The 72,089-nt window shown below is 42.6% G+C and overlaps 1 protein-coding gene across 7 annotated transcripts; it reads right to left on the reverse strand.

The window, feature by feature from the left end:
* Positions 1-2,699: 2,699 nt before the first annotated feature.
* PROX1 (prospero homeobox 1) lies at positions 2,700-59,433 on the reverse strand. 7 transcript variants are annotated; one of them, XM_033092705.1, is made up of 7 exons: positions 54,157-54,415; positions 53,918-54,022; positions 48,312-48,403; positions 44,220-46,008; positions 37,228-37,335; positions 31,144-31,338; positions 2,700-8,280 (listed from the first exon to the last, which is right to left on the reverse strand). In XM_033092705.1, the coding sequence occupies exons 4-7, from the start codon at positions 45,939-45,941 to the stop codon at positions 8,092-8,094; spliced, it is 2,214 nt and encodes a 737-aa protein (XP_032948596.1). In that variant the 5' UTR covers positions 45,942-46,008; positions 48,312-48,403; positions 53,918-54,022; positions 54,157-54,415; the 3' UTR covers positions 2,700-8,091. The 7 variants fall into 7 exon arrangements, with proteins under 7 accessions (XP_032948596.1, XP_032948593.1, XP_032948595.1 ...); XM_033092702.1 differs by lacking the exons at positions 48,312-48,403; positions 54,157-54,415 and adding an exon at positions 59,222-59,433; XM_033092704.1 differs by lacking the exons at positions 48,312-48,403; positions 54,157-54,415 and adding an exon at positions 56,883-56,901.
* Positions 59,434-72,089: the final 12,656 nt, after the last annotated feature.

Genomic DNA, 72,089 nt, shown 5'->3' on the forward strand with positions numbered 1-72,089 from the left:
CAGCCTGGTGGCTGAGATAAATACCACATTGCCCTAGAGATCTAGGGAATAAAAGCCCCTGAGTTAGATTATCTCTAAAATTTCTTCAGTGCTAATCATTTTCCTTTGTGACCAGGAAAATAAAGCAATCTCCAGTGGAAAAGGGTTGCTCCTTCTGTGAGTTCTGATGAATGATTTTGGGGACATTTGGAAGGACTCTATGACCATGGGCAGAAAATAAGTTCTGGAGAGGGAAGGAAGAAAGTCAGGGACGCAGAAATGCCTGGACCGATGGCACTGCATTCAGGCAAGGTGCTGCCACGAGTGATACCACTTGAAAGATCTGGCCTTATGTTTGGAGGGGAAAACCTCCTGCCTCTTATCACTAGCATTTGGTGTCCTTGGACCCGATATGAGAATGTAAAATGTATTCCTATGCACCATGGAAGAGAAACACACCAAGAAAGTGACATCTCAATGTTAGCTTTACGAGATGGCCCATCCCTGAGGCAATAGAAGAACAGTAAATGCTGGTGATGGGCCGAAATACGTCCTGAAGGGAGAATGGATCCCAGAGAGAAAAAGATACACAGTCACACTTGGCCATATTCAGAATTTTGCCCTTGCCTTGCCCTGCAACTTAAATTGCCTTTTTTTAAAAAAATGAGAAGCAAAAGCATTTTTCTTACGTTTTTTTTTTTTTTTTTTTCCAAAAAACATTTTAGTCAACTTTTTCCCTCCCCCCACATAGGAATCCTTTGGAGAAAGTCAACATGGTGGCTTCAATGACTCTGAAAATCCTTTAGTCTTTTTAATCCTTTAGCCTCTTTTGATTATCTTGGACACTCAAGGGTTAAGTGACTTGCCTTGGCTTCCCTGGGTAGGCTGTGTAGATTTTAGAAATGAATTGATTGGAGGAAGTATTTTTGACACCCAAATCAGTAATCTCTTTATTTTTTTCTTTAGTTAAAAAAGTCACCCTTTACGTTTTTACCCCCCTGCAAAGGGTTATATTGTTGGTGAAGGGAAGTGTAGAACCATTTCTTTCTTTAGGAATCTTTCACAATTTTGCTTAGATGTCGTGTTAGCCGTTTTCTAAAATCGTATTAGCTGTTTTCCTTTATATATGCTTCCCTTGTATTTTATGCCTTTTAGAAACAGGAGTGTTCACACACCCACAAACCTGGTGATACAATGCAAAGATTTGATGTTTTCCTCTGATTTTTCTTCAGGGGACTTTATCCCTCACGTCAGGATGTAACAGTAAATTAATTGTGAAAATGTGATCGGTTTTAGCTGTTAGTCTTTACGAAAAACTTGTAAACACGTCTGATGATGAATGAAGAGAAGAGTGAATAAAATCAGCCTTTTCTTTAGTATTAGCTTGTGAAGCTCATAGTTTCAAGTATAACAGGTATTGGCAGATATTGAGACCAGACGTGTGTGGAAGGTTTGTGATTGGGTTGAGGTCAGTGCTGAGAATGGTGCTACATGTTATTCTAGACCAGTGCTGTTGCGTAATTTAGAGTCAGAAAAGTAATGATTTGGAGCTGTATTTTTAATAAACCTCCTATCAGAAAACATCCACCTGCTGTCACTTTCTTAGTGATTTAGCTGCTACCTGGTTTATACAACCTGTTTTAAAGCAGATCAGTATTAAATAAGTACAAGAAGACTGAAGAGTCATTACCTCACTGCAAATGCCCTCTCCCTTCTAAGAACAGGTGGGGAGTGGGGGGCGGAGCCCTTTTTTTTTCCCCCTAATCAGGGAATAAATATTTTGGCATAGACAGACATAGGCATGTTCTTTTGCACAATTTAGTTAGGAAAACTGGAATTTAAATTTGTGCCATCGGTAGAAAAAGAGCCGAAAGTGGAAAAATACTGTTAACATTTAATAGTTTTGATATTGCTTTGATTCTAAGCACCCTCATGTCAGCAGGGTCCAAATATAAAGTTTTCATCATTTAGGTGAAAGCAAAAGAAGAAATCTGAGGTTAAGAAGACTGTTTACCATAATATGGAGGACAGAAAGGGAGGTGCAGCTGCGAATGGTGTATTAAGTCAATCTTACGTATGCAATGATTGCTGCCAATTCTTCATGTTTCCAGCTTGACATGATTTTAAACCACAGCGAAAAGAGATAGAGGAAATTTTCAAAAGCCATATAACCAATGCTCTTAGTATGAAACATGTCGCCAGTCGTGTCTGAAGGAACATTTTAGAAAGGTCTTGAAAATTTACATTAGTACTTAGTGCCGAGTTCAGCCAGAAACAGTACTGAACTGTACTGAACTGTAGAAACAGTACAAGCTCTCGTTCCCCATATTTCAAGTAATGTATTTGCCATCCTGTGACTTGTGGGACCATCTTCCCTTCAAATCATTAGATATTAGCAATTGTTGAACTGAATTTAGCTCACAACATTGTTTTGAGCCAAAGCTTTTGTTGTTTTTAAATTTTGAGGGCTAATGTTAACTCTGTGAGAGGAGGTTTCAGAGAGACAGCTCGCCAATTACTACAAGTGACTGAAGTAAAAAAAATGATCATTTCTAGGAGCTGCATGTATTGATGTTAGGTTTGTATAATTAAGGATTGTAATGAAAGGAAAAGTCTATAATTGATCTTAACAGTCACAACCAACCTAGTGTTCTATAATTTGACACAGGTCCAAAAATTAAATGTCACATGTTTGAAAAAAAATCAAACGGCACTGAGCTTGTAATGTATATTTTATTTTGCACAAGCTTGCATATATACTGCACATACATTCAGTTTAAGAGAAGATGGAAGGCACACAAGGCAATTGGACTACTGTATCCTTTAAGTGGTACAAAGCAAAAGGTAAAAGTTTGGAGAGTATACAAAAGCTTAAAACACACAAAGTAAAACCCCCTTCCCACCCTCCCCCAACAACTTTTTATTTCCTGTTTTAAAATTTAGTAGCTGCCAAACTAAATCTTTTTACTTTTACTTTAAAATCAATTGTCTACTGCACCTTTTTATTTTCTTTTTAATATGGACAGGGAGTCTCATTTTTTAAAATCATATCAATTAATATTACAGTACATCCTTGGTAATACAAAATTGTACACCTTCATCAAATAAATTAGGATAAATTAAACCAATAAATTATGCAAAGTCTTCAGAACAATAGACAACAACAAAAATCCACAATTGAAATTGCCTCTAGCTAAAAAAAAAAAAAAGATCAAAAAATTGACTTTATCAGTTCAGTTATTGTACTATATTCAAATCAAAGGATCTTTATTACAAAAAAAAGCTTAATGCTATTTACAACATATTGCTAAATAATATAAAGGCAGTGTTTTGTCACGGTTTATACTATATACATATGAGAAATGGCTGGGACAATATTGGGGAAGCCAGGACCTTTGATTCTTCTAGGTAGCACTGAGACCAACCCCAAACACATTTGTTTTTCTAATTCTCATTTTGAAGTGGTAATATACAATTTAAAAATACTCCCCTCCACCCCCCAAAGTGGAGGCTTAGAATACTTTAAAAATACAGAAGGAATACATTTTCACAAAAGAGGGCCAGTTTGCCTTTTCTGCTCATGGTTGTGCATTTTAGGGGTTGGGGGTGGTATCAGATTTGAGAAAGGGTTCAGCTGAAAAGACTCAAAGCCCAGATGCTTCCAGATTCTGTTATATTCTTAGAAGGATAATTATAAGAAGATACAAAGGTTAAATACCAGTTTTGATCCCAGCTCTGAATATGAGCATTTTAGCTTTAGTTTTATAGATGGTTTACAACCAACAGATCTACAGAAAACAAAGCTGCATTTCCTTCAACATAACATTTAAGTGCAATACAGTAACTGTTTACTCATATAAACCAGTTACATTCTTTTAAGGGGAGCTTTTTGAAAACAATGCTTCTTGTAATTTACAAACACAGAGTTTGTACCAGAAGGAAACATTTGTACTATTCACACCAATGAATACTCTATAATATACATGGCAAAGATATTTTGCTCTGCCCTTACATGTACACTGCTTCTTTCAGGGGAGCCTGTAAACCACTTTTTCTTTGATGAATTTATGATTGCTTCTGGGGAACATCCTATTTTTAAAGCCCCCGAATCTTTAGCTTTATGACTTAATGTTAACCTGTATGTGTGTGGGGGATTACTTACTATATGTCTTCATGTACATAGAAAAGAAATTTCATAAATTTACAGAAACTGCATTACCCTCGCCCTTGATATCTGATGAAAGAGACTGTTATCTTTTAAAAGTAGAGAGCAGGATTTTCAAGAATGCTTTCAACTGTCTACTCGTATACAGTCACTGTAGTGTTCGTAATAAATTTAACAGATGTTGTGAGAATGTAGTTACTTATTAAAATCTCATGTCTTACGTAACAACAGCCATGAGGTTAAATATTTACATTGCTTTATAAAAGTTCCCCTCTTGCTTTAGTGTTTCTGTTTTGCTTTTTTTGTTGTTTTTAAAATTTTTAAAAATGATAATCACCCACATCCCTAGCACAGCAACAAAGATTCTGCAAACATAAAACACTTTAATTAAATAATACTCGGAGGCACAAAGCAAACTTCAGGAATATGTGGGTGAACATTTCCTTAAATAATGACTACATTCTACCATCTTCCACACTGTTTTACCATTGAATGTGAAACATTCTCCATTAAACAGCCAGAGATACAGTAAGAATTAAATGTTTTGTTGTTGCAAATAGAACATTCTTTTCACAAAACATAACAAATGTCTAAAATAGGTCCTTAAATCTAGATAGGAAAAGGTAAGCTTTCCACTTCACACGCATATATATATGTATATTTTTACATGTGTGTATATGTGTGTGTGTTTTATGTTCACATATCTGCACACACATATATAGCACATGGTATGAAATATTGCTTCTATACTACTTTTCATTAGGCTAAGAAAACACAAGATTTGCACCACAGTTACAAAAAATTGGCTTCTACAAGAATTTTCAAAACTCGAATGCTGCTCAAACAATTGAGGAAAAAATAATTTGCGGTATCAAACTGTTCTAAAAATTCTCTTCTTCAAAAACGTATTCTCCCGCTTTGTTTTAAAAAGACACAAAATATGCATAGCTATCAACGTTATGTCAAACAGCCAGAAAAGAAAAAAAAATCTAGTGTTTATTGCAGCTGTAGTAATTGGAAATAAAGTCAAAAAGATGAAATCGAAAGCCACAGAAGGCACAAGAACAATTGTACTTGTGGGGAAAAAACTGGTATTTTGAAGGATTTTTAAAAATCCCCCCGCTGGTGCATTTTAGGTCTAGGCACAGACTATAATCTCAAGTGTATATGCAAAAATAATTTAGGGTTAGCAGAAAATAAGTGGTATAGCGGTATTTCAACATGGACGTTATACTTGTTTTTTTCCGATGTAAACTGTCCCTCGTCCTTCACCCTCCCACCATAGAAAGTTAACTTTCTCCCAAGTAGCCAATTTTCACTCAGTGAGAGTTGAGCTAAGATTTGAAAGACGGCGATTAAAAACAAACTGAAAAAACTGTTAAATAGGAGTTTTGAGAGACAGGCTTTTGACATTTTCCAATGCACTGGGAGGCACAAGATTTTATGATTGTAAAAGGGGGAAAATCATCTAAAAGGAAAGTGGTTGAGTTCTATTTCCCGAACAATGAGGTGAGTTGATCCCCATGCTGCAATTTCTGCTTCGTAATGATTTCTATGCCTCAGTGAACATTGAGAGGATATTATCGTTGATAAGAGCATCCACATCTGGTTGTGAACACACACTTTTGCTTAATTTGGCTGTTTAAATTAGGAAGGCAGGGGAGAATAATACCAAAAATCCGACTATGCCTGGAGTCAATACTGAATTTGCCCCAGATCCAGAAGATTCTAGCAATCTGAGTACGTAGGTGAACACACATACTATGGTTTCGCCTTTTCCCTTGCAAATGGCAACACAATGTTGACATGAATTACATGGAACAGCAAAGACCCAATTTATCTGATGGGAACAGTGAACGCCACCCTCTTTCACGTGAAGCAAGTCAAAAGAGTGTGACCAAGGGTTGAGATTGCTTCCCTCCTTTGTGCCAATTGGATTTTTTTGGTTCGCATTTTATTTCAAGGTCATGATTCTCTGAACTGCCCCCACCCCGTGCAAGCTGGAACAAGACCATATTGGATCTGAAGGCTCTGTGTGCGCTGTGGAGGAGAGTGCGAGCCGGGGGACGTGTTTGGCTGTGGGTGCACAGCGACACCGGTGGCATTCCAGCCTGGGCCACTGCACTCTGTCCACACTGAGAGAGCGGGTTAGTTTCCTCAGTGATGCAGGTCATCATAGGACTGTGCCATTTAATTTAAAGTCAGCAGGTTTTAAGGCTTTGTGCTGACAATAACTGCCTTCACTCATTCCTGTCTATCAGCAGAATTTATAAACGACGTTAAATTACAGAGAGTGGGTCAGCTAGTTAGTCACATGGGTCAACCTGCATTCTCCTAGTTCAAATGTCTTTTTCTAAAAATTAAGGGAAAATGGTATTTATGTTCTCTATGCTCTCAATACCAGGTTTGTTACTGTGTCGTTTTAGGAGGTGTATATCACATTACTTACAGGGAAAGAAGGGTCTGGAAAAGCCTATTAGAGTGAACAAGGAATTCTTACTGCATCTGCACACAAAACCCACCAAAGAAAACAAGTGTGAATGTCACACGACTTTTCTAAGAGCAAGTATGGGACATTGTACACCTTTGAAAAACTGGAAAAAGAGAAAGGAAAAAAGAGAACCATTGAAGAAAGCATAAAATAGCAGCTAGCTTTCTTATGTGTGCTGAAATTGTGTCTTTTGGGTTAACCCCCAAACTTTGCTATGCCGTACACTCTTCTCACATTTTGGTCAATACTAGCTTCTGAATTAGAAGAGACTTCATCAATTGCTTTAAAATGCTATACCTAAAGTGAAGAAACACTTAATTAGACTGTCATCACGTTGACTATCCATCAGGGTAGTGTGGAATTGTATATGAAAATAGTTCATTCTCATACGTGCTCCTCTCAGGGAGGTGAAGATCAAGTCAGCTAACGGCTGTCAACAAACTTTTAGTGTCAGCAGGAATTTTATGGTCAAGTTTGGATGTCCTTTGTTCCTTACAATAGAAACGTATTCAGAAAATAATGTTTTTTGAAAAAAAAAGTGTTAAATATTAAACAAAAATAATTCTTTTAAGCATATAAACAAAGTTGAGTAAAGAGTAAATTTGAAACTTAAGTGCCTTTTAATATCCAAAGCAAGATAAGTAGAAAATGATAACAAGTTATAAGGGTTTTTCTCTATGAAGAATGCTATAGACTTCTCACTTATGAAAAAGAACCTATTGTAAAATTTAGAGAGGTGACTAGAGAGGATCATGGATGAATTTCCAGTCTCATCTTGAAAGTGTCAGTTTTGTGCAAAATTGCTTTGCCTCCATAAAAAAGAAAATTGGTACTAGCTTGGGGTGTTTGCCATTTCTCTTAGGAAATAATCACAGTTAGTGATTATTTTTCTTTTTTAAATTTGACCTTTTGCGGCACTTGTAAGAAGTGAGCTGTCCATCTGCCATTGATTGGCATTATTTTAAAACATGGAATAAAAATCTGAGTTCAAACCAAACAAAATATTTAAGTTTAAAGTGGTTTCATTGAGTTTTCTGACCTTCTTAGCAGTAAAAACAAAAGAGTTGTGCTGTGTCACGGGTCTCCTTCTGGCAACCGCCATTTGCAATAAACCATCAATCAAGCAGAAGCATCTTTAACAAATGCCCTTCCTTGCTAATATAGACTTTACACACGCCAACATTCCTTTTTCCCTGAAAATCAACCCTATTTTAAGTCTCCAAATGTTAAGGGCTTTGGGCAAAAGTAAACTAAAGGCAGAAGGAAAATAACCATCCCCTTGCAATGGAAAACAAAAGAAAATATGAGAAAGGTGATGAGGAATTACCAGCTGATTTCATAACATATTCATGCCTCCCATACACATATATATGAAATCAAAATCTAGACACGTATAACTTGGACATCCAAAGGGGACTGCTACTATTCATACATTCGAAAAGAGTTGTTGAAATTTCTACTCATGAAGCAGCTCTTGGAGGCAGTTCGGGGATTTGAAAATCTCAGGGACTTCACTATCCAGCTTGCAGATGACCTTGTATATGGCCTTCTTCCAGGAAGGATCAACATCTTTGCCTGCGATAATGGCATTGAAAAACTCCCGTAATGTGATCTGCGCAACTTCCAGGAATCTCTCTGGAACCTGCTGATACAAGGAGACAATGGCATTTAATAAAGTTTTCAGTTTCAAGTCTCCAGTTCTTCAAAGGAAACTGAGCTAAGTTCTTTCTTTCAGAAAGGGGCTTACATGGCACCTGCATTTTCTAAAAATGGCCGGCCTCTATTCTCTTATGTAAAGTCGTTATATATAGTAGCATTGTAATATGGGGTTGACAGCTTTGGAGAGTTTCAGAAAGAGACCTGTGCCAAGGATACATGCAGACCTATTGAAAAGCTAGAATTCCATTGTGAATATTAGGGTAAAAAAGGGGGACGCACTGTTGGGCTTCCTCAGTTCATTAAATAGGTGTATTCCAGAAACAAGTCTCCAACCCATCTTCCAGAAGGTGAATCATACCTCCTTTTGATATCCATGATGAAAACAAAATGTGTTCTCAAAACTAGAATAAATAATTGGTCTTTGATATAAAACGAAGCCCAAGAAAACCCAAATCAGAGTTGCCTGTTTGTATCAGAGGATTGACTCACATGCTAAATTGTGTATTATAGTAATCTGCACTGTACAGTACTCTCTATACAAAAAGGACTGAGAAAATGACATTAACACCGAATCCCCAAGTACAAAATGTGTACTGAATACTAAAATTCTACATCAGAAAATACTTTACCTTGAGGTTAGAATTACACCGGAAGAGTGATTTATGTAGCTGATAGTAATACAGACTAACATTTTTGGAGTGTTTGTTTATGTGTTGGGCACCGTGTTATGAACTAAGTGAATTACATCATTCAATTCCCTGAACATCTCTAAGAGGTGTTATTATCTCCATTTTACAGTGAGAAAACTGAGTCTCAGTGATCAAGGGGCATGTTCAAAGTCATTATGTTCCAAGATAAATAAACATTCAACAAGTATTCTTTTTAGAATCCCTATTTTTAATCCTTTTATTCCACAGCAATTAGTATATATATGTAGTGTCTGTATGTGTTCTTAATTGCTTATTTAATAGTCTGACCTCTTGTCTAGGGAAAGGAGTAGCTATTGATGTACTTATTTAGTATTCTAAAGCATGGCCTATCTTTCCCTTCCTCAAGATAATGGATTCACAGAATCATTCTATGAACTCATAATTTTCCAAGTACACATTGACACTCAGTAGATTTCTTTTAGTGGGGAACTTCTGCATTCATGTTTTATTTTTACAGTAAGTGCAGACATATGAGGAAGGAAATGCCCTATAGTTGTATGTGTAGACAGATCTGTCTACACATATATAAGAGGTGAAAGATTTTCATCTCAGTTCAGACATGTCACTTATCAAACTAAAAGGGAGGTATTGTTCTGATGAACGTATTTGATCCCTTTCTCCCCACCTTTTCTCAATTTGTGGAATAGACTTTTCTATAATGACAGTAACTGTTAAAGAAAACTAGAATTATCATTTTTACACAGACTCTTTTAAACATTTACAATCAGACAAACACGTTCAGTGCTTCCAAAGGCAAGTCACTTGTCCTTTGAAAGAAACCTAACAACTCCCCAGAACAAAAAAGGGCCCCCATCTGGGGCCAATCAGAGTCTAGAAAAAGTGAGAATTTGGCGTAGCCCCTCCCAAAGATACACACACGGGCCAGCTTCTCACAACACAGATCCCAACAGTAGTTGAAAACCATCAAAACACCGCTTTGGTCCCTATCAATGTGCAAAGCCATATACCCCAACGGCCATTCCCTGCTGAGAGTTCATCTGGATTTTCTACAAAACTTTGTTGCTTTCCCCCAAATCTCCTGCATATACATGAATATTTGTGGGATGGGAAGGGCCTGGAAGAGAGCTAAGCACTCCCACTCACCTTATACTAATAAGTAAAAAGTCACTATGCAGTTTTTTTGAGTACTCTTCCCTCTTCCCCCAAAGATACTCCCTCACATTTTATCAAATACACATTACTGAGAGAGGGAATCTGGCTGGAGAACAGTTACCCACTCCTGTAGCAGCTACCCACTCTAAACTAACTACTTGGTTTGGGAGCTGTTAGCCAAATGCTACAGGAACAGAATCATAGGCATTTATTAAAATAAACATTTCAAGAAGTGTGCTTTTACTGGCTATTGGCAACAGAGCCATGGTGAAGATCTATGTTCTTTGAACACTTCGGGAGAGCTGTGAGGGACAGAGGGTATGGCAGCTGCTTCAGATGAAGTCAGAGAAGGATGGAAGCCCTGCCCACTCCAGGTCCCCACAGGAGGTCTGGGGAGCCAGTGGCTAAGGGAGCAGGGGCATTGTTTAAGAGGAGGAAGATGAATCTAGAACAGAGTCAGCCCTACAGGGAGGGAGAGAGGTGTAGTTCTAAGGTTTGCCTGAGAACAAATCAAAGTCACTTCTTCGAGGGGAGTGGGTATGCAGTGTCCACCTAACTATTCTTATCATTTGCCGTGCTTGTTCATGGTTTTCAGTGGGTTTATCCTTTTTTAAAACGTTCGTTTCTTTTGGGAGTGCTCTTGGGCTGCCCTTTAACATCTTTTGTATTTGTGCCTTGATATTGTTTAACTTTTCACCTATGTATATCTCGTTGTAATGAATTTATCATAAGATGTCACTAGATAAAGAGCCATGGTTTCTATTCTGCATATCCCCCATAATGCTTAGCAGCGCGCTTCTGAATAGTTTTTGATAAATATTTCACAATGAGATCTTGCCTTCTGCTTTACTCCATGTGACGGTAGCATCACACTTATCTTCTCCCTCAATACTTGAAAAAGAAATTTTTTTTAAATAAGATGGAGTTGAAAGGGTTGGACTAGATCTCCATAATCATCATTTTATATATGAAGAAACTGTGAGATTCTGTAAGATGAAGAAATTATGAGATTAAGAGACTCGTGCAAAATAACTTGTCCAGGTGTTTTTCCATGAAACCATGTTGGCTCCTTTTAAATGCATTTTCAGTTATTCCTATTTATCTGAGGCATCAAAACCTCGACGAGCTGCGGATCTGTGATTGAGAAAAACCACAGAAGAGCTAGTAACTTCAAAATAAATGGGAATCGTACAAAAGTTCCCAGGGGAGACTTTGGTTTTCGGTTTATGTTTGGGAAGGGATGAATTCTTTTCGAACAAATGAAATAGTGTGCTAATTTAGTGCTTACTTTGAGGCAATACTCATGCAATGAATTGGGTTACATAAAATAAAGTTATAATGAGATCCTCTAATGCTAGAGCAATTAATCTTTTTTGGTGGATCCAGAGAAGTAAACTGATGGGTAGCAACTGATCTTCTGAGAGAGCGCCAAGGAATTCCATCCACAGGTAGAACCTTACGTCTCTGCTAGAAACATTTCCCCAACCCCATTTCACAGAGTATGCTGGGGGAGTCCTGTCTGATTTTTTTTTTTGGGGGAAGGGATGTCTTAGAATTCAGGCTTCTGAAAATTCTACTTCCTGTATTTTTCTGGACCTCTTCACACCTAATGGATTTCCAATCACTAATAAACATCTGCAGAAAAGCCCTTAGTGACAAGTAATCCCTTATCTAGCTTTCTTTTAATAGAACCCAACAATGTGCAGAATGAACCCTAGAGTATCTCCTCAGCATCAGGTGGCAACAGTCAATCAAGTCCCTGGAATGCAAGACAATGCGGGCAGCCGAAGGGGGAGGGAAGGCCGTGCCTTTGGACCAGCCACAGGGGAAAAACAAAAGGCTTCCAAAGGCTCTGGCTGCGACTCTGAAGCTATTGTGGGAGCTGCTATGCTGAGTGTTCTTCAGGAGAGGAGAGTGGAAACTTTGCTCTGATAAAAGGCATCCCAGTGCAGGAGCCTCGCCCCAAATGGTCTTGCCTCTCTCTCCTTGCGGTGATATTTGGAGGAGAATAATATTGCAGCGAGGTACTTGAAGACACTCAGAAATTTGAAGGGGGCTGGCTATTAGCATCTACCAATTTCATCACAATTGTTTGTACTTGAGTCTCCTCACAGCAAGAGGACCTGTGGGCTTCGATGAAATGGGAAAATGGGAGGAGGAGGTTTTCAAGTCTGCTCAGTTGCGTGTGCGTGTGCACGCGCGCGCACACACACACACACACACACACACACCTTGGAGTGTTGGGTGGATGGTTATTTTGCTGTTCTTTTTTTTTTTTTGATTAGAATGAGTGGCAAAGACACAGCCCCCGCCCCAGACACAGCCCCCGCCCACCCCCACCCCCGCCTCCATCTTCCTCCTCCTCTTCCCAGTTGCTTTACCTTCAAGGATGATTTGTTTTATTAAACTGACTGTCCCTAGCCTCTGCAGTACATAATAAAAGCCTGACATAGCAGGCTGCCTGCCTTCTGTGTCCTGCAGACACTCATCATAAGTGTCAGGACATACCAAGGTTAGCGGTCACCGAAAGTGTGCTCGCTGGCCCAAACCTTGCCAAACGCTCTTGGCAGCTGAATGAATGTCACAGAGAATAGAAGGGGAATTATAAAGGTTAAAAAGAAGACAGCCTCTCCTATTTTCTGGAGACAGAGAAGGAGATTTTTCACACCTCTAAAACATCCATCCACAAACTCATCCATTGGCCTCTTGTGGGACACCTAAACCTTGCCCCTTGCACAGCTCCCCATGGATAACTTCCATCCTTGAACCCCTTTAAAAACTGGTCCACTGGCCTAACTTCATCAGTGAAATGACTTTTGCTGAAATAGACAGAAAACAAACCTGGCATAGACATCACCTCCCATCCCCTCACCAATAAGCAACGGTTCAAAGTGCTTATCAAGCTTATCAATCAATAGCTTACAATCTTATCAAGGGAGACCATCTTTCAGTTCATCTTTTAAACTATCATTGTGTTTTTTTTTCTTTTTTCAAACTTACTTCAGCAGAGAAATGGAAAAGGACACATACGTATGGGCAGGAGTGGTTAACTGATGGCAAAGTGAAATCGGGGCTAGTATTTTGGTGTATCAGTTTGCGTGTGGATTTTCTTTCTTCTTCCTCCTTCGTTTTTTTTTTTTTAATACTATAAAAGGACAATAAAATGCTGACTGTAAGAAGACAATGTCAAGGAGAAAAGGGTACTGGTATTTTGGATACTCTTCACTGCTCGCCTTGGAGAGAGAGTTATTCTTGTCACAAAACCTTTTGTCTGCATCTGCTGACTGCCTGCCTGTAGCCAGCAGCATACTTTAACTGTTTTGTCACCTCCTAACATCACATGCATCAGCTGTTGGGCTTTTGTTACGGGTATTGTAGAACTAATCCGCTGTGGCTGTTCTACTGTGCAGTAAATAAAACAGAAACGGGCTTCTCAGACAATTCTGCATGAATATTTCAGATGGCTTTACAACTCCGATTCACAAAATCAAATAAATAAATAACTCCCCCAGCCTCCTCCCCCCACCCCCGACACCCACACAGAGAAACAAAACCCCTCAAACCAGACCCAGATGCCTCCAAGTCAACTGCATTGAAGGCACTGACTTGAGCCTTCCAGCAATTGTTTCAGTGAAGTAGAAAGAATAGTGCTCTCTCAACTTCAGCGCCCTGCTATCCATATTTATTATCAGAGTTAAACACATCGAATTCCAAAAACTGGGTAAGTGGCTTTGGAAATCCGGAGAGCTCCTTTTCCACATGGGCTTTCTAAAACATACATGGAATGGCATCAGACATATATAGTTGGAGGTGCCTTGTCAGACTGCTTTTATTGTTTCCATCTGCACTTTCTTCCCTTCCATTCATCTGAAAGGGGTCAAAGGAAGACCTTGTGCGTCTCATTCATCCTCAGAGCCTTCCCCAATGTCTAACCCGTAGAGGGAAACTAAAACTTTGGGCTGGGTTTCTCCAGACGGAATGCACAGCATGAATTCTCTTACGGTATAAACCATGTACTAATGTGTAATGGGGCACTTGCCTAGATGGCTTCTGAGTGTCTTTGGAGAAGTTAGAAAGGACAGCAGCGCGTGGATGTGCGCATACACACAAAGATCCTAGGAAAGGAGACAAAGTTGAAGTCCTTCGCTGAGCATTCATTCACCCTGGTGTGCACATGATTCCTCTAAACAAACTCTCCCATCCCTGCTGTTTGTTAAGTAAATATTGATCAAGGAGAGACATATCTCCTGGCGACAGGGGCACAAGCTGGGGACTTACACTGCAGACAGAGTGGGCTTAAATGGATAAACTCCGATGCTTTAGTAACTCCTCGGAGAGATTATCAGATGAAAAGGCAAGAACAGACACCTTATTGCTTCTCCTCTCCACTGTCTCACTCTTACTGAATTCTCCTGCCAGAGGCAGAGAGAGGAATCATGGAGCTATGAAATATGGTTACAGGATGTGTTCTAAGGGTCTCCCTTTGCAGCCATGCATGCGTTTATCCTGTGGGTACAGCCGGCGACTAACTGGCCCTTCAGAAGGGAAGAAATGGGGCAGGATGCTACACGGAGTGAATCGAGGAATTGTATCCCAAGGCCCTCTCATTAAGGGAAGGATCAGATGGGAAAGCAAGCATGGCTGTGCTTTGGAAAGCATAAACTATCACCTAAATTAAGGTGATGGTGTGAACCTTTCGAGAAGAGCCCGATTTCTGGAAGGTAGTTCTCTGTGATTACTAAATATGTGCAAAGCAGCGTTTTGAGAGGTGCTTTGAGGAGGTTCGCTTGGGTGATTTTATTGGCTCAGTCAACAAGTTGAGAAAAGGTGCTTTGTGTTTCTCAAGTTTTGCTTCGGTCATTTCATGATTGTGACTTGAATCCCTGTCAAGAGCTGAATGGCCATGTGTGCTTTCCTGGGAAGGCCAGTTTTAAAATCATCTCTAGAGATTAGGTTTTGTGTATTAAGCACTGAGCACCAGGGGAAAAAGAGCAAGGTGTTATATTTAGAGTTGCCACCAAATGCCAACAGGGCATTTATATTTTATTAGGATGCTTGCACCTATTGGAGGGACTAGTATTTTTCAGGAGCACTGGCTGCGAAGCTGTTTGCAGACACCTCCCTCATTAGACGAGATGAGGCAAAGGAAGGTTCTGTGGCAACAACTGGACTTCAGACTAAAGTCTCTTTACTTGGATGCTCCACGTGGCATTCAGCTTTCGGGGACCTTACAGGATGAGATCTGTGTAATGTCCATGCCGTTTTAGGTCTACGAGTGGGCTCACTTCCTAGTGACATGTTTGCTACTTAAATATGTGGAGAGTAAATGCTTATAGGAAGTGGCTATAGTTCAAGGCTATCCTTAAAAAAAGAACAAAACAAAAACCCATGTTTCCTCCGTCTCAGCAACGGAACACATGGCAATAACAGTCTGTATCATTTTTTTTTATAAACCTTCAAAAGAACAATGTTCTGTTGAGCAAAATTCAGTAGCATTCTGTAAACATTAATTTAAGGAAATCAATAGACTCAGTGAGCTAAAGCCATATTGCAAGATAAACTGGCCAGAGTGCCACTTTATCAAATAGATTTTCGTTTTCTCAGCTAGATAAAGACAGTTTCCAAACGGCGCAAACGTGTCGCAACCAAGGTTTGAGAAGTATGTGGCCTTCGAACAGTTTGCTTGTTCCCACTACAAAGCTGGATAAACATACTTTAAAAATGATAAGATGCTTCAGAATTGATTCAGCTTTCAAATTTTACATATAGATTTCTTGGTTGTCTCCCAGGAAAAGAATAAAACAAAAACCCTGCCCTCGGAATAGAAAAGGTACTTGGGAGAAGGGGTTAAATAGTCTTGAGAAAGGGAGCTCTGGGGGCAGTGTCAGTTGATGCCTGACTTTAAAAAAGAAAGGAAGAAAGAAATCTTTATTCATGCTGACCTGATGGGCAACGGGCCTTCTTGCCAAAATCCAAAAGCCAAACTCTCTCGTGGGTTTGGGATCAGAGGTTTCAGCTGGTGGAAGCTGCTCCCGGTCTGCGTTCACCCTGCAATGTCATGTTAATGTGTGCGGGGGGGGGGGGGGGGGGGGGGGCGGGGAAGGGCTGGGAAGGACCCTGAGCCCAGATCCAAACAACAGCCATCACGTCTCTCTTCAACCAGAGGGAAAGAGCTGCCGGGGTAATTAGAAAAAGCGGCAAAAGGGAAGCAGGTCTCTCCGGCTGTTGCCACGGCAGGGACCCACATGGAGCTTGTGGCAGCACACTTCTAAGATAAACCACCTGACATCTTCCAGTGCCACACCAGCCCTTATAGATGCCCGTAGAGGAGCAACCAGATAGGACGCGATGGCAATGGCCCACTAGGGGAAATGTCATAAAAAGAACGGACGGCCAGGCCAGGAAACTACAAGGAAGGAGGCGAAGGATCTGCCTTGACCGGCAGATCACGAACGGTGGGACTCCACGAAAAAGGCTCCCAGGAAGTGGACTTTGGTCTGTAGCTGGGCAGTGAGGGGCTGCTGCTGGCGCTCACCTGGGCATGGACTTCCCTGACTGCAGCATGAAGCAGGGGCAGAATGTGCCCCGAGGAGTTTTGTTTTGTTTTCTCACGTGAATTTGCATCTGTATCTTTTAGGAGTGGGTATTTAGGAACTGCGGAATCCACAAAAGCATTTCTACGCCTTTAAAATGTTGATAACATGTATCTCGATAAAAACACCGTATGATTCTCAACAGTGTGCTAGAATTGAACACTTTAAATAATCGCGGCTTTCGGGTAATGAAAAAAATGTCTCCACATCTTCTACTCTACCCGTTAATATTTTGGGTAAATACATTTTAAACTATGTAAACATCCCATTGGCAACTCTGCATATAGATATTAACATCAAAAAAACCCCATGTCTCCATAGCCCCAGAAAAGGAGAAACTAGCATGCTGAGATTATGCATCTGGGAGGCTGTTCAGGTTAGAGCTGGATCAAGAGTATTCTATCAAAGAATCATAGTTTTGGAACTTCAGAACTAGGAGGGATCTCAGAGAAACAAACTCAGCCAGGGATCGGCAAGCTTTTTCCGTAAAGGGCTAGGTAGTCAATACAATCTCTGTTGCATATTCTTCTTTCCCTTCTTCTTCTTCTTCTTTTTTTTTTACAACCCTTTAAAAGTTAAAAACGATTCTTAGTTCAGGGTTAGAAAAAACAGACTGAGGACCTGACCTGGCCCACAGGCCACAGGTTGCCAACCCCTGCTCTTCGCCAAAGTTGGGGGCTAAGAACGTCTCTGAAGGCCTAATGCTCTTCCATTCTTCATTAATCCTGTGTGCCCCACTGGGTCAGCACAGTGGTTGTTGCTGCAGGACAGCTGGGATCACCACACCCAAATTCAACCTGCAATGCCACACCTTTCCCCAGATGCATCTGAGGCCGCCACGTGGATGGCCCGGTGAGCAGCCCACACAGAGAGATGGTCAAGACCCAGGGAGACTTCAGTCTCACCTGCTTTGATTAGGAGATTTTCCTTAGGAGCTTTCCTGCCAGTAAATATTTAAATGCACTAAACGGACGTACCTGTCCCTCCCTCACGACACATCGACACATTGTCACATGGAATGAATCAGCTCAGGCGGAACAATAAGCAGTATACCAGTCACTCTGTTAACTAACTTCCCTTCAAGTCAGCGCCGGGAAAGATGTGCCACTGGTGTCTGAATTCAAGACAGGCTGACAGTGCTTGACGGTTAACTTTTGCTTCAATTCCCAGGGGAGGTGTGAAAATAAATAGGGGCAAGCTTGGTGCCATTTGTGGGAGGAAGATTATCCAAAAACAACATGGCATAAACTCTCCAATATTGCATGAAGGGAAGCTGGGGCACAGATAATCCAGTTACTCCTGTTTCGTTCGAGAATGCATTACGTGATTATTTTCTGCGGTAGGTTTACCTTCATAATTAAGCTTTGCCTAGGCTACTGTTCAAACTAGTCTGCGTGCCCTGTGTTCATGTGGATGGAGCAATGGGAGTGAGGAGCCTAGGGGGAAACTGTTAGGAAGTGGGGTTCAGGCAGGACCAAGGGAGCAGCATTGCTCATAGGAAGCACCAAAGAAAGCACTGTGCGATATGGATGACACGAAACAGAGCTTGAGAGAACACCGGATTAGGGAGGTAGTGCCACTCTCTGACATAGCTGTGCGTCCCAAGTCACATCTGGGTTGCTCTGGGAAGGGACCGGCATTAATGGCCTCAGTCCCATCGTTTGGTTTTGATGGCAAGATCTTTGTTCTGTCAGAGAAATGCCGTTTTGTATTTCTAGGGAAATCTATTTGGTCTCTCTTCCACAATCATCCTTTGCAAAAACTAAGGATGAGTTGTGTTTCAGAAGCAACCTAAGAGCTTGTGAAGGGCTTTGAAATTCCTTTTCCAAGAAAGGTCACTAGTTCGGGAAGGCAGAGAAACAGATCCCAGAATGGCCCCAGGAGCCTTTGGACATCCTTGTGAACCCCATCAACACATATTGTTTGGGGTGAAGTCTTAGGATGCTGTCAAGACCTAGGCTTGGCCTGCTGAAAGGCAAGGTCAGGAGCCGACACACAGACTGCCCTGTACACCTTCAGATCATGTAAAATGATAAATCTTTGAAAACAGTTTCCACATTACAGGAAATGCAGTGGCCTTGAAACCATAGCCTTTCATCTTCTTCCCCCTACTTCTGCTTCTGGTCACTTCTCTGCCTTTACTCCTCCTCAAACCCCCACACTTGTTCTCGGTGAATATAGTACCTTTTACTAAAAGTCACTTGTAGTATCAGATTTTCATTAAAAATGTTCGAGTAGCCTTTTCAAAACCGAAGTGGGGTACACTAACTATAAGAAAGATAAAAAACCACATCTTCAAATGCCTTGTGGGAGGATTTGATACCTACCAACCACAAACTCATACATACCCACAAAACTCAGTGCAAAAGACGTGCATGATCTAGATTGCTATTGTTGGGGAATGCTTACAGGAAAGGACGGTATTGCTTTTGCAAAACTTACTAACCAAGCCTCGCAGTGAAGGTACTTATACCATCGAACACAACTAATTCTGTCCTGAAAGAAGGGAGATATTGCATATTATGCAGGTAGTGACATACGATGACTGCTGATTGACTGGGCTGAGGTGTGGCCTGGGTGGAATGTGTATGGAGACAGGTGCACAGATGCCCCCTTCCTTTATTCAGGTCCTTGTCACCTCCTAGAAAGCCCACAGGCCGGAGGACTTCACTGATGTACGTCCTCTTTGTTTGGCTGCCCTAAGCCAACACCACAGCAAGTCAAGTGAGCAGCAAGTATAATGATTAGTGCCAATTCAGTCAATAAATTGTTTATGAATTTGAAAAATTATTCTCTGTCATCCCAGCAAGGGAGTTGCCACGTCTCCAAAGACACTCTTGAGAGATGTGCAAAGAGGGCCGTGGGAGAACACTAAAATGGGCACTCTGGAGATGTTTACTGAGATAATTAAGCCACAGCAGAGCGGCAGGGTGGAAGTGGCCCCATGAGGACACCGCCAGGATTCCCAGAGGACCCACAGTCACTGCTTAAAGCATTGCATCATGCCCAGGATTTACTTAGAGAATGCAGAATGTCTTCTATGCTAGAATCACAGACCTTCAGACCTAGAACAAAGCCTTGTTGTATAGTCCTATCAGTGCACAGGTGAGCTAAGGAGAGCCCAAAGAGGCAGGTGTAGCCTCCAGTCTGGTGCTCCTTCCACGGTACCGTGGCATCTCATCACTGGCCTTCTTATCCGGAGCCTCGGACTCCAGAGATGTTCCCAAGGGGTGTCACCGTTAACAGCCACACTTGGGGGCAGGAGGAATCACTTTCTCTTTTTAAAATCAGTTTTGCACTGACCTTTGTCCCAATTCCGATGAGAACTTTCTGTTTGCTGCTCATTTGTTTGGTTTTCTATTTAGGGTCAGCAGGAACTAGTGCAATAATTGGGTTACTGACAGCAGGGACAAGGTAACTTTTACCTGGCCCTACAAAGGAATCAAAGCAAATGCTTAAAGGACAGCATGTACTTTGTGCTAATATATTCACGTATAGTCATGTAATTCTCATGACAACTCTGTGGGGTAGGCCGTATTATTTTCCCCATTTTATAGGTGAGGACACTGAGGCACAGAGAGGGTAAGACACTTGCCAAAGTTTCAGTGCTGGAAAGTGACAGAGGCAGAAGCCATGCTCTTAAGTTCTACACTACGATTAGTCCAGGACTGCTGACATTGGAAAGACTCTCCAGAGGATTTCCCGTTTAAGGTTTCAAGGTGATGCTTTTATACAAAATAACAGCTACTTGTAAGTGAACACTTTGTTTCCTTCCTGAGAATAATTTAGAAACCACAGCTTTCTTGCCTTAGTTGTCGTTTTTATAGATTCAAGCCCAAGATGCAGGCTCTATCTTTATGATGTCAAACACTCCTGTACTTTATTTACAGAAACACTGAACACATCTGGGCAGCCTGGTGAAATCTGCCTGTTTTTATTTGGCTGGATATGTCCTGTAGAAAACGATCAGCTTTGCCAGAATCCTTGTATTTGCCAAGGGTCTCATAAATTGGTTTCTTAGGATCATTTAACCAGTAAGTGCTACTGAGATGCAACTCAAGAAATCCAACTTCTGAGGATAAACTTTTGGGGCAATCAAAAAAGTCCCACTGGGTGGGTATGTGAGGTACACTCACTGAACTGTGGTGCGGCTGCCCACAGCTGGAATTCTACTCCATTGTCTCCCAACTGTAACTGTCCTTTGGGAAAACACAGTCACGCTGGATGCAAATTACAGAAGGGCAGCTAAAATGAGCAGGGCAGCCCACTAACTGTATGAGATGAGACTTTTAAAAAGGATTATAGCTCCTTAATCTGCAGAGATCAATATTAAGGGGAGTCATGCTATATAAAATCAGAAAGGAAATGGAGAATATAGCCACAGCGCTGTTCACAAATCCCAGGATATTATAACAAGGGATATCCCTTTGGAGTTCCAGGGAAATCACTTTAAGGGCCATAAAAAGAAGATACTATTTTCACAGCAGGTAATAAATTTAGAGAATTATTATCTTGAGGAGTGGTATATTCTGAGACTGGAATGAGGTTTGAAAAAGGTTTAAATAAACCCATGGGTAATAAAACCATAATGATCTAAAAATGGGAGGTTGGGAATTCTGAGGACGTCCTGAGTCTTTGGAAAATGATTCAATCAGTGACAGGTACCAGCCTCTCTCGACATGCTCCCTGCCCAGGGCTGGTGGCCTACTGATCGTTTCACCTCTGTCCTCACTTTGTCAGCTGGCTTGTCCCTAATATTCAGAATAGGGCTCAGTGACAGAAAAGCTCAGGAACCTATGAAATATGGCAACTCATTCCTTGGAGGAAATGCCCTTTAATCCTTACCAGGTCTTTGTCCTAGGATTCTGAGTTAGAATTTAGGACGTTGATCTGACCACGACTGCCATAAAAATATAAACTTCCTCCTTTGGATATCTGTGTTTTACTCAAAGAAAGAGAGATATGAAAACATCGTATGTTGGTGTGGTCTGGGGGATAAAAACTGGTTACCCTCTCTGGAGGGGAAGTGGCTCATGATACACTAACACAGATCAATTAATTCATTTTAAGGGGAAACTAAACATACCGATTACAGAGCACCCATGCCAGCCCCAAATATTAAGCTCAAAAATTCACTGAAGTTCATGTAGAAACCAGCACACCTTAACTAAAGCTTTGGTTCTGTTAAATACACAGAGGAAAACTTCAGAGAAATATTTCAGCTCGCTTCCAAAACAGCCAAGTGTTAATCACTTTCAATATCTAGTAATAGGTCATTGTGGGGAGCTGGGGAGGTTATGATGGCAGAAGGAGGGGGCAGGGGACTTTGGTTGGGGGTAGAGTGGAGACGAAGGTTCCATTCCGAGAAAAGGAACCTTCAGACAACTATAACATGCACAGTGAGGCATGAAGAATCTTTCCTGTCCTCCCGCTTCAGCTTGCTGGAAATTGGTAAAATGTGATCATGTGTGGAAGCAAATAAAAGAGTCAAGAGGCGGGGAGGGGTGGGGATGGGGGAGAATGGCAGCCATCAAATAAGCAGTGTCGCGTAAGTCGTCGTTCTAACCCTATCCACCCGCATAAACTGGGAGAAATCGTTCGGTATCTTTTCAAATTGCAAGTTTGAAAACCTTAGTCCTTACGGCGGGGAACAAGTCAACGTCGCTCTTCACTGGGGGGGAATGGAAAAGTGGGAAGGTGGGAAGGGGTGGGGCTGGGTGAAGGAGTAAGGGGTCACCTTGAGTGGCACTGTCGACTTTGGAATGATTTGGGCCAGAAAACTGGGACATCTGGAGTTCGGAAGTTGAGGAAAATGGGGAAGAACCGGGAAGATGAATACATGAGCGTCAGCTACACAAAAGAACGGAGCAGAAAGAAGCCTGGATTTGGGCACTCGCGTCTGGCAAGGAGGCCGGCAGCAGGGCTAATGAAGCATTTGTGGGGTGGGACGTTTGCCAGCGCAACAAAGAAGATGTGCTTGGGCTCTGCAGATGTGCCAGGGCCCCCAGAGCAAAATAATGACATAATCACCATCAGTGTCACAGACCAGACTGTACACAAGGTGACAGGGGAGGGAGGGCCTGTAATACACACACAGGGAGGACTCTCCATGGCCCAGACGCCTGGGATGCAGGCAGAACGACCTACCTATCTCTAACTATATCTAAAATCCTAGGGTAAGACTTACCCCATCACGGCTGGGTGCTTTCCATGCAATCCCAGCCACTCCTGATGAGGCGACAGAAATCTGAAAACCTTAAGACAGATTTGGACTGGTTGGAAAAGGCTGAATAAAGAGAAGCAAGGGGGAGAAATGGAAGGAGAGAGGTTTGAGTCAAACTCCCTCTGTCTTCTGCTGAGTCCTGGGCTCACACTTTCGCAAACTTGACCCTGGCCCTACCGCCCTGAGGAATAAATATTATCATGGCTGTCAATGTTTCATGCTGTAAAGAAAATGCAAGGAATATTTTGGGGAACTTCAGGGCATTGGGGACACAAATTAGAAATAAATGGTCCCTCTTCAAGTGAGTGCAGGAACAACTTGAAGCCAGGAGGAAGCCGCCCCTGCCCGTTTTAAACAAGGCCTCTCAGCAGGCCTTGTCACCTGCCTGTGGCTCCAGCTCTGTAAGGTGGGTGTGTTAGTACAGCTGTCTGGCTTTTAAGTGACTTTTGTCAGTTTGAAAGTGAAAGTCTGTTTGAGGAGCTGAAAGAACAATAGCCCAGAGCCCGGAAGAAGGGCTTGTAGCACAAAGGCCATAGACTACACCAGTGTCCCTTTTCATTGCTTCTAATGAAAGATTCATAAGCATAACTTTAATTTTTTATGACCCCCCCTTTTGGATATGACTACATTGGTTGTGTCAACTTCCATAGACGGGTTCCCTTTAAATACCAAGAGGTCTGTCGTGAAAGTGTTTCCAAGAGCTACGGGGACAGAATTGGTTCTGGCCATCCTGTAGGTCCCTTCCTCCAGAAGAAACTGCTCTGAGGGACAGAGATTTCCTCTGAATATGGTTCCCTTTAGCCTTGAAGTTGCTGTGAATGTGATCTTAATCCTTTCTCATGTGCAAGTTTAACTGCTCCTTGGAAGAACGATTATATTTGTTTTTCTTGGCTTCACTCAATTTAACAGGAACAGTAGTATAATAATCATTAATGGTTCTCCTTTTCCTTTACTTCTCAAATAGCTGTCTCCATGTTGCGTCTTTATTTTGTGTCTCAGCCAAAACGGGGGGAGGGGAACAGCTTGTATTTGTTTTATGTCATGCTACCAAAGAGCGCTAAAGACTGGCTTAAGGCAATCGCTGAAGGTGAAACAGTATTTTTAAACTAGAAAAATCTGCTTTCAAGAACCAAAGCCCTACGTGTCACCGAAAATCATGTTTGCAAAAATACTTATTCCTGCAAATTTATACTGAGGCAGTTAAGAGAAATGAAGGAACGATCACTAAAAGTTCAGCCCTATGGCTGAAAAAGAACCAAACAGTTAAAGTAAAATAAAATCGTGGGTGGGGGTGAGTGGGGAATGAGGACATTTGATTTAAAATGTTATCTGCCATGTGGAAAGGGATCACCAACATTGGAACAAGCTTGGGTTCTCTAAATGAGTTTGCTTCATCTAGAAGAAATAAACAGGCTGGTTTTCAAAAGGCTGTTAGAACGTCTTCAGACATTTAATCCAGGATGGGCCGAACACAATGATAACGTCCCACTGAAAGCTCCAGCCACCACCAGCAGCTCTCAGAGAACTTGCTCCTTTTCTCCTATTGATAACCCTCTGTGGGACGAAGAGAAAGAACCGAGGCAAGGAGAACTGAATGTCAGACAATAGACATCACTCCACACACTGTCTCTGAACTTTCCTCATCTCTGAAGGACAATTAATTATGAAGGCCTTAGGGGTAAGTCAAAGCAAGGGAAAACCCACTGCTGTCCCAGCACCACCGCTGCCACCTCTGTGTTTGCTAAATGGCTTCGCCTGTTGGGGTACAGCCACCAAGAGAGCCAATAGATCATGGGGTGGGGGGGGGAAGGGGGGAGAGACGGAGGAAAGCAAAAGATTTTTTTGTGTGTGCGTCTGCCCTTGTATAATTCTATTCTCACTGTGAACTCATCCATACACAAAACACAAGGACAATTTTTTTTTTTTTTTTTAAAGAGAGAAAAGCCACAGGGTAGGTTGCAGCCGAAACGGCCTCTCAGTGGTGTGTTAAAAAGGATGGTCTTTTCACCAAATCATTTCACAGAGGCAAAACAGACAAACACAAAGAGTTGAGACTTTTTCTCCGACATTAAATGGAGTAACTGATAAGGTCAGACATATGATACCTAAAGACATGAATCTCTGAACTCTTGAAGTCAAAGGCCCTCTCTGTGCCGAGGAACAATCTTTCAAAGGAAATAGATCATAGAACTCCACTGAATCCGCTTTAAACTTTATGAAGCAGGAGGAGAAAAAGCTCTAAGTAGGGAAGCTTGACAGAAGAGCCTTGAACTCTTTTCTGAAGGAAAGATGAGACCCTCCCTAGGCTGCCACAAAACATCTTTTTTTTTTCTAAAGGCTCCTCTGAACTTTGATATGGGCCAAGACACTGCCATTGAAAGCCGTATAATTATGTGCTATAGCCACTGTAGAAAATGCTTTGTTCGCCACAACAAAGGACAATAAGCAAAGTAAAGCGACATTACACTGTATCTTTTTCTTTAAGAATGTTGAGAAAGGTCATGGAATGGTATAACTAATAAAGCTGTTGAGTAAGGAGGTTTTAAAGTTGATCTTACTGTGCTTGAATGTAACCCAATGACAAAAAAGACACGGGGAGCTAAAAATGCAGTGACATTACCAAATAGATGATAAATCAAGGGGCCCACTTCATTATACTGATCAACAACACCTTGAATTCCGAAAGGACGACGTGCCAAAACGAAGGTCCTCTGTGCACACACATGCAATCCTGCCTGTGCCCCACCCCCACCCGTTCCACCCCACTTCCACCCTGGCGTCTTGACGGCTCTCTCCTTGAAATTTCGGGCGATCATTCTATACAAGGAGCGTGTTCCCAGACAGCCATGTGTGTACATATATTTAGAGAACATTCATTTTGTCTCTGAAGAGATCAATTTGGCTTGTCATTTGGACTGGCAAGGAAAGGAATGGTAAGGGTTTCTTTGCCTCCCTGCCACCCACCAAGAGTGGGCTGTGTGATCGTTAAAACAGCTCTGCAGCTTTGAGGCCAAAAGACTGCAACAGCAGTAAAAGGTTTGCACTCATGCGCCAGTTTTCCAAATGATCGCTCATATTTAAGTATCTATTTGGAGCAGAGGGAAGTGCTTCCTAAATCCACCTGTCCTCATTTTTCTTTAAAGAGATGGCACTGTGTTGAAAGACTTCCAAATATGTTAAATCTTCTTAAACGTGTGTTGTGTTGAAAGCGGGAGTGGGGCGGGAATGGCGGTAGGCCTGGTGCAGAGAATATATTTCGTATGTGCAGTTACGTGTGCATGTTTGGGTCCGTGTTGGCGGGTGGATGTGAAGGGGTGCTGCTTTTTTATTTTCTCTAAGAGGGAAGTGAGAGACCACGGAAGGAGGTCTGCAGAAGTACTCGTCTTGCCTGTCACGTGACACCTAGAAGCAGTCACACCACAGGCACCACGACGGAGCATCTGCCCAGTGCGATTAGTATCTTAGGACATGGCATTAGCATCGTAGGAAATAAGCCCACTAATCAATGAATGAAATTCCCCATTCTATTTATTTCTAAACTGTCCATCCGAAAACCTGGGTCTTTCGATGAGGGCAAGGGAGCTTAGTCACTCTTCCTGGGAGAGTAGATGGGCCGTGGAGGGATGCCTGGCTGACCACAGTGAGAAAGAGCGCTCCATGCAGCCTTGGAAACTATCACTTTCTTTCCTGCCACAGTGGTGAGGGCAACAAAAAAAAAGCAATAAAATCCAACTCCTATAAGTCAGAAGTATCCTCCGGGATGAAAGCGTCCGTCACATTCTCTTCTCAGCTTACACACAAGACCATGCCCAGCCTCGTGGTCTTGGGATCATTCTGCCTGTCTTAGCTGCACCCTATCAAGTGGGCAGCGTAGGGAAGGCAGTCAAACTAGGCTGGTGTTTCTCGGCGCCTTAGGTCGTGCAATTCACCTCTGTGAGTTACACAGGTCACTTGCCTTAATTGGGTTCTTTGCAAAAACCTATAAACCAGCCTTGGAAATTGATCGTGATCATTACCTTCTTTCCTGCCACTGGGGTGAGGGCAACAAAAAAGCAATGAAATCCAACTCATGTGCCCCGAAAGTCAGAACTGGCAGTATGATTTAAAAACGGGGACAGAATCCCAAACCCCCTTTTCCCTCTCCATGCAAAAAAAAAAAATTTGGAAGCTCTTCAAAGTGAGGTGAAAATGAAGCATGGACATCTAGACCATAACACCTGGAAAGACAAATTTATTGTTGCCGATCTCATTCAACGTGAGAAGTAGGAGCAAAAGATGCTGCCTGTAGTTGAAAACTGCTCTCCTGCACACCTTCACAAACTCACGTTCAGAAGCGAGATGCCCCATTCCATGTGATGGGGCCCACTTTCTTCCCCTTAGCCCAAACGAAAAGCATAGTTCAGTGTCTTCTTCCACATCCCCTGGGATTTCTCAAGCTCTCACCACCCTAAGTCTGAATGCCGTGCCAAGAATCTTGGCAATTGTGTAAACTGATACAAAAGGCAGAACAAGCTCTCCTGTCACTCAGAAGGCCCTGACTCATAAAGGCCAGGAAATGTAGGGTCTAGAAGAGGAGAGCAATTCAAGCCACTCCCTCTTTGCTAGTGATAAACGTCCCCCATCTGCTTTATTTTCCTCTGGGCCAGGGGTCAGCAACCACTCGAGCTTCGAGAGCCATCAGCAGCAGGGGCTGGAGGGGGATGGTGCCAAACAATGACAGAGGTGCCACCAGCAAGCTTATGACACAGGCAGAGATGGAGCAGAACGCCGAATAAAGACAAGGGTAGGCGAAGAGAAAGAAGAAGAAAGTCGAAGCAAAAGAGGGAAAACGTTAGCCTCCTTGTCTCTCCCTGCCCTCGCTGCTTCTCCCTGACCCCGCCCATGGAGAATGACTTTAAAAACAGCGTAAGTTTTAGGTAAACTGAAATTTTTCTTGTATTCTTATCCATATTATTGTTACTGCTCACCTTGAAAAGTTAATATTGGTAAAACACTTAGAAGAGTGCCCAGGACATTGTAAACAATCAATAATTATTAGCTATTTATCATTGCTGCAAACAACTGATTGAGACATTTGAAAATACAATCCATGAGAGATTTTATTGTTTGACCTGCAAATACGCAGTTGGATTGATATATTCCTTTGACTTGACAGGATCTTAGGGCGTCATGCAGACATGACATCAGAGTCCCTCTACCAGGCTCCATCTCTGTTTAAAAATGTAAAGAGAAATAAGGGATACAGTTCTCTGCTCTGCCATCCTCTTCTCCTGCTCGTATTAGGCTACAGATTCATTTCACTTGATCTAAAGAGGAGGAACTTAAGTGCAAAAGTCATGCAGTGCACACCATATCTGTTGAGGTATTTGGCTCGAGGTGCCAGGTCTACCTCGGGCTTGCAGCCACGGCCCACACTGGTCAAGCTACAGTGATAAGGCCAGTGGCTTTTGAAGCATCTCACTTAAGCACTGACCTCCACGCACGCAGGCGCAGAAAAGAAGGGATCATCTTATCTGAAGCTTTTGTTAGTAAATGCTCCAAAATGGAGAGGCCAAATTCAAACACTATTTGGTGACATTGGGATCCCATGTGGTGGTGTGTGTGTGTGTGTACGTGCATAGGTACATGTGAGCGTGTGAGCGGAAGGGGGCAGGGCAGAACCCAGGCTCCTGCTTCTTTGTTACCACATTTCCAGAAAGAGCCTAGTTTTTACTGAAGGAGGAATAAGACCCAAAATAGACCAATAACTTGTCTGAAGTCACATGAGAAGTGACAAAACTGCTCCCTGGGCCCCATCTCCTTGCGCTGAAGCGGTCTTAAAATAGACACTACAGATAAAGGCGAGGTGGCCTGGTTGGAAGGGGATATGATTCAGAAAGAGAGAAATATCAGATGTTAATCATATTAAAGGAGGATTTAGATGATGCTAAATAGAGCAGCTCGTTGGGTATCTCTTGATGCCAGCCGTCCCCTGTTTCATTTTGGCCCTTGCGCTGTGAGTAGGGGATTAAATTCCAACCAGGTAAGGTTTAAACAACCCTAAAAGGCCTAATGTGCACTGTCAGGATTTGTTCTCTCAAATATGTTACACAGCAAAACTGCAGAACTCATCCGTGAATTTTGGGCAATTCTTTTACGAAGCTTGATGCATGCTGCTAAATGAATATTTGTCGTAATAAATATATAAAGTGTCCACTAGCACACAGTCGAATTCTCTCACTTTAATGTTTAGAGCAATAGATTTATCAGAAAGGGATGGGTGGCGGGAGGGAAATGAAGTTCTTAATAAGATTTCTTTAAATGTTTAGCCATAGTCATATTCTTCAGCTTTAGAGGAAATCTGCTAGAGAGTTCCCTGAATACAGTAAACCAGTGCTCTGTTACAAGAAACTTTTAAAACAGAGACTTTATAATTGTGAAGCAGTACAAGAAGTATCCCCACTTTTAACATGCTCAGCCAGAGAAAAACTTTGTTAATAACACATTTGGCACGCAACCTGTATAGATCTTGAAGAGCAATGATAAATTGGTGGCTCGTGGTATAACCATGCAAACTTTCAAAGCACAACCATGACTTCCGCACTGTTCAGCTTCCACATTCAGTTCTCTCTGAGCTACCAGAATTGATCTGCTACGACCAGTGGGAGAAGGGCTGGAAAAGGGATGGGTCAGCAGTGTGGGCAGTGGGGTTCAGGTCCCTTTATTGGCAAGCCAGACCAAGGTGCCTCTCTCTCCTTTGAAGTTGAGAGATTCTGGGGCATTTTTGGGTACGTAGCTAGGTGAGGAAAGCAAGCGTATTAATAACACAAGGTCCCTGCGTGAGCAGATGTGGGAGAAAAATTCCCATCCTCGAGATAGTAATAGAAGAAAAGGACCAACTTTGTCAAGTCACGGCCTGTCTACTCATCGTCAAGGGCTTCGGCCTGCAGAAAACTCTTGCCACATTCCCCCCTCTCACTATTGTTGCCTCAGCCAGCAGGGCTTTGTGTGTACTGGGCGATTCGCTAGTGTTGTCTCCTAGAGTCATCATGTTGCAATGAAAAATGGTTGCTGAAGCACCACATTAGCCAGTAAAGAAATGCCTTATCCATAGCTGCACATGTTTATTGTTGCATGGATTTTGCTTTCTGAGAATGGTCTATGGTGTTTCGTGTGTATCTAGAATATGCATGTTGTAGATACTGCATTTCCCCGAAAATAAGACTTAGCTGGACAATCAGCTCTAATGCGTCTTTTGGAGCAAAAATTAATATAAGACCGAGTCTTATGTAAGACTTATATGACTGGGTCTTATATTATATTATATAAGACTTGGTCTTATATTATATTGTCTTATATAAGACCAGGTATTATATTATATTATATTATATTATATTATATTATATTATATTATATTATATTATATTATATTATACTGAGTCTTATAGTAAAATAAGACCGGGTCTTACATTAATTTTTGCTCCAAAAGACGCATTAGAGCTAGAGCTTATTTTCGGGGAAACACGGTATATACGTGTGCGTAAGAGTGTACAAACCCAAAATAACACTCATGAAGTCACACATATGCAAAATAAACACAGGAGGTTCTCCTCCAAAAACAGGAAACACAGAAACAAAAACAAAAACAAAAGATCTTGATGGATCTCTTTCTTACAATAGGTACTGAGTAAATTCTCATCCAACTTCTTTCATAGAGGAAATAAATGCTGATCAAAGACAGAAACCATGAAATCACTGCCCCATCACCACTTCTAGACCTTCTTAGAAAACAACCTTTGCAGCCACCATTGCACAGAGCGTATTTTCAGCTCAATCAACATGCCAGAACCTAAACATGGAAAAGGCCTACGGGGCAGGGACGTCTTCTTCGGAAAGGGAACTTCTTCTCTGGAAAGGGGACACTCTGCCTGTGTTTCTTGTTGCCATTTTCTTTGGATTCTCCAGTTCCCTTTTCCATGGCCAAATGGGTCTTCTATGGACGCGGCAGAGTCAGGGAGCGGGAAAGGAAATGGAAGTGGGTCAGGTCCCCAGGACTCTGATGGGAACCATGGGGGTGGGGGTGGGGGGATAGGCCCTCATACCTGCTCTACCTCTTACCATCCCGAGGGATGTTTCTGTGAACAAACCAGATTTGGGGACATTTCTAAAGAAAGTTAAGTTTTTTTAAAAAATAAAAGAGAGAGGACCAAAAAATAAAGATGAGTTCCTACCTCAAAGTCATTTGCTTTATTGTAGTGCATGTTCAGAGCCCTGTACAGCTCACAGTCTCTGGTTATAGACAGCTCTTCAGTACTGGTGACTCCGTCGTTGATGGCTTGCCGTGCGTACTTCTCCATCTGAATGTAGTAAAACTCGCGGAAATTGCTAAACCACTTGATGAGCTGAGAGGTAATGCATCTGTTGAACTGTTGAATTTGAATAGTGAAAGGGATAAGAACACCGCTATTTTCTTAATTTAGTCTTTAAGCATTCGAAGCATTTTTCAAGTTCCCCTCCCCTCCATACTCAGAAAGGTATGTTTTTAATTCCACCAAAATGATGGCAGGAGAGGTGGGAGCAATGCTCTACTTACAGGATATAAAACCTACCAACAATGGAAATCACATCACAACCCTCCACACTGCGGATGGAAAACTCACATTCTACATCTGATTTTCCTTTAAGCCGAATATCTTACTTTAAACATTGTTCTTCATCTTTCAGTAAAACAAATTGCATTTATATACTTCTTATGGAAATTCATTCAAGCCATGAAACCCTGGGAAGAGTTATTATTTTCAAGTACCAGAGATGATCAGCCAACGATTTCACCACCAGCATGATTTTTCTTTAATGAGAAATTGTGTCATCACGTGACAGCCTCATTCAATGCTGCAAAATGGCTTTCACACAAAGGGGGAGGGATTTGACATTTGCTTATTTTTTTGGTAATGGGTGATCCCTATGGACACCCCACTATGATTCCACCTGATGTTTGCACATTGCAGTCATGTCCAGTGCTGTCTGCTCGGACCACCATACCTGTTCACACACTTCCTACAGCCAGCATTGGAGGAGACTGCTTTCTGTTGGAGGCTGCCCTGCCTGGGAAGTGTGGTTAAGATACAGGGCACAGACGGCATGGACAGAATCTTTAGTACATTTTTTTAAAAACGACAAGTTACCATAACAGGATTTGGCTTTAAAACTTTGTTCACTGAGTTTCCTCGATGACCTTTCAAAGGAAGATGTCTTCCTGGATTCACTGCAAATGATACCATTCCTAGTGACAGCACTCTGTTCGTGTAAATGACAGGTGCATCTCAACTTGCCAAGTCAAAAGTAATAAAACCATAGTTTTAGATCAGGCGGGCTGACAGACACCCCCTCCCCCCCGCCTTTTGTCATCACAGGCATTCCCTTCCCTGGGCCCCCAGAAAAAGATATACATTCATCAAAAATCAACAAAGACCACTTATCAAACAGTGGCCCTGAGAACATCCAGACTCCCACAAGATGACAGCTCAAGTGTGTATTGGGGCTGTAATTGCTACACAGAAAGTTGTTTCTATACTAGCAAAGATAATAAATGAATGAAAATTTATGGCAGAGAATGGAAGTAACAAGGAAACAGAAGCAGGGAGACTGCTGTTTCTCCCAAAAGGCCAACTTGCATCATAATTGCCATGAAGTTGCAAGGGCCCTTACAGATAATTGACCAGAAAATGATTAAGTCATCAGCAAATCGCTTCTGCTTGCAAGAGTTCAAACATGTACTTAACCTATCCAAGAATTATATTTTCACTCTGTGTGTCTGCTCTGTCTCTATTCAGCCTTGTGGGGAACCCGATTAAAAAGACAACTGAAGGACCCCCGTTATCTGATCTTCTGGTTGCCGATTTCAATAGAACTTAAACCCATTACGATTTGCTGAACTTGGAGTTCTTTCCATTTTATCTCAGCAGTAAAATACACTGTCCAAATTTCCAGACACTGAGATAAGGACTACAGGCCCCGTGACGGCTTACTGTTCCTTTTTAATTCTTTTAGAATAAGAAACAAAACATTACAAAATGATAGCAGGCTGTGCACTGGGGAATGAAAATTGCTTTGACATGGAGATTAGGCTTCTGCATTGTTACAAGACATTGTCTCATATGGACAAGGGTACTGTAGAGGAAAAAAATAGAAGGGTATTTTTTTTTTTTTCTAGAATGGTCATGAATGACCTAATGGGGAGGACAAAAAAGTAAGTGCACTTGCCATTATTTAGGAATGGGACATAAAGGGAGATTTAAAGCTCGTTGTTAGAGAATGGAAATAACAGAGAGAAAGAACGGGCAAAAACAACAGACTCCCAAAACATGAGACAAGTGAAATGACCAGCACAACAGCTTGAAGAACAGGGTCCCCCTCCACTAGAAGTGAACTGGAATTTGTTTGGTTTTAGTGGCTGGCTAAACGCAAAGGCAGGCTCCCTCTTTTCCAGATATTCACCTTGGGGGAGAAAAAGTGTTAAACTTTAAAGAATTCATTTCCCCCGTTGTGTAGTGGCTTATAAGAAAAGGATCAATTGTTCTATAAAGGAAAGCTCTGTAGTGTGTTAATGTGTTACTGCAAAAACTAATCGCTACAATAAAGAGGCTGTGTTTCCACAGCGTACTAGTCTCTGTGACTTTGATTAATGCTTCCCACGGGACATCTCAGCCTCAATATGGGCTGAAGAAACTTCCTAAATATTCAATGAGCATGGTCAAAAGATGTATAAAACAAATCAATCTGACACCTTAATCTGGCTAGGCAGCAGTTGACTCAAGGGGTGGAGGGAATGAGATACGTCATTTAACACTGCCAGCTTGAAAAGCTGTGAGCGTCTGTTCTGAGAAGCTAAAATGACAGTGACTCTGTTGTACTCAGTGGTCTAAGAGTTATTCGTTTATACGTTAAAATCAGCGCCCACTCGTGCCCAGGGCAACGGTGGGGCCCTTCAGTCCTTGGTATCTCTCTCACATCTGCTCCCTTGCCCTTCTTAAAGGGCTTGAAGTCCCGATGTGCTGTGCTTTTGGTCTGGCTAGCTGTCGTGGGGAGGGAATTTAGTTGGACTCTGTGAGAACGTGGAACTTTAGTTAGATTCTTGCTCTAGGAGTTAAGCTAAGTCAGCCCCGGTTCCATCCTTCGTATACAGTGACGATGTACGCTGTAGAACTTCTCTCACCAAGGCAAAGTCTCTGAATTGTGCATTCTTCTTTCTTTCCCAGGTAATTTAAAAGCATTTATCTCATGCACAGATGGAAGTCACTGGTAGAGAGTGACTTTTCCTAAGAAAAAATATAAAGGAAGATGCATCACCCTGGTAGGGCTCAGCTTCTGAAGCTGCTCGGAGGATTACCTCAGCCTTATACCATGTTCCAATAGTGTCTTTGATGATTTCTAGGTGACATGATATTCGTGAAACAAAATAGTTTCCACTAGTGTTGTTTCTCCTGGTGTTTGACTCACAAAACTAACTTCTGATCAGTACATGAGAGGAAATGACTTTATAATTTGGAAAGGTTACTTTGCTAGAATTAGGAATTTTCTCTTAGATGTATGTGGCCACAAAGACGTATAGGCCTTTCTCATTGTGACAAGTATTACTTGGTCCACAGACACACTGAATGTCTTTTTCAAGATATATGATGCAGGGTTTCATTTCTGATTAAGCCCTAAGGTCCCTTCCCCAATTTCTAGGGATCTCTCAGTTTTGTGGTGGTTTCTTGAATCCAGACTGAAATAAGATTTTTTGACTGTATATTCATATATAGAGAAACATGTAGTTATTTCAGCCTTGCAAATAATTATCCACATTTATATATCTATAACTAGATATAGAAAGGTATGTGTGTTTGTATACACATATATACACACTGTATACACTTATACATGTGTATGAGTATATTCATTGTCAACATTCAAATTCTGGATTTTCCTCACTATGAAAGAAATCCAAGAATGCTCTGCCATTGTTTTCTAGAAAGTTTCTGGAATATCTTGCCTGGGATCCCCTTCACTTTCTATACATGACTTTCCATTATCAGCAATGTAAGCTCAGGGAATACAAATTCATTTACTGCTAGCCAAAGGAAAAACATAATTAAGAAAGTTAAAATGTATAATTCATTCAAAAAAAACCAGAAACGACCTTCAGTGATTTTCTGCTTTGCATTATATGCCCTACTGCTTCCCTCCATTAGCGTGGATAATTGGGAGTTAACCAGACTCACATATACTTTAACAGCCTTCTCTCTTAGTACGGATAGAGTATGGGCAGGAATCCATAATCTGAATGTTAGCGCTTTTTAAAATAAAATATTCACTCAGATACTTAACTGTTATTTGGGTAGAGTGAGTGATTATTTGAAAAAGCTGAGTGACTGGATGTATTCTAAAGGAATGGAAACAATTTCTTGCGGAGTTTTTATAAAGCTACCAATCAACTGTCTCCCCACCCTTGCCCTTCCCCCTACCATGTGCACACACATGCAAAAACACGAGTGTTTCTAACATTGCCATCTACTGTTAGGTGGTGTCGCTGGCTCACAATGGCTGTTGCTTTCCACCCTCCAGGTGGCTGCATTTCAATGGTAGGCAAGTGATCCCTACGTACACAGTTTGTAAAGCTCTTTGGCCTTCTTGTGGATGAAAAGTGCCATATTAATAATATAAGCTACTGTCATTATATCACAACACTGCAAATCATTGCACTGAGAGGAGTGAAGGAGGCCACACACACACACCACACACACACACACCACACACACACACACACACACACACACCACACACCACACGTGTGGACGGTAACACTTCTGCCCCTCCCCTTCCTGTCCCTCTCAGAACTAAAGTGTTGGGAGAATTCTCTGGAAGAACTTTGCCAGGTTCTACGAGGCTCTAGAAGCTGACCAGTCCTCAACCACCTGACAAATTCTCTTCCGTGTGTGTGTTTGAGATGGTTCCCCACCAAGTCCAAACCCTTTTCCTGGTCTATGGTGTCACGCAGCCTTTTCTGTGTGTGCTTAGTGATTCTTCACCAGCCATATAAGTTACTGCTTTTCTCTGCCTCCCTGTCCTGCCCAGTTTGTTGGCAATGAATGAGGAGAAAACATGCCTTCCACTTAAGGAGCTCAGCCAGGGAAGGAGAAAGATAAAAGGCTGAAGTTGATACACAATTCAAAGCAAACAGGAGGGAAAACAGAACTTTTCTTACAAGGCCAAATAAAACATCAGTGAAGGAAACTGAAATGAGCTGGCCTGCGAAAGGGGGCCGACGAAGCAACGTGGGCATCGGGCACAAAACACTCTTCGTAGAGGGGAGGGGCGGAGAGCGGGCATGTTTTGGCAGCTCGTGAGTTCTCAATGGCAGAAATCAGAACGTGTACATATGGGGGTGGGCAGGGGAGGGTGGGGGAGAAAGCACCCAACTAATCTCAGCTAATGTAACGTTTAGCAAGATCCTTGGGTAATGATACCATGCGTGTCATTATCATCATCAAAACCCAATCGATGTTTTAAAAAGTTACAGATGATTAACACAACATTAAGTTGATGCAATTACTTAAACCACCCCCAACACACACAGACACACACGCACGCACACACACACACACACACGCAGAACCAGGAGGTCCCCGTATTCTGTAGAATGTGGAAGGCTGCAGCTGTAGGGCCGACAGCTTTCATATCCTCATTTGAATAATGTGTCCTGAATCTGTCACTTTATTCATTCTCCTTATGCTCAGTGTACTCTGCATCAACAACAAATTAAGTTGTAAATAAGAGACAATCATCACTTTTGTTTTTAAGCAGCTATTGCATAGAGAATTTCAATGTACGCTCCTTTTCGACGGGGAGAAAGAGGTGCTCGAGTTTGCTTTCATAAGCACAAATACAGGGAAACTAACAGAAACAAAAACAGAAACAGCTTACTGTTGCCGACGGGAGGGAGAAAAATATCCTCTAAAGCACATCCATTCAGTACCAGTAGAAATTTCTTCCAAGAAGTTACTAAGACATATAAAGACAGAGGCTAAGTGTCCCCGAGTACACTGGAGACCCACGTGACTTATTAATACCAGTCCTGTGGTCTTAATACGCAAGGGGTATCTTTGCTTGGTCCAGCTTTAGACAAAAGGAGAAGTGCATTAAATCAGTTACAACACAGGTGTGTCAACGAACTCCTTGCACACTCATCATCTCTATGAACTTCCACGAGTTCACATCGCTATGGCATGCACAGAAATTGAAAAAAAAAAATCAATGATGCACAATGTTCCTACCTTTACATCGGAGAAGTAGGTCTTCAGCATATTGGAGCTGGGATAGCGGGTATAAAAGAACATGAGCTTTGCTTTTTTCAAGTGATTGGGTGACAGTCCTTCCTGCATGTAGGATGCCACTGGTTAAGGAAAAAAGTTCTTTTTTTAAGGACCAACCACCTCCCCACCATCAGGAACCTGGAGGCCCACCAAGCAGCCATGGGAATTTTGGAAGGAAATGGCAGTGGCCAAGGAATTAATCACTAACTTGCTGCCGCTTGCTCAAAATGCCCATTGCCTGTCAGAAATGGCCAAATGTCACGGCGAGGATGTACAACTCAGTTGCAGAATCTTGGCAACTCTGTGGTGAGGATGTGCCCCTGTTGAAGGTCCTTGTCCTATCTATATGTTCACTTGTTGCTAAGGAGACAAATGCACCCAACACGTGCTACACAACTCATCACGAGAGTTTTTTCTTTTTCACAATTACAGTTCTGTTTATTCTTCCCTCCATACTCTGCAGTTCACATCAAATTATTATACTAATGTACGTGAAAACATAAAATGCATTATTTTGAACACTGTCAGGCAAGCTTCACATTTTACCTTTTAGTGCTAATCTAATGGAGCATCTTGACTCACTTTCTTCCTATCTCATTATTATATCCTTTTAATTGTTTCCTTTTAAATAATAGCTAAAATTTGGGAGGGGTAATTTTGGCACAGAACGGGGAGGGGGTGTTGCTTTTGTTAAAGCAACGATCCAAAACCAAATACAATTCGCATCTCCCGGATTTATAGTTAACTCCTTTGGAGAGTGGCGCAGTGGTTGAGACTAACAAATCAATAACTGTGGGTTAGCAGATCAATAAATGGCCACTTACCCAAAATAAGAAGGCCTATTTATCTGGAAACATCATTCCCTTTTAGATCTGTAAACAGCAGCAACTAAAACAGTTCCCAAGAGAACGTGAGGCTAACCATAACAATCCAGGCTTCCTGATTCTCCCCCAGTTTCTTGGCACTCCTCAGCAGACTCCGAGCTGGGATGGCTCTGGTCACATCTGTGCCGCAGCCTGGCCCTGCCATTTCCTCAGCAAATTAATGGCTTTATAATTTATCAGAAATGAAGATGCACGTGGAGAAAATCAATGTGGTCCCCCACAAGGTCAATTAAGGGTCCTTCCTAGAAGCTTCTCTAAGGATTTTCTCTTAAAAGAGAGTCTGGGAAAAAATAAGGAAAAAAAAAAAGTAAAGAAAACGTGTATGTGTGTGTGTACACACACACACAGTTTACTACCCAACAAAAATTTCACACCTTATGAAAAAAGATCAAATAAACACAAATATGTCGGAAAGGTAAAGGCTTCCAAATGACCTCCACCGAAAACAGCATGACCAATCTTAGGAACAGAAAGAAACCAGAAAGTAGCGAGAGAAGCATAATCAAATTAATACCGATAAGCTCTTCATATTGATAAACTTCTTACAACAGGGTGTTTAACCAAATATTCTGCTGAGAAGGTGATTAGCATTTCCTTTAAGAGCATGCAAATTTTTAAAAGATCACCTTGGTTTGTAAATAGAAGAGTTAAATATTGTGGTTCCCCCCCACGCCCCCCCACGCACACTGGAAATAAACACTGAAGAAAGAAATTTTGATTTGATATCTGTAAGCCAAAGCAGCTTAACTGAACTTGTGTTTTTGTTTGAGATTCTTCATGATTACAAAGACGATAATTTATGACTGACATACTTTTTGTGCCAAGGAAAGAGCTGAAAGGCTCTCCAGTAACCTCCATTAGACAGATAGAGAAGACTAAAGGAGCATAGCACACTTCAGGACCATCTGTCCAAAAGGATAAGTGAAATAATAGTTGCAAGCTGTCTCCTATTGCCTCGTGATAAGAGTTTTAGGCAAGTCCAAACTTCCACAAACATTCTCAGATCTGGGTTCTAATCTTTTTTTTTATTTTTTATTTTTCCTCAGACAGCTACATTGAAACAACCTGGAGCATTTAATTATTAGTGGGAAAAAATCCCAAATCTTTTCAATTTTGGTCTCATGCAAAACAAATTGTTTTGCGGTGGTTCTCAGATGGTTATAGAGCTACCCAAACTTCCTGAGGCTTTCCATACATTTAAATTATGCTAAGATGGTTTCTGTTCTTTTTGTTTAAAAGACAAAGCAAACTATCCATCTTATTTTTCGATGGGGACTTAGGGGCTTTTTATTTCATGAAAAAAAATTATTTTGATTCGAATTTCTCAAGTCTGTTTTTGCTTTAAAACGTTTCCTGTTGGTAATACTTGGAATTGATCAGTCGACATGGAACACAGAATAAATCTTTATCTCTTGCTCATCGTGTAATTGAGATAAAATTCCCATAAAATATATGTTTCTAATAAACTATTAAAAATAGCTAATGAAACATTTAAAAGCCAACAGTTAGATAATCCTTTTTTTTCCTCCTCAAAATAAATCTGAACTGACCAATTGGTTAATTTCCCTTTTAAGTGCTTGTGCTGAAAAGCAACTGTTCTTCCAAGAAAGCACTAGCTGTTTCCAGGATACTTACACGCGCACAATGACTCATGATGGAATAGATTCAGTAAACATACAGCTGTACTGAACACGAGCTAAGCTCCATTCAAGGCCAGGAAAGAAAATGAGCACAAATAAATATTAAGGAGGTAAAGGGGGGTGGGTGAGGGGGGACGAAACGCAAACAAGATCTGTGCAGGCAGCTCATGTGGCTTTGCCTCAATTCTCTTAGCCATAGCTTTGTGAAGACAGATGACATTCAATTCTATGTGTAATGCAAAATAGACAATAACTACTGAAACTTGAGACAGCTGCCAGGTGTAAAAAAAAAAAAAAAGAAAAAGAAAAAAGAAAAAAAAAGAAAAGATGATAAATCCATAAATTAATGAAAGACATCTGCTCGGGAATATAAAAGATCAGAGAAGTAGAGTACTACAGCTGAACCTAAAGCGGTGTTCAAACAACCTGAGAATCGAAGTGTTGTCTGTTTACCAAAGCACAATATAACCTTACCTAAGCGGGCAGCAGCGGGAGCAGCAGAGGCAGCAAAAAGGCAAATGGTAGAATAATAGGTTGTGAAGGCTGGAGGCAGAAAATTCTTTTTTCCAACTGAACTCTGAATCATGGCTAGCGATTCTGCAAGCTGTATTTCTAACCAAAGGGATCGGGACTGCTTACTTACAGTTTTGAAACCACTTTGAACCCAGTGAATTTTAGCTTTCTCCCTATGCTCTGATTTGCTGTTTCTAAGAGGCTTGCCCCCTAGAAACCTTAAATGGGGAGAGCAAAGACCTAAACTCCCTCATTTCATGAAAGTGATAAAGCAACTTGTCACGCCACTAAGTTCAACAGAACTGGTGCCATGTGTAGTTTAATGGAAATTAAAAAAAAAAAAAAATACTTACTTCATAATGGGGGGTAGGAACCCAGAATCATTCAGTCTTCTTTATACATGTTTCCCTAATATAGCCAAAAGAATTACTATGGCCCTACAAGACTTCTAAAAAATGTAAAAGGTCAACTTCTATGGATTATTTCACATTTCAGAAATTCATTTTTTAATCCATGTTTCCTTGTTGGATTTTAGTTTCAAATTACTAAGCCATTTTCCTTTCTAAACTTCTTCCAGTATTTTTAACATTCTCCCTAAAAGTTGAGTACGGGAGAGCAGGCTGTCACAGACAACAGGCTCCGTTTCTTCACCTGCATGTCTTAAAGGCTGATAATCCTTCTCTTGTGCTTTAATTGGGTGTATGCAAATGTTTGAGGCCTAAACAAGGCTATTTTTCTTGAGATGCAAAGAGGATGAATGACAAGGAACATCACGAAGAAAAGCAATTGGCTGGCTGTTTCTTTTGCAATTTGAATAAAACTTAATATTTGATTAAATAGATTCATTTGCAAAGATACTGAACACATTTTTTTATACCCAAGACGTGAGCTCTTGGAGCAGGTGCACTGACGTTCAGTTTAACATGCACACATTCACTACTTCCTTTCTCTTAGAAGGGATAATGAGGTAGTGTGTTCCATTATATAGAACATATATGCTTAATGTATTGAACTTAAAATGGATTTATCTGATAAGCTGGTGTTCTCAATAGTTCTTATCTTGACTACTTTGTTCAGAGAAACAGATGATGCCCTTTGCATTGGGAAAGAATTCTTTAAGAATTAAATTATTCATTACAGTTGGGAAAGCCATGAACTAAAAATAAAAACATAATAATGACAATTATAGTGGTACCATTTCTGCTCATTTCTAGTTATCTTTTCTAGGAATAACTGTACAACCCGTTCAAATATGGGCTTGTATACCTAAAACTGAAGTAAGACATCACTCATTGTGATCCCCAGATATTTCTTTAAACTCAACGTTTGAGAATTTTGCCTACACATAATCAGGTAAATCAAGGGAAGAACTCACTGCCATGCAAGGATGGAGAGAGGAGAAAAGTGGATCCAGTTTCCCAACAAACACTCAGATCCTCACTGGCTTCAGAATTATGTGGACTATAGAAAAGGTTGCTTGCCTATCTTCTTCCTAAGAAATAATTTATCCATGAGATAAATGGTTAAGTGTGATGTGGTAGAGGGAAAAGAGAAAGAAACAGGCTAGAAGGCTAGAAGGTGGGAAATGGAATCATTAATTGCAACGAGAGGCCCAAGTTATTTGGCTACATAAAAGAAACAACTCCAGGAATAAGCACCTAACATTTCATATGAACACAGGTGTTTCCAAACCACCACTGTTCAACAGAATCTTACATTGTTAGGAGAGAGGACAAGTTATTCATCTGAAGAAGAAGCAACTGTGTTCTCTTTAAAGCCTTTGATACTTGTAGAAATAAAGGAATTTCTTTCAATTCAAATCCTCAAAATTCCTCAGGGGATTTAGGAAGGGTGAGACAATGAACATGGCCAACACTTCAAGCAATCTAAAAGATTTCTTTTCATAGAAGACCCAACTTACTTAAAACAAAAAACAAAAACAAAAAAACACAGACATAATTATCTGCTTACAATGAAAAGTCTAATTAAAAAAAAAAAGCCATAAACTGTCATCTTGAGTTAAAGAGTGTAGTATGGACTTTTCGGACTTTGAAATCCTGGCTTCAAATAGTCACCAAAATAGGCCAATCCCTTGCGTGTGTGTGTGTGTGTGTGTGTGTGTGTGTGTGTGTGTGAGAGAGAGAGAGAGAGAGAGAGAGAGAGAGAGAGAGAGAGAGAGAGAGAGAGAGAGAGAGAGAGAAAGAGAAATGACCATCACTACTGTTGGCTTCAAAATGAAGTAAGAAATCTCTGAGGAGCAAGGGGGGTTTAGCCCCTGACAGTAGCCTGGTATGAAACTCAGAAGATGCTCGTCCTGCAAAGGGGTGAAAAAACATTCAAGCCATTGTGTCTTCTTACTTTGCCTTTCTTATCACCAACAGCTATACTCCAATCATATTAACCAATGTTTATTGCCTGCTTATGAGAACAGGTAAGGTACTCTGTGCAGCTCTGATTCCTGACTGGTGGATTCCATTTTAGATCTTTGAAAGGTAGAAGTTAAATCAGCAACCAACCCCAAACTCAATTTCTTTTTCTATACCTAAGTGCTCAACATCTTTCTCTTCCTTTCCCTCATGACATGATTCTCTTCTTCCTCACTGTGGAAAGAGACTCTGTGCTTCCTGTGGTTCTCATACTAGTTCCCCGTCAACCTTATCAGAAATCTTCACCAGTATCCTAAGACTTGGCTGGAAGGATGACCTTCACTGCCTAGGAAAACACATTTCCACCAGAGCTGGGACTGTGCACTTACGTGGCAGCCACTGGAGTGGGCTTACATACTAAAATGTCAATTTCTAGTCATCAAGACGATTGCTCAAAGTCCTCAATTTAGCAACAGCCAACTTAATTGCTAAATTTTATATCCATCTGCAATTTATTAAAGAAACATGCCTCTACCTGCCCCCAAATGCTATTATTCTACTATCCCAAACCACCAATGACTACAAGATTTTTAAAATTTTACTGCAAGGACCAATTTACAGAGAGAAAAAAAAATCGTCAGTTAAAAATAGCTGGAGTTCAGGACAGGGTCTAATAAAAAATACTATCACTGCATCACTACATCAAAGTCAGGTTCAAAATATAAAAGAGTCATAAAAAGAGCCATTTTTTTTAAGTCGAATACAGCTGAGTTTTATATTTAATTGTGCTCTCTCGCTTTCCAAAATAATTTGCTTTGTGTATGTTAGGACAAAAGATTTCTGTGTATGGCTGAACAGAGGTTAATCATGCATGGAGGCAGCTGCACCAAACCCAAAGAACAGACCTTGGGTGAACGAGAGACCGATGCCGTCTGAATAAATCAGTACCTGTGTATTTCCTTTAAAAAAACCGTGTCTCACTTCAAGATGAAAGAGAGAATCTAACTCCCCTCCCACATCCATCTTTCTCCCACCGCAGCGTCCCACCAATACAGTGCTCTCCATTGAATCATCCCCTCTTTAAAGGGCTGAGTTGGCCTAAAGGGAGACTTCGCACGGAATCTCAGGGATCTGAACCTGACTTTTCACTCCTTTATAAAACTTACCATCTTTAAATAAATAATATAGCGGATAGAATTCAGTATTACCATGAGATGTCCTCCCCCATCTCTGAATTTACTCTTTTTAAAAAAGGATAAGAATACAGGGAAAACAGCAGGAAAAACACTGCGGAAGAAGCGCATCTTAAATATTAGCTCTTTGAAGCAAATGACCTGTGAAAGTTGCAAAGATGTTGGTTTAGTGGGAAGGTTTTGTGCCATCAGAAGTGCCACACGTGTGGATGAAAGCTTATTACTTTGAATAATAGGAAAGATTGGGTTCTGAAGAAGATACTAATCTATATTATTCTACATATTGTGTAAACCTGACCCTTTGGGAAGCCCGTTGTTTTTGTTTTGGTTTTCCTTGAGGGGAAAATAAAAGGATATTGCACTTCCCGAATAAGGTGAGATTTCGGACATGTCTTGAAGATCGCCACACTCGGACTTGATAAGCGACAAAGACAGCCCTTCCGCAGTGCTGGGTGGGTGTGCTGGTGAACAAGGATGGTGGCTCAGGTGGTGGGATGCCATCTTGGTCCTCAGACTTGTCGTCTCCCTAGTTAAGTCTAAGGATTCAGGAGACGCTCTGTCTTTTCCCGAGAAGGAGCCGGAGGGAGCACCTAATGGACTCTGAAATGGGTAGGCCATCAAGGGAAGGGGGAAGGGGTGACGAAAGGTGGATGGGGTGAAGCCTGCGGTGGAGAGAGGCGACTGGTGCAGGGTCTGGTGGTGGCCGCCAGTAGGGGGACCGGAGGCAGACTGGTCAGATGAGTTTTTGCGGACAACCAGGGGCAGGGCTTCTGTCTGGTCTGTGGAACTGGGCATCTGTACATTGCCAAAGGTGTCCAGGGGGTTCGGAATGATGACGTCGCCAAAGCACTGCAGGCGTTGGTTGGTGGTGTGGAAATTGTGGTTTTCCCCATTGACTGCAAATCTGGCCTGGGGGATCTGGAGAGGTGGGAAGACCTGAGGAACCTGGCGGGAGGGTTTGGCCGCAAAGACTTTGACCACAGTGTCCACAACTTGCGACATGGCAGAGTTCAGTTCCTGTTTCAAGGTCTCGGCCAAATGTTTGCCTTCTGGTTGTAAGGAGTTTGGCCCGTGGTCTCTCTCTTTGTTGTTGCCTTCTCGCTTCGGCTTGTTTTCAGCCATTTCCTGCTCCCTGATCAGGGCCCGAGCTCGGTCAATAAACTGTCCTGGGTCTAGCTCGCACATCTCATTGTCTGACCTCCCCACGGAGTCCTGGGCCCTGGCATCCAGAATCTCCGAGCGCATGCTGTCTTCAGACAGGTTACCATCTTCATCATTTTCAGAATCAGTGCTGTCATAGATTTGGTAAAACTTTTCCTGCAGCTGGCGCAGCTGTTTCTGCATGTCCTCCAGCTGCTGTTTCAGCTGTCGGCGCTCCTCTCGCTTCTGTTCTTTTCGGGCTGAAACCAGCTGCTGGAAACTCTGTTGCTGCTGCTGGGGCAGCTTTTGCTTGCGTTTGTTTTCTCTGTAACTTTCTCGGGGACTCACAGACTGCGGGGCCATCTCTCTTTCATTTTCATTGCCCCTTAATGCCACACTGGGGGAATGGCTCATACCCCGAATTATATTCTCAACCCGGGCGCGCTTTGCTCTCAGGTGCTCATCACATAAGCGATCCATATCAAACTGGCTCATAGTAGGCCTGCCAAAAGGGGAAAGACACTCTGGGGGGCTGTCTCTTGAAGAGTTGCTGCATATATCCTCCTGATGTACTTCGGAGCCTGTACTAGAGAGACCGCTGGCTTGGAAACTGGGCTCCGTGCCACCATTTTTGTTCATGTTATTTTTCAACAGCTGGGAAATTATGGTTGCTCCTGGAAAAGGCATCATGGCATCTTCATACGAGTTCGCCCTCTTCAGCAGCTTGCGGAGTACATTTGACTTCTCCCCATCTGCATGCTGCACCACAGAATACTCAACATCCTGCTCGGAACCTTGGGGATTCATGGCACTAAAAAACGTTGCTCTTGCCTTAGCAAAAAATGCAGATGCTGTCCCTACCGTCCTTTTCACTCCAATGTCAACTCTTCTCCTCTTGGTTTGCCGGCTTAAGAGGGCTGTGCTGTCATGGTCAGGCATCACTGGACAGTTATTGTGCCATCTTCAAAAGCTCGTCAGCTGGGCACAGCTCAAGAATCCCGGGACCCTGGCCAACAGAACAAAAGGACTGATGAATCATTTTCTTTAAATTTCTCCAAATTTCCTGACCTCAATCCTGAATCAAATGCAAAATGCATAGGCTCTGGGATTTATGGCACATTACAATTATTGCAATTTATTATGCACTCTGCCTGAAATGAAACATTTTTAAATATTTCTGCTCCACTGGTTTAAGATGGATTAAGATTAAAAAAAAAAAAAAAAAGCAAAAAACTGCTTAAGCACCAGTAATATGATTCTCTTTCACAAATGCCTAAAATGATACTGTTTATCTTCAGAAGAAACAGTAGATTATAAGTACACAGCCTCTGACAACCAATTGATTAAATTTTGGGCATTGAGATTCATGTTACAAAAGAAGATGAAAGTGGGCTATACTTAAGAAATAAGGTTAAATTTGGAGGCTGCGTGAAATTTGGATGAAAAATTCCATTTCTGCATTAAAATTATTGTGGTTTTAATGCTATGAAAAGAAAAAGACTTTAAAAATAAATGCAAATATTTAACACATACTCTTTATTGCTGAATTTTAAAATATTTTCATCATATGTGAAATGGGAAGGAGCACACCCCATCAGCATCTTTTGAACATAAATGGGCAATTTAACATTGAAATAAATGCACAAATACTCATATTACAAGTCTGCTTATTTAGCATAGCTGTGCATTTTTATTAGTAAAATCACATTTGAAGATGGTGTCTGTTTCTATATTTTAATGGAAGTATGAGAATATTTATAAATTTCCATGATGTCCTTTTGATGACCTAAATTATTATAAAGGGGCTCACTGCAAAAAAAGAGGATATTGTCACCTTTTAGAAATCAATAAATTTAGTTAGGCAAGGATACATACACAGCTTCCGGACTAGTTTTCTTCTGTTCAAATCTGCCAAAATCATACTTCACGTGCCTAAAGAAACTCTTTAATATACACCATTTGTGAATTGCATGTCTTATGCCAAATTTAAGGGGGAAAAAAACAAAGACTGAACGAAGATACATAAAGAAGAAAGAAAATCACATCACTCCAATATATGTGAGAAAGAGAAATACCTTCTCTGCCTATGAACTTCCCTTAGTTCTTGGGAATACACCATAAAAAGAGGACATCCTTCCTTGCATTTTATAAAAGGCACTTGACATATTTTGTGACTTACTAACAACTGATGCTAATACCCAATTTGGCATAAATATAAAATGTCACATCTTTTTGCTTACAATTAACATTTTATGAAGAAAATGAGAATATTTTTTTCACACACGGTTTATCTAATATTAAACTTCACGTTTGCTTAACAGAGCACATCTTCACAATAACAGGGTCCATTGCCAAAAGCAGCGTGCAGAGTGTTTGGAACAGCTCCCATCTCTTTCGGTTCACCTGTAAAAACATCTACGTGCTCCCTAGGACTGCATCTGTGGCTAGTTTTAAAGAATGACTATCCATGCAAATAGGCATAATTTCAGCATGAAATAACCTGTAAAAATCAAGAAAATGCTCATTGCTTAGATGGCAGTGTGTATTTTTTTTTTAAGTGAGAAAGATTTCATCAAGCAGTCCTTGCTCCTGGTTTCTATATGAAGATACAACATTTTAAAAGAGCCTGTTTGAGAGGATCATGAAAGCAGTATGATGCCTCTTTATATATTTTTATATGCTTGAGAATAAAATACGTTTTGTATGCTCAGGATAAAATTTCCTGAATTTGGAAGAGAAACATAGCTTAATAACTTTAATATTGGGTTCAAAATCGAATTCAGAATAACTGAGACCCCCTCACACATTAATAATAAAATTGGTTTCAGGAATCCAGAAAGGCAACGACAAATCTTTCACTAACACATTCGATATGATAAATCAGGTGTAGCTGTCAGGTGAGAGGAAAAAAAGGGAAGACGGAGACAAACAAGAAAAAAGATGAATTATTTCAAAACTCAGAAAGACTTGCACGTTGTTGGGAGGTTATTTTTGCATGCATACCAGCTTTCCAAAACTAGACTTCGCTGTCATTATTTTTAAATTTTACCTCTTTTCTTTTTGTGTGCAAATCCTTTTCTCTTTAGTACCACCTGCAAAGCACGCGGATCTCCAATCACAACATTGAACAAACTTTCTGTAGTATTTTTCTCCCCCAATTCACCTTAACACCTAAACTGGATTTTCCTGCTACCCACCCTTGCTATAGGAAGAGTAGCTCTGCAACAGAGACTCAGAAATGAGATGCTGGTGTAAGAGGTGAGCACAAGGTCATCCACAGGCATCCTTCCTTTCCCAACTGCCATTTACCTTGCGTCAACTGCACTTCCTCTCATCTAGCCTAGGTATCAACAGCTGCATCCCTGCTTCATGCCGGAGCCAAGAGGCGGGCTGTGCTCTTCCTAAGGTGGAAACAAATGATACTCTCATCTTCAGTGGAGACTAAGTGTGAAACATGCTTGTTGGGTCTTTTATGAACAAAATAGCCTATAACTTCCTCCAAATTCACCAAACTCATCTGTTTTTTGCAATTCTCTTTTAACTGGTCAGAGTTTTTAGATTCAATAATGATTCGTTTCTGTTTGGGGCTAAGAAAATGTAATTCCTTTTAGGTCTTATTGTAAAATGTCCAGCTGAGACATAATAAATAGGATGAAACAAATGGGAAAAATAGGAAAACTATTATAATCCAGCACGACAGGGCATTATATTAATAGGCACAAATAAATATATCTCTCCATATAGCTTAGACCTAAACTTAGAAATAAAAGTAATAGTGCACGTTGGGCTGATAACCCTTGGAGGCTCTAGGCAGGATTAAATAATTATAACTGGTTGACACCGTACTTTACCAACATAATGTCTCATAAGCAAGTTATATATGTAAATATATTTACTACATAAGAAAACATACTGTTAAATGACTATAATATAAACTAAATCACTTGCAAACATTTTCAAAGCATTTCCATGATTTCCCAATTCAGAATTTAGAGAATGCTATGGAATGACTTTAAGATTTTAAAAATTCCTTTATTTGTCAACATATATACTAAGCCAGAATGTTTCAACTACAGTTATAATTGATTCTTGTGTGTTATGTGCCGTTGAATCGGCTCTGACTCCTGGCGACCCTATGAATGAGTGACATCCAGTGTCCTGTCCTCACAGCCCTGCTCAGCTCCTGTAGACTCGAGCCTATGGCTTCTTTTATGGAGTCAATCCATCTCCTATTTGGTCTTCCTCTTTTCCTGCTGCCTTCTATTTTTCCCAGCATTACTGTCTCCTTATATTTTAATTTTAACATTAATTTTGAGTTTTAACCAGGCACTATGAAACCTCTTGGTCAGCAATGGTGAATATCAAGATCAGCAAGTATGTAGAAAAATACTGATGTTGAATTTGAAGTCAAATGTATTACTGATCGGATACACATACTCTAATCCTGTAAACTCCTCTTTAATTAATGTGAAAATCTATAGAGAATATTTTTCACTATTAAATATTTTGTTGCACCATTTGGCATCTAATTACACAAATGCTTTGGTAATTCCTACACAACGGATATCTTAGCATAGCAGATTCCTCCCCAAAAAAGATAATATCAGAACAAACATCCAGGTATAATCAAGTAAGATTTTAACTACTCCAAAAGAGTCTTCTTAAAATCTGAATTATCTGACATTCTATTTAACATAATCCTGAGGTAGCTGATAGCTTAATGTCAGTAGAAAATAATTTTCAGTGAAGAATTTTGAAGGAACACCCCGGGGTGAAGTAGAAAGTGGTTAAGAGCTCTTACTTTAACAAAGAACTTATTTTGGGGGGAGGGGGTGTGCAACTTTTACACAATTATCTGGAGTCCAGATTTTGGACAAAGAAGTGTTTCACTACGGTACTTATCCAGATAGTTCAGACACATCTTTTAAGAGGCAGGGGGAGTGTAAGGTTGGCATGGTTTCTCATTTGGATTATTTAGGATATCTGTCTTTGTTAATAAAATGATTTGAAGAAATTGCTCAAGCTGACACTTCTTTTAGAAACCATCATTTCACTGGACCTCTCCTCTATTTGGGTCAACCTGGTTATGAAATTTCAAATGGAATATCACTATCAAAAACATTTTCAATCAATCTAGAAATCAGTAACTCCGGGGGGGAAATCAGATGATTTGATTTAGGTAACTCTCCTCCAACCCCCAGATGACTATGCTGTCCCCTTCACTGTATTCAAGAGTTCATTTTGTTAATTAGCAAGTTTTCCTTTGGAGGTGTTTCTGCCTAGGATCAGGTTAAGGAAGGCTTTGACGTTTATTTTGAAGAACTCACTTGACATAAGTTAATACTTCAATTCACTAAGCTTGTATTGTCAAAATCTTACATCAGATTTAAAATTTTCGTATCATAATAGAGTTCTCAAATCATAACCATTTCATTTCAAATTCCTCCATGCTATCAAAAATTCCATCCATTGTCACCAGCAAAATGAACATATAATATTTCCTGAGACATGTCTAACGTATCCATATTTCTACTCATGTAAAGGGTAATAATTCACCACATTAGAAAATCAGAGTGAGAAATAATCTCAAGAGAATAACACACTTTTTTCTTTTCGTAGAAATTTGAAACACTCTAAATATCCTTTGAAGATTTTAACTACAGTAGGCAATAAGGTGTGAGAAATTTCTTATGTATATGTCCTTTCCAATTTATACAGGTTCTTATATGAAGTCCTATAATAATATGTCATGTGCAATCCATCTTCATATTATAAAATCAGTAATGTTTTATAATTTCTTTTGTTAATCCTGAACCAAAGGAATTTCTTATATTAGCAGTTGCAAGTGCAAGACAATGCCTAAAATGATATAAGAAATTCAGGGGGAAAATTTATACTTTGAACAAATGAAGAGCAAGCCTGGCAGCTAGCTTATGTTTTAAGATTGCAAGTGCTACTTGTAGAGGAACGATGCTAGGAAATGAATAAAGTGGAAACAAAGATACACGTTATGTATGCATGACTTTTTCCCCCACAAGGTAGTTATTAAACTAAATAGAATTCTGTATAATAGACACATAAAAATATCAGTTAAGTGCCAATCACAGATAACCCCTATTAAAAATAAAGCAAAAGAACATATCCGTAGATGACATTTTAATTATGAAAGAACTTCAAAAGCATCCAAGTAAAGTATTAGAGGGAAACTTTGATGTTGAAGTCTAAAGAATAAATGACACATACTGTCTCATTTTCATGAAACAATGATCATCACCCAAGTAACAAAACCAACAAAAATCATTCACCATCTAACCTAACTCGATGCGACTCAAGAAGTAGCCTGTGTAAAGAAAAAAATTTAAAGGCCAAGTTTTAAGAATCCAGATATAGTGCTTAGATTGAATTCTCAATATCTTCCTCACACATCAAGCTACAGTCCTTACCTTCGTCTATTTTACCATTATATAAACAGGTCCGTGTTGTGTGCATGGACAGGTTAACCTGAACACTCCCTTTTTCTTCCTCACTACATACAACTCATTTCATTTTGAAAATACAAAGAAGTTCTTGCAAGAAACTCTTCGTAGAACTGACTGCTCACATCTTGCATCAAATAGAAAAGCACAGTTACCTCTCACGTACTTGAGATTTTCCTTCTTCATCAAAGTAATAACTAGGACATCTGGCACATGTCTGGTACAATGACAGGCTCATTCTACTTTATGAGAATATTTAACATATGACTTGAAAGAGTTTATGCACATACCTATTCTTTCTGGGCAGAGAGAAAGCATGCTAAAAAGATAAGCTTTAACGATAGTAACACTTTCAAACTGACTTTAGTATTCTTGGCAGTTACACACACCACCCACGGCTGTCCAACACACAACACACACACACACACACACACACACACACGCCAGCTCTCACCCCCACCCCTACCCCACCCTCACCACCACAGACCTGGGAGATAGATAGATAGACATAAACTGGACGGAAGCAAAGGGAAAGTCAATCTCCCTCCACCTGCTGCCTGAAGTGGGGGTACTTTCAGCCGCCTGGCAGACAGCAGCCTGAGACACAGCCTCAGCAGCAGCCTGCCAACATCCTTAAGAAAAATAAACAAACACATACCAACTTGGCCCCCACCCCCAATCAAAGAACTCACATGGCAGGGCTCAAAACATAGCAACAGCCCATTCCCATTAGCTCAGACAATCCTATTAACCAGGGCAACCATAAATTCATAAACCTCTACAACCCTGGGGCATGCACTGTGGTCTGGAACTGTACAGACACACACAGACACAGAGGAAATTTGCACCTGTCTTTCTTGACACAACACACCTGTCAGGCCTGCTCATGCGCACTCTGCTAAAAAATACACCTCTGCCTACCTAGTTTAGGAAAGGAAATGATTATTTTTTTTCATAAGGGAGGGTATAGGTGGGAGGAGAGAGAGAGAGAGAGAGAGAGAGAGAGAGAGAGAGAGAGAGAGAGAGAGAGAGAGAAGAGAGAAGAGAGAAGAGACTTCTAGCCTTGACTTTGAGAGAAGGCCATCCTGTGCTTGCTCTGTTTTTATAAGCTCCAGGAGACAACACAGACCTTCTTGGAAAGACTCAAACAAGCAGGTGAGCTCCCAGCCTCCCCCCAGGCAGAGGAGGGTTCTGGATTGCCAAGAGCAGCAGCAGGTTCACACTCCAACCTGCCTCCTTGGGCTACTGAAGACTATCGCCCAACCTACTTCTTCTCTCAGCCGGCCCGGAGAGCTCTTAACTTCCAAAGAAGCTGAGAAGGGGCGATAGACGAACGAGTGTCTGGAAAGCTACTCCCGGTTTACCTCCCCTCTGCCCCCATCCCCAATCCACACTCTCCAGCAACGCCCAGTTTTAGCAGGAGGAGTAACTGGCCGGCACACCAGAAGAACCAACAACTTGCTAAACTGGACTTTGGGTGATGTCTCCCCTCCAACTCTTCCGCGCCCCCCCACCCCGCCCCCCGTTCCCCTCCTTGTTTATTCAGGCAAGACAGCGGCTCTTGCCGCCCTCCTCAGTATTCATCCCAGTAACAATTACTCTCACCTCTCCTTTTCTCCCTCCCCAGTCGTCCGAACTGAGGCAAAACTGTAGGTACCACCCGGAAAAGACAAGATCGAAGCAGCCCAGCACCACAGACTTCCAGCAATGACTGCGAGGGTCTCGGCCTCGCACATCCGCTGCACAAGAACATCCTGTATCCCCACTCGGACCGCGATCTGTCCGTCTTCCCGCGGCGCGCGGGCCCCAAACCCTCTTCCACTCGACCCCCGGAGGCTCCTGGTACCGCCTTACCCTACTCTACTTGACCTACCCTGGGGTTCCTTGGAGCTCAGGAGAGGGGCGCCGCGCTCTTTTCTCGGGACCATCTCTCCACCACTCCAACCCCGATTTCAACATTTCGGCTTCGACAGCGTTTAGAGAGGAAAGTAACAGAGCGCCCCCCTCTTCCCTCACCCCTCCTCCCCACTCCCTGGCCCTCGGCAGGGGTTAAAAAGGAGAAGTGAAAGGTATGCAAATGACAAGCAAATTGGAAGAGCCTGGAAGAAAGGCAGCTATAATAAACTAGACAAAGAGAAAGAACGTGGGGGACGAGCCCAGGAGTTTTAACCGGGGGAGATAGGAAGGATGAGGCTTGGCGGAAAGCGGGGATCCAGACGAACAAAAAGCGACCCTGTCCCCCTCGCGGTCCTCTCTCCTGAGAAGAGAGGGCGAGAGAAAGAAGGAAAGGAAGCAAACGCCCCCGCACACCCCAGACACAGCACACAAAAGGTGACAAGATCAGCGACAAGTCCAGCAATATCAACCTCCCCGCTTCGCCAACACCACCCCCAGCCACCAGCAGGAAAGAAAGAAATAAAAGCCAAGCGGATCACTTACTCTTAGGAACTGGGAGGAGGGAGCGCTGAGTTCCACTGAGTCTCCTGCTCAGAAACTGTTTACCGGCTATTTTATTAGGATTCATTTAAATAACACCATTTTCTCCTGGAGGAAAAAAAGAAAAGATGTTTACATGGGTCTAAGTCCTGGGAGTCTCTTTTCTTCTCATTCAAGAACAAGCTAGTACAAGTGATTCTGGAAAAGGGGAGGGGACTGGCAAGGGGACAGAAGATACTTACGCGGTGCAGAGAGCAGGGGGACCGAGGCTGCTTTTTTTTTTTTTTTTTTTCCTGCCGGCAGAGAGAGGAAAACACGCGCGCGCTCACACCCGGTGATATCTTGCGGGTGATGAATATGATAATTGGACAAGGGCCGGTGAGTAAGTGCGACAGCGAGCGAGCGAGCGAGCGGGGCGAGAGGGAGAGGGGAGAGAGAGAAGAGGGTGGGGAGGAGAGAGGAGAGAGAGGAGAGAAGGGGAGAGGAGAGGAGAGAACGGGAGAGAAGGAAAGAAAAGAGGTGAAGAGAAGAGAAGAGAGAAGGGAGCAGAAAGGAAGAGAGGAGAGCAGAGGAGCGAAGCGGAGTGCGAGCAGGCGGACCCGGCGAAGCTCTTTTGCGCCACTGCGCTCTCCCGGCTGCAATGGTGTATGATTTCCGAGCGCTCCCTCAGCTGAGGGCTGCGCTCCACGACAAGATTTACTTTAAGACACAGCTGAAGGAAACAGGAAGACTGCACGTCACAGTCTGACTGACGTACCCGGTCTCAGCGCCCAATCGCGAGGCGCCTTCGGATTCAAGGGGGGATTGCGAGGCAAGAGAACTTGGGAGGAAAAAAATATATATAAAAGGGGTGGGGGGGTGAGGGGCTGGGAAAAGAGGAGGGGAGAGGGGCCCCGCGCTCCCCCTCCCCCGCCTCCATCCCCGGCCCCCACCCCCACCCCGCCCGCCACTGCTTCGGGGCCACGGGATCGCCGCTTCGGGGCCGGAACGAGCCGTCTGCGGGGCACTACCCTAAGCGGGCGACGGCGCGAGCGGCGCTCGGCTCACACTCGCTCTTCCAGGACGCAGGTCCTCTTTTTCTCCCCCCCCCCTTCGTTTCCCAGATACAGCTGATCGGGTTCGCCCAGTGGCCGAGTGAGTGAGCGCTCCTCGGATTTGGGTGAAGGAAGGCACGGAAAAGTATACGGGAGAAGTTGGCGGTTTTAGGGGTGGAGTGGTCTAGGAGGAGGGAGTGGGGAGCTTCAAATCCTTCCACTTTTAAAATGATTATAGGTAGTGTCAAGAATACACGTCACTCTTGCTTCTTTGTAAAGGGGAGGTGGACAATAAAATACAGGTAGGTTTGGGATTAAACTAATAGGTGCCAGAGGTTTCACACCGGCTCCGTTGCGTCGGGTATTACAAGACCAGCTTTGGCTGAGCCCTAATCAACCTGCCGTCAAAATTATTAGGAAGAAGACTCCTTGCCGGTGGTTTCTTCTAACAACGTTATTTGGACGGTAGGTAGAGCAGCCTTAAAGAAAATGTTAACAAACATTCCCTCGCGATTACCCCTCACTCACTCACCCCAGAATAATCAAAAAGAGAGGTTTCATACAGGATTTACATCGTTTTGACGCCTGGGTAACAAACTTTAAATTTATTAGGTTAAGAAATTTCAAACGCTTACATTTCGGGCTTCAACGTAAAGCCACAGAAAATTCACTTTGGTTTGACATTTCTTGGATGAAAAATAACCAGCAAGATTTCTTTAGATAATGTGGCTCTTGATGAGGTCTTCGGGGGTTTGCAAGTTACAAATGCTGAGGAGGGAGCCTCTGGCCAAAGCTTCCAATGTCTCTCTCTCTCCCGGCAGAATAAACGGCTTTTAATAAAGCAACAGCATTTATAACTTAAAGGTCCTATAAAAGCTAGGATTTGCAAGGGCTGCAAAGCAGAAACGTTCATATCTAGTTGATTAGAGACTCATTTTCTTAGGTAGGATGGGGACAAATAGTGTTGGAGTGTCCCTCGAATTTAATCAGATCAAAGGTTGATGTTGCCTCATGACAACAGGGTGTTTATGAGGTTTGTTACAAGTACTAGGACTGAACATTACCACCGGCTTCTGCAACACACACACACACACACACACACACACACACACACACACACACACCCTTCTCCTAGGATATTTACCATTGCAGCCTCAAATTCATCACACTGTGAAGTCTTCTCTTTGAATAAGAATAGCGATGATAATATGTCCAAGTCTATACCCCGTAGGAAACTTTTGGCAAGGGGTTCAAACTTTGAACAGAAAAATCAGATCGGCCAGGTTAGGTGTCTGAGATCAGAAAAGAGACTTGCTTGAGCATTCCCCAGCCGTCATTTCTTCCCTTTCACTGCTCTCAGACACTCCCTCCACTCCATTCCTGAAAAAACATAGACTCACGCAAACACACCACTCACACGTCCAGTGAGTGACTATTGTAGCAAATGTTCTAATCGAGATGTGACAATTTAGGCTCAGAACAGAAATAATCTATCAACGTGCCCATGAGATGCAGGATGGAATACTGTTTCTATTGGTCGGGTCCTTTCGAGGTAAGCGGGTGTATTGAACAGGGGAATTTGGGGTCCGTGAATGGACCAAGGCTACTTCCTTTCTTCTGATTTCCTCCTATTATTTTCTTGAAGTATCCTAGTTTGTACCTATGTTAAAGCCAGCCCACACATAAACTAGGAGTAAAGGATGTTATGTCCTCCACACCTTAAAACCATCTGCTCAGTTTGACATTTAAAAGGGAGGAGGGCAGGGAAGGAGGAGAGGGAGAAGGGGAAAGAAAGGAAGCTGAAAGAGAGAAAACATTCAGACTTTGAAAGGAATGGCTTGAACTGCAGCCCACAAGTTTATGTCAATTGCACCTAGCGCTCCATGCACGTTTTGTACATACTATGCTCTGGAACTGATGGCGGGAAAAGTTACCTGTAAGTCCTTTATCACTCCCCGGGAAAGGCAGGCCCGAATCGAAGTCGGGGTAACCCGTTTGGAAAACAAGGAAGCGCCCCCACCCCCAGCCTCAGCAGCCGGAGGCTCGCGGCTCGCCACGCTCGGAGGTAGCAGTTCGCAGCCCGCTTTAGGGCTCAGGAGCTGCTGGTTGAAATAGGAGCGCGCGCGACGCTGGGCGAGCGAGCTCAGTCCGCAGCCCAGCTCCGCGAGCTGCTTATTCAGAGCCTTGTCCTGTCCCCTACCGTCGGGGCCACGTACAGGCCAGGCAGGCTCTTGGCAACCTCTCTGGCCAGAGCCGCGGCGCTCTCCCGGGTCTCACGCTGCCCTGGAGCAAGGCGTGAGGCCCCAGCCCCTTATCTCCGGCAACTCCTGGTTTGTTTTTCTGATAGGGGAGAAGCGATCAGTCAGCCGGGAGACGACAAGTCGCCTAGATATTGGCTCCATCTCTGAAACCAGCGGCCAAGCATAGGGGTCAATCCTTTCTCCAACCCACTGCCAACACAACCGCAATAACTTAAAAGTTAACCCAAGTTCTGACAGGTCAACAAACCCCATCCGTGCAGGCTGCGTTTACTTGTTTATCTGAAGGGTGATGTGTGTGTTCTTAGTCAAACTTGCAGTAATCACTTGTGCATCTGTTTCTGGGTTAAACACATTTTGCCTTGATATTTCTTCGATGTATTTTCCCCCTCCTGTTCTTTCTTAAAGTCGTTAAGTGGGAGTAAGAGGGAAGACTGCATTTAAGTAATTTAAAACCTTGCAAACAATCGTCATCAGATCCTAAACAAACCAATTCTGGGAATTTCAACCAGATCCAATTGTGAGACAAACGTGGGCGTGGATTCAGGAGAAGGATGCTGGAGACCCTGCCTGGACACACACACCACCAACCACCACCCTAAAGAGGGGAAGAGAAAGAAAGAAAAACCAACTCCAGGGTGCAGGCCGGCCTGCTTGAGGCTATCTAGAGGCAGACAGACTAACTGACCTCTATATTCATCTCTCTCTCTCTCTCTCTCTCTCTCTCTCTCTCTCTCTCTGTGCCCAGTGTGACGCCAAACCCAACTTGGATTTGGTCTGAATGTCTGAATCGGGAGAAAGTGAAATACCGCAATATCAGTGGCACTACCAGCTGCGGAGTTTCTCTCCTGGGAACCCCACGACTTAGAAGCCTCCCGAGTGATGTTTGTTTAACCAACAGCTTTCAAAGTAAACAAAAGCGCATCACTCCACAGAAGTTGAAATCTAACCCTTACAAGAATTTGGGGTCAGGGTGCTAGCAGAAAAAGTAATTTTTAAAAATAATACAGCCCCCAGCCGAATAAGGGTCCATCACAATGCCTAAAGGAGCCCAGGATAGTCATAAAAAAATCAGTTCATCTAAAGGATTCATTACCCAAAAGTGACCTCGAAGGAGATCACTCTTCCCCCCACAAACACACGCCTGCGGGGAGAGGGGGTTGGTTGTCAGAAAGTGAACGGGCACACTACTACCTGATTTTATGAAAGTGAGAGAAAACAATCAAAAGGAGGTTATGTTCCTTATCCTGGAGTAGAAAGAAGGCTGGGAGCTCCGCGCGGCCAACCCTGGCTTTGCCTCAGGCACCGAACTTTCCAATAGCAAGATATTAACAGATGGTGGTGAGCACATGGAGGGCTGTTACTTACATAATCCAGCCACTCCGCCCGGCCGCGCGGAGCCCCGCGAGGCGCCCGCCAAGGCCGCGCTCTTGCCTTGCGAGGGGTGCTGTTGCCCCCCCCAAATAACTTGCCTTTCTCCAACCCCACCTGGTTCTTTGAGGGCTAGGATTTGGAAAGGTCGTGATCTCGGGGGGGAAAAAACTGCACATCGATCTGGCTGTGCTTTATCTTCTTTAGTCCACCGTAGTGAAGAAGCTGGAGACCGAAAGGCAGAGGGAAGCGGAGGGGACGCTTTCGGGGAGAACGCGACGTTCTCCCTCGGTAACTGGGGTGCCAGGTAGTGGAATTTACGCAATTTACACCCCTCCCTCTTTGGCTCAAATTAGCATATCTCTCGCGGTCGCTGAAATACACCGAGGGCTCCGGCAGGAGCCCAGGGGGAGTGGGGTGGGTTGAGGGTGTGAGTGCGCGGGGACGCCTTTGCACGCGGGGGCGCAGTGGGCAAAGTTACGCACAGCCTCGGGCACCGCTACACTTGCGAGCTTTTGCAGGTTTTTAAGCACTGGTCCTCGAACGCGGGGCGTCCCTTTCGGCTGTGTGGCCGCCTGCTGCCTTCACGCCCTCACCCACCTCCCCAGAGGCCCAGTCCCCCCCACCCCCGTGTGCCTGTGTACCTCCGCACGAGTGCCGGGGGACGGGTTTGTTGGCCGAGCCTCCTCCCTGATGGCGACTCGGGGCCGCCAAAACCCGTGAGGAATACGCCTGCGTGTGTTGGAAAAGTTTCGGGGTGGGCGGGAAGGCTGGGAGTCTCCTCTCCTGGCCCTCGGCTGAGCGGGGCTGCCTCGTCCGCGGCTTCCTCCCGGTCTCCTCCTTCCTGCCAGCCCTTCCTTCCTCGCCGCGGCCCCGCGATAGGTGTCGCGGCCTCTGCGCGCAGGGAGAGCCAACGCGCGATGCTGCGGCGGGGGCGCCGCGCGGGGAGCGGAGGGCACGCCCCTCCCGCCCGTGCGGCCCTGGGGGTCTCAGTCGCCCGTCCCGCGCCCAGCGCCCGGGGGCCCCTGCCTCCTCCCGGGCGGCCACACGGACGGGAGTTCCGCTCGCCTGGCCTGAGCTCGGCGCACGCCCAGCACAGGGGGCAGCCACCTGCTCCGGGCGCGGCGCGGAGCTGGGGACCATCCGACGCGGCCCGACCCGCGCTGACCCGCGGCCTCCCCTCTGCCCGTGGCTGCCGAGGCCGTGGTGCCCACAGCCCGTTGACGCACTCAACTTGAGAGAGGGGCTCTCCTGGGACCGAAAGAGGGGCGGGGACGTTTTAAGGGATGGACATCTCCCCTCTGCCCACCCCTTTTCTTTTGTTAATTAGTCTAAGAATATTTGGCCGTTATTCCCAGCTTCCCTTTCTTTGGTCTTTCAAGTCAAGGGTGTGCATTCGGAGGAGATGCTCTCTCTGTTTTCAGGGGTTTTGAGGCTAAGACTTAAGTTATCCCTACTGTCTATCTTTCAAAGCTTTTATTCAGGATGACCAGCGGATTAGAGATAAATAGGTGTAGGCCGGGCAAAGAGGGAAAAGAAAAGAAAGCTCTGAGTTTTGGATTTATTTGGGGGGAGAGAGAGTGACTCTGGAAAGTTGCATTTTGTTTAAATTAGAGCAAGACAAAGTTGAAAGCCAGATTTCTATAATTTTTCTGGTAATATTTCTTTTATGAAGTATTTAAGTGTCTGTTTGTCATCATTTTGAGATCAAAAGGAAAATCCATATGTTGCATAGTTTTCCGAAATTGCTATTTAAATATGTTTTAAATGTTTTATCCAACGTGGAGAAGGCTGCTCAGAGGCAGGCTGGTGACAGGGATAGAGGGATGGTTTGATGTGGAGCAGCGTTCCCAAGCCCTGGCTAATCCTCAAGAATCACCAGGGGAGCTTTTAAAAAGTAAAGATTCCTGGGCCCACCTCTGCTAAGCAATCAGCTGAAGGGCTGGGGATCTGGGGGTCATACTGTTTTTCCAATTACTGCTCAGCCAGTTACTGACTCTGTGACCTTGGGTGTGTTCTTTAATCTATCTGAGCCTCAGTTCTTTTTATCTGTTAAATGGGGATAATATCCGACTCATAGAGTTTTTGACTTGTATATAAGTAAAATTGTTTAGCACATGATTGGTGCTCAATAAACTTAACCTGTGTTGTCTACAAATGTGTGCTGTACCTACTTGAGCTGGCCTGTACTCCTTGTATACAGACCTACCCCCCATATTTTGGTGAAGCTAACTGGATTGTTATTCGATATGATACATTTTAGCTCATGCGTAGTTGCTACTTTGAGCACTTTATATGCTCACCTCCCCTACCTTATAGGCCACAAAAAATAAGTTAGAATTGGTGCATGTTTGGAAGGTAGGCCCTGTGCTCTTGGACCTAGAAATGTCCATCAGGCCCAATGGCAGACAGAGGCATTTACCATTCTAAATTTCTCTCTCTCTTTCCTTTCATCTTCCCTGCTTTATAGATGGTAAAGTTTTCTTGTAGAAGCCACCCATTAGACCAGTGAAACACAGGACAAAAAGTTCTGTTCAATGAGCGAACAAGAAGGAAAAGAAGGTCAACATTCCTACGTAACAAATGTTTATCATTTATCATTACGTTTTTACATGTTTGAATGAACAACTCCCCCAAATCTACCATTTCCCCCCGAAAATAAGACCTACCCCGAAAATAAGCCCCAGTTAAGATCATCAGCCAGACGGATGCATTGAGTACGTTATGACGATGTTCCAGAAGAAGATGGCATGACTGTATTTGAATAAATGTAGATTGCTGTACATGAAAAAATAAAACATCCCCTGAAAATACACCCTAATGCATCTTTTGGAGCAAAAATTATTATAACACCTGCTCTTATTTTCGGGGAAACTCAGTACGTAAAACGCAACACTCAACAAATGACTACAGACTCACCCCAAGGTAATTAAGAGAAGAGGGCCCAGCCAAAGACAGCTGTGAGAAGTCAAAGAAAGATAGGCCGAAAGGTGCCATCTCTGGCTGTGACTCTGTAGTAGTGTGAGGGAGGAAAGCCAGAGAAACGGAATGGGCTGAACCAGCAGAGAACAGATCAAGAAGGCTGACAGTTTTAGAATGGAGATGGCTGGGAGTGCTGTGACTGGCTAATTAAACATCCCAAGGAAGGTGTTGTGCTGGTATCCTCAGAAGGCTGAAGATAAGTAATCATGGTGTATTGGTGGGGAAGGAAGAGATTACCAGCTTGGAGCATGCATAGGCCCAGCTCCTAGTGAATGAACCCAGGGGTTGTGAGCAGGCCTGAATGAAGGAAAGCCCTTTCATCCCTCCAGGTGCCTATCCTCTGCAAGTTTGCGGATTTCTTTGGGCAGGTGTGGAGCTTCCTGCTCTCTGGCTACTCTTTCTGTAGGGCTGGGAGGTGTGTGTCTGTGACTCTAGGAGACAAAACAAAGGACTTCAAAGACAACTACAGAGAAACACTCATCAGGAGTCAAACTGTAGGGAGACAAGTGACAATTTCTGGTTTCTTACTCCCAAGCACCCTCAAGGTGGAAGGAACACTTCTGCCTACATGTGTGGGGGAGGGGCCAGGGCAGAGGCTGAGAGGTGAACATTGCAGGTGGGGGACAGAGTATGTTGGAACAGTGGGAAGGTGTGGGGGCATGGGAGAACAGGGTTCGGAAGGGAGTGTGTGTGGGGGTGATGGGTGGGGGTGAGGCCAGATATGCCTAGGTGAGGGGGTGGAGGTGGGGCGAGTGGGTGTCCTGCAGAAAGTGAGAGGGGTGGTGGGGGTAGCACGTCGTTTGGGGGGGGCAAGGGAGCGAAGTTAGGGGGATAGTGCTGGGGTGAGAATTTGATTGGGGGAAGTATGTACCTAGACTTTGAAGAGGCTGGCATGCTAGCTAATCCCAGGTGGGCAGGAAGGTCTGGGACCTCACCTTGCTGCTGCAGCCTCTCTGACAGGACATGGGGTCTCTCCTGGGTGGCATGTGTGGTGGAGGAGAAAAGGGGGCCCTGAGGCCTGCCTGAGGATGTGGGCCTCAATGCCTTCTAGGCTGCCCACTGCTCCCCTCTCTGACTGAGGCCAGCCCTTCCCGCCTGCCCCCACCCCGCAGGGCCTCTCCCTGCAGTGCCTCCCCAGGCTCCACAAAGGTGGCCAGCTTCCTCCTCCCAGCCCCTCATCCCCTCCATCCCCACCCCAGCTGCAGTGTTGCTCCCTGACTCTGAGGTCCCCCAAGGTCCCATTCTTTTCCCTCAGGCATAAAGTGAGTTCACCCCTTCATATCCTCAACGCCTGTCTTCCAGTGGTGGTGCCTAGAGGGCAGTGGGGAGAGGGCAGAATGGCATGACCCAAAGTTTGTCTCAAATGTTGGAGTAATTCAGTTCTACACATGATTACTGTTTGCAAGACACTGCAAAGCATGGCAGTTGGTGACCCTGTTGAGAGAGCAGAGTGGACTGGAAGTTTTGGTTCTTAGCCAACGCATTGGACAGTTATTATCTGTATTTGATTTAGTCAGGTTTCTGAAACCTCAATTCGGAGCACTAGTCTAGAAGGATCTGGGTGAGGGGCCAAAGTGTCAACACATTCTCTTTTCTCAATATTCCAAAGTGATCTTTCAGTGAGTGGTCATTCAGGTGAGAATAGGGAAGGAGGCAACCAGGCATAGTGATAAGTGAGGGGGCTAAAAAAATAATAATAATATTTTTCCTCCTACCTTTTAAGTTTTTCTAGCTGGGCTAATAAATTAACAGAGACAGATTAACAGGAGAAAATCAAAATTTTAATTCACATACCGGGAATTCGCATAAGCATGAAAAGTCCAAAGAATGTGAGACAACATTGGGTATATATGACATTTTGGACAAAGGAGAAAATATTTCAGAAGTAAGAATGGGCAATTTACAGGTAGTTGAGGAAGAGTGGAACACACTTGTCAGTCAAATGCTGGCGAGGCAACCCAGAAACAATGGGCCTGGTGGGTATCTAGCTAACAGGCCAGGCCTAAAGCCCCCTTATTTACCAAACTTAATTCAAAGTAGGCGATTCAGGCTAAGGCCAACATCCTAAGATTTCCTTCCTGAAGCAGGGTTTTCTGCCTGAATGTCTTGAGCAGGAAAGAGGGAAGGATCAAAGTTTCTTTCTGAGTCTTTGTTTAATAGCCAGCTGAAAATCAATATCCCAAAAAGCAGCGTCAGAGTGGCAGAACTTTGGTCCCCTTCATAAACAATGATAGATCATCCTAGCATTTATTGAGCTTTTCCTATGTCAGAACTATGCCAGATGCTTTGTCCTTGGCACTTCCATTAATTCCACAATACCACAGATTATATAAGACACACCATCAATTTGAAAATGGCCTGTGGGAGAAAAGGAAAACACAGTGACCTTAAATCCATGATGCATTGGAAGATATTGATTTCAGGAATGAAATAAAATATGAGAAAAAGTGAAGACATGAAGTATGTTAAGTGTAGTTCTCCCAGGATCCCTAATAAGAATTACCCCAATTGTATGGATGAGTTCATGGAGGTTGGGGAAGAGTTCATCACTTGCTCAAGACCACAAAGCCAGTAAGTAGCAGTTGGAGTTGGAACCCAGGTTTACCTGTGGTCAGAGCCAGAAAAATTTCTTCTAGGGCATCGGGCGTTGTCAGGTTTTTCCCAGCCCTGGTTCTGTCTTGACCCTTTTACCCTCAATACCTCCTCCCTTTCCCTCCACACTGTGGAGATTTCCAGGAGGAGAATATAATTCATTGGGGAGAAAGGTACAAAATAATCAAATTACATTGTTTTCAGATTCAAATAAAGTCTTTAAAGGGTAAAAACCACACATGCCAGGTTTTGCTGTGCACTGCAGGAAGTCGATGAATTCAAGGATCCCTGTATTGCTGAAAATAGAATTGTAAAAAAAAAAAAATAAGAGGGGTGGGGGAGAAAGTGAAGGAAAGTAATCCTATTAAACGTGGTAGCATGTTTTTGTGGCACGCAGGGAGGGATTAAGCACAGGAAAGAGGATAAGTACTGCTTCAGTTTCACTAAACTAATGTGACAACTTGTCATTGGAAATCTTTGCAGCTTGTTAGTAGATGACTAGCTGATTCAGAAGTGTTTTCTATCATTCCCTTTGTGTCGCCCGTGAGTTTTTTGTGGGTTTTTTTTTCCAAATTTTCTTTCTTTTCCTGTTTCTTTCTTACCCATGCTGCTCTATTTTGCTTTTTAATCCCTTATGTCTCCTTCAAGTCAAAACATTTAGCTGGCTCTAATCAAGATTTGGTTTTGAAGGTGCCCCTTGACCCCGCCTTGCCCAAAGAAGCTCGGGTGGGACTGTTCTCCATCCTTAACCCTCAGTCTGTCCTGTGGCTTGAAAAACTAAGCTTCTGACAAAAAACTGTTATTTCAGAGTTCATTTTTCTGCAGTCCTCCTTTCCCCTGTCTCCTCTTCTTTTCATTTTTTGTTTTTGTTTTATCCTCTTACTCTTTTTTTGCTTTTCATGTCTATACCTCTATTTCTTTTCTTACTTGCCTATTTCCTCTCTTCTGTTTTCCTCTCTAATTTCCTTCTTTCTTCCCACTTTCTCTTTCATCTCTTTCCTAGAATTTCCTTTTCCTTTTTAACGAACTCCAACGACTCTCTTATTCTTTCTTTCCTTCAGATAAGACAGTTAAATTCTTGGAGAAAAGTTATGAATCCCTCTTGGTGGTGGTTTGCATGTGGAATTTGCTCCTGGTAAAGGGGGCCATGTCCTGGAGAGGGGGCCCAGGGCCAGTGAACACAGACATGCAGGGAACAAAAGGCTGATCTAAATCAAGAGGAAGCAAGAATTTTGGGTTTGGTCCCTGTCTTTCCAAAGCAGGTGTCTAGCTTGTTTGGAAATGTGGCTGACTGTCCCTTTCTCTTTTGCTTTGGCATCACTCTCTCCCACTGTCCTCCTCCCTCCTCCGCTCCAACTTTCCCCACTGGCTTACCACCAGAGACGAGATGTTGAGTCAATGGAAAAACAACATTCGCCAACATTAAAGGGAGACTGTTTAGAAAAGGAAGGCCCTGCTGAGGTGCAGAGGAAGCCTGTACATTAACACGGGCCACCTCTTATCTGGGGCAGCTGGGCCTGAGCTGCCTGCGTTGCTTCCCTGGCTTTGCCAAGAGGCCTTCAGCAGAGAGGCTGCCTGGCAGGGTGGGGGGCTGATTCTTACCCTCAGGCATCACCACAGTTTTAGAGATAAAAAGTCGTTGCTTTTCTCCTCCCAGGGATTTCTTGGGAAAACCTGGGCCAATAAGCAAAGTTCTGCAAAAGGGCAGCTCTTTTCCAGGTCTCCATCTCGGGACACTTCTCACCATGAACCTGGCCCCTTTCATTGCCAGTCCTTTTGAGGACTCTCAAGCAATGTAAGGACTGACCATTCTGACCTGAATGTGAATTATTGGGAAGGACAAGCTAGTGACCCAAAGGAGGAGAAGAAAAAAAGCATGTGGGTAGGTTCACCCTGGCTCAAAATTACTTACCGTTAAGTCTTGAGCCAGCTCCTGATGGAAAGATAAGGTAAACCCCTAATCAGTCAATAATTAACCGAAGCTCCATTAATGGTCCAGTCAACCAAATCCTGCTGACACCTTCAAGAACCCTGTTTGGGTAGGAGTAGTGGGGCGGGGCGGTTAGATGGAACCTTTTAATAGAAAGGTCTATTTAGCCTGCCGTAGATCCAACTCAGGGATCATCATAAAAGGGGTACTCATTTCTATGCCTGCCACTGAAATCTTTTCTTAGGTTAACTCCTTTGATAACTTCTGGAAATTTCACTTTTGGAAATTTCTCTCTTCTCTTCTCTTCTCTTCTCTTCTCTTCTCTTCTCTTCTCTTCTCTCTTCTCTTCTCTCTCTCTCTAGCTCTCTCTCTCTCTTTCTCTCTCTTTATGTGTTGTGTGCAGAACAACTTGAAGACCCCTTCTGGTTCTAGGTCAGTTTGAATCAAACCCCAGATGTGTTGTGATTGTTACTATTTTATTCTTCCCAGAGGACCATTATTTTCTCTGCCGGGCCTTGCTCATCTTAGTTTGTAGTTATTCCCAGTGTTTGTAGCTGTTCCCGTTCCTCATTCCTCAGTGTTAGCTCCTCTTGAATTTGTGATAAAAGCAGTAATGCTTTTTAAGTGATAAGGAACCATACAGCCTTACCAAAGCACGAAAATAAGCTTTGAATTTTAAATTAGAAATTAAAAAATTAATAAATATTTGATTTTGATACTTCTGGTGGATCCAGTCCTTTTTTACATTTTACAGAAGCAAATTTTCAGGAAGGGGGCTTTGGTAGGCCTTAATTTTTTTTTAATTTAAATTTTTTGTTTTGTTTCGCTTTGTTGTTGTTCTGTACCGCACTTAGTGTGTTACCATGTGCTTGTAGTTATACGACTAGATGAGAAAAATCAGTATATTAAGTGTGGTTTGAATTTTTCCTAAAGTCAAGTTGTAGGTCATGAGCATATGCCAATTAATGAACTTTGTTCCTTATTTTATCTGTGTAAGCCGCTTGAAAAAAAAATGTGTTCTTTTAGACACCAAAGGAATGAGGTATGACAGTGTAGCTTGATAAGAATCCATCTCTATCAGAGGAAAAAAACAACAAAACTCTCTTGTTTTGCTGCGAGGGTATCAGTAATGTTGTTCCTGTAAGTTGAAGATGGTTCATCCAGTTAACACTTCTGTTGGTTCCACAGCTCAGCCTCTGTAATCACCAACATGTTATTCTCCTCTCCTCATAGGGCTCCGTAGTCTGGGTACTCAATTAATCTTTGGCTGTTTGGGGGAGTTGCCAATGAGTGGAAACTCTGCCAATGATCTGTGACACCCTTTTCAACAAACATTAATTGAGTGACATTTCTTTTTTCCCCAAATCACCCATCTGTCCTTTCTTCTGCAACTTTTGTGTTTCAAAAAGGTAGAAGGCAAGCTTCCTTTTGGTCACACATTTGGCCTAAATAGACAATCCATGAATTACACAATATAATCTACTGTAGCCTTGTAAATAAGTCTGAAAGATTCACTAGCCTGAAGCAACATGTTAAATATAAAACCAATTAAATTCAGCCTTCTTTACTCTTTGCCCATCCAAACTTCTTGTTTTTTGAAAGCAGTCGGTAAACGGCTAGATTCAGTGCTGCTATACTCATAATTGTTTGGAGGCACACGTGAAGGTAAGAAAGGTAAAGGAGAAATAGTGAGAAATTAAAAAAAATTAATCGTTATCAAGTTTGTAGGTAAACACATTTTGGATCCAGTATTCTTAGTTTTTATGCTATTTTTTTAAAAAATTGTTTTAAACATCCAAAGGAATGTCACTTATAAGTAAAGCAAAAGCACATACACCAAATTGTCTGTGGTCCTGTTGCTGAGATATCAAAATGAGGTTTTAAAAAATGGAACTGGCATCTCTAGGTTGAAAGGCATTTATAATTATGCTAAAAATTTTTGAGTATCATACTGAAGATAGGAAAATGTAAACCTTGAAATTGGCATGTTTAGTTACATTCACTATGAAAAAAACTGTTTATGCCACAAGGATTTCTTAAGGAAAAGAAAACTCAATCTCCATCAATGAACAATATTTTTCTCCCCAAGGGATATTGATTTGAACATTGACTTCACAATGGGTGAATCATTTCCCTCAGATCACCCCCCACTACGAATGGTGAGGTGACATGTGTTTTATGAACCAATAAACATGTTATTTCTAGTATAGGAATCTCATCGGGGAGATTCCAACTTCTGAATTATGGTTGGTTTAGAATATTTCAGCTTTTGTACGTCTGTGTTAAATATTTCTGTGGGACATATCCCAAGTTTAAAAAGGATTATCTCTCATCTTTTTGCTTTTTTAAATGAGGTACAGCTTTTTCGATGCTTCTGAGGGAGAATCAGGCAGCAGTGAATAATTCTGCTTGCTCCTTATCGGCACGTCCTCTCAGCTTGTGCGTGGACCCATGAGTCATGAGTAGTCATATAAATGTCCTCATGATTCCCTTTCTCCCTTTATGTAACAGTACAATATCGGTATCTCTGATTCTGAAAATGAACCAGATTTTTAGTTTACCAGAAATATTGTGGTAGGTGGAGATGAAGGAAAAAAAGGATGGGAAGTGTAGAATTCTTGTTACGTGAGTGATCATTCTTTAATTTATCTGTCATGTGTTTGCATTTGTGTATAATGTGTTTTCTTAAAGGGCACATTTAGAGTTTATATCAGATTGCCTTAGGCTTATTCATCCTTTAATTTATACCCCTATCATGTGCCAGACACTCTACTCAACATTGGTGACACCAAGGTAAATAAGACCCATCTGAGGCACTTGAAGTATGGTTGGGAAGACATTAGGTGGGACAGTTATGAATGTCATACATTGACACAAGTTATGTTAGGAGCTCTGAGGCTTATCTTTGTGGCAATTAAGAGTGTCAAAGGAAGAGGTGAGCATAAGCAACTAATTAGACTATAGGCTCAGGAGAGGATTGAAAGTGAGGTCATGTCCCTGTTGCATAGTGACAGAAATCTTAAACAAGTCCCTGCACCTCTCTGAGCCTTAGCTTCCTTATCTGCACATTGAGGATAATGGCAATATCTGCCTTATGATTGTTGTGAATATTAAATGAGAATGTATGAAAAGTCCTCAACACCACGTCTGGCACAAAATAGGCACTCAGTAAGCATTCACTGGAAAGGTAGAATAAGGGTGACGTTTTAGCACAATCTGTGACATTAATGTGACAAATATTCATTGGGTACCTACCGCATGTCACATCCTAGCACTGGGTTCTGGGCAGGAGACCGGTAATTTGACAGGAGATGCCATGAAGGTGGAGTGAGGGATAAAATGACAGACAGCTCGTACAAGGCATGGGGCAGACAAACATCTGTGCTTGGGAGTCCGAGGTAGTCTCTTACTGCTGGAACTCAGAGCACCAGGGGAGGCCTGGGTGAGGAAGAGGCAGCAAGGGTTTGTCCTGGCAGGCCAAGCAGGACCTTGTAAGGCAGTGATGGTGTCAAAGCAGGAAATAGACAGGTGACATGTTCTTTCATGGTTTCTCATTCCCCTCTGACTTTTCCATGGATGCACATTGTGTTTCTCTAGCTAGGTTATCTTGTCCACAGGGACCAACACTCCCATCTTTTTGCTGTTGCCACCCTCCCCATGTTGCCTGTTATAAAATGGTGCCTCTGCTACATACTCGATAAATATGGCCAAGTCTTCAAGCTTCCCTCTTCTCCACATGCAGAAATACTCCAGTCATTTCTTATGCCCAGTTGATGTCAGAAAGCTCAGATTAAAATGCTTAGTGTTTATTAGAGAGATTCATGATTGGGGAATTGTGATCCTATTGCTCTTAAAACTCTTCATATTGCTCTTAGGACAAAGTACAAAATCCTGCATGTGCCCTACAAGATTTGGCATAATCTGGCTCCTGTCCACAGCTCCTGCCTCATTGCTGAAACTCTTTCCACTGTCCCCACATCTCCACATCACTGGCCTTTTTCCTGTGATTTCAACACCACAAGGCCCTGTCTACGTGTGCTGCCTCTCTTTGAAAGGGCAACCCCTTCTCCAGACAAACTCCTCTCTTTAGGGTCCAACTTAAGTATCTTTTGCTCAGGAAAGACCTCCCTCATTTCCTAGGTTAGAAACCTTAATGATACATGCTCATAACACCTACAGTTTTCCTTTATTCTGCCTATCCCAGTTGAAATGAATAAGTTGTTTGAACATAAGCCTTATTCATCGAACAAATCATCTTTGAGCCCTTATAATGTGACCTAGATGTCAGGAATACCACACAGTAAGACTGTCTAAGTCCCTGCCCACGGCACTTGTATTTCAGTAAGTGAGGCAATGAACAAGAAACAAATATAGATATGACAGGTAGAGATAAAAAGTTAAACTGGTTAAGGGGACACAGAAAACTGAAGATAAGTTGCAGATGATAAAGAGGGAAGGTGTCGTGTTTGTCTTGTTGAGGATAGAATTCCCAACACCCAACACAGTGCCAGCTTCTAGAAAGTTCCTGACAAATATTGGCTGAATGAGAATCATAATGGTTCAAGTAGACCCAAAGGAGCGAAGGGCTATGGAGAAGGCTGATGGGATTGTATAATTATGCTTATTTCTCCCCAGATTCCCAGACCACAATGTGGTCTGTGTGTTTACCCCATATCCAATATGAATCCACATCAAACCTAACTACCTGTTCAAGTTGATTACGGTCACACCTTTTGTGGAGTAACATTCCATACTTTCTTCTTCATTGCCAAGGGCAAACTAGCAACTGGTTGGTGAATGAAATAGTTATGCTTTGAAGTATTGGTGTTCTCATCAGTTTCTATTTATACTGATGATCAAGTATTTCTCAGTGAGGAGGAGGACCATTTTTTTCTGTGATCTATGCGCTTCTAAATGACTAATGAAGTCAATCTGGACCTGGCAGATTTTGCCATGCCTTGGACAGACGTAGCACTCATGATGTTGTGTTAGTTCTCAGCTTGCTGGTTCCCTTGTTCCCATTACAATGATCTCATTATTGGCATTTTGTTTTCAAGAATTATCTTCCCCACTTTTCAGTGGGGAAGTCTGTGCTTTTGTGTAGCTTAAGTCCGAGACTTATCTTCTTAAAGGATATTTTGAAGATTAAACACCTTCGATTAGCTTTATTTTGTTTTAATTTTTGTGGAATCAGGGGAGAGGGGAATTCCTGCTGTCATAGTTATCTTCTTTAGTTTGCATGAGAGAACTGGACTTTGGGGGTCAGTTTGAATTGAGATCCAAACAAATTGGGTCCATTCTCCAGACTTGGTTTTAAAAAAAAAAATTGAATATCATGAAGGAAATGAACAATAGGGATGGCTCCCTTCCTCTTTTCTGGACCAGAGTGCACCTCTTCTTTTGTGCTGTCACCTGGCCCTACTGCTCCTATGACACAGCCTTTCCCTGCCCCAAGGCCCTTTCTCGTTCTACACTTCTATAGGACTCCATTGCTTTCTTTGTGCCTCTCTTTGGACAAGAAACACCGAAGTCCATACTCCAAGTTCCTTTTGGCTCTAATCTGAGCTATTTTGCTTTTGTCTACCCCCCTCACCCCTCCCTCTCCCCCTCACCCCGCCCTCCCCCCCTCCCTGGCATCACTCTTTATCTCCACGACCAGATCCCAAACTCCCCAATAGAAAATCACATCATTTCTAACTGCCATTAACCAGCTTCCTCAACCACCCCATGCACTAGTAATGAGGTCTTCAAATCGTCACTGCTCACAGGATTGGTTAAGAAAAAGATTGGAGAGAAATGGAATATATAACTATCTCCACACGGTTTCCGTCAGTCTTACCAATCTGTGCTTATGTATTTATCTATCTTTTCACTTAGTGACTATAAGCCTCATACAGTCTGGGAACTGTGTCTGCTTTGTTGACCAGGATTTGCCTAATGCTGGCCAGAGTAAAGATGTTTAACGAAGCTCTGTGGAATATGGGAGTGAATGGAAAGGAGGAGGAGCT

Source organism: Rhinolophus ferrumequinum, chromosome 22 (genome assembly GCF_004115265.2).
Source record: "Rhinolophus ferrumequinum isolate MPI-CBG mRhiFer1 chromosome 22, mRhiFer1_v1.p, whole genome shotgun sequence".
Classification (NCBI taxonomy): Eukaryota; Metazoa; Chordata; class Mammalia; order Chiroptera; family Rhinolophidae; genus Rhinolophus; species Rhinolophus ferrumequinum.

Bases quoted from the DNA above. Each gene is read 5' to 3' on its own strand.
- PROX1 (XM_033092702.1), bottom strand. From the start codon at position 45,941: ATGCCTGACCATGACAGCACAGCCCTCTTAAGCCGGCAAACCAAGAGG. The intron at 31,339-37,227 runs GTAGGAACATTG...CAAATTCAACAG, and splicing joins CCTACTTCTCCGATGTAAAG to TTCAACAGATGCATTACCTC. The intron at 8,281-31,143 runs GTAGGAACTCAT...TCCTTGTATCAG, and splicing joins ATAAAGCAAATGACTTTGAG to CAGGTTCCAGAGAGATTCCT.